This window comes from Budorcas taxicolor, chromosome 19 (genome assembly GCF_023091745.1).
Source record: "Budorcas taxicolor isolate Tak-1 chromosome 19, Takin1.1, whole genome shotgun sequence".
NCBI lineage: Eukaryota > Metazoa > Chordata > Mammalia > Artiodactyla > Bovidae > Budorcas > Budorcas taxicolor.
In genome coordinates this window covers 49,072,138-49,143,686 of record NC_068928.1, presented here as the reverse complement: position 1 = coordinate 49,143,686, position 71,549 = coordinate 49,072,138, and the positions used below count along the sequence as shown (strand labels likewise).

The window sequence follows — 71,549 nt, the reverse complement described above, 5'->3', positions numbered from 1 at the left end:
CCCCTGGAATTCTCTAGAGTTGCAGGGTTCCTGGGGACACAGCCTTTGGGGAAGCTTATTCTCCATTCTTTTAAAGACCTCTAATTGTTTATTTAACACCTACTATTCACAAAGAGTGGGACATGACTGAAGTAACTTAGCATGCACACGCATACACTCAGTAAGTACTGAGAATAAAAGGATGAACAAGACATGATCCTGATCTTTAAGGAAAAGCAAAGCATAAAGTATGTAAAATCTACAGAGATTGGAGTTATGAATCCTATTTTTCAAATTATTTTTCTCTAACTAAAAGGATGGAAACTTCTATTTCCTTAAAAAGTTGTAATACATGCAGAAAGAATAGTATATTCCAAAAGACATGTAGAGCTTAAAGAAAACCAAATTATAATCACTATCTATGGTAACTGTTTTTTAGTGTCTTTAACTTTTTTATTGAAGTACAGTTGCTGTGTGCGTGTATGTGCTCAGCTGTGTCCGACTTTTCGTGACCCTGTGGACTGTGGCCCGCCAGGCTCCTCTGTCCATGGAATTTTCCAGGCGAGAATGCTGGAGTGGTTTACCGCTTCCTCCTCCAGGGGATCTTCCCGACCCTGGGATGGAACACATGTCTTCTGTGTCTCCTGCTTTGGCAGGTGGATTCTTGACCACTAAGCAACCTGGGAAGCCCCTTTACGGTATTATACAAGTTACAGGTGTACCATATAGTGTTTCACAATTTTTAAATGTTATATTCCAAGTATAGTTATTGTAAAATATTGACTATATTTCCCACATTGTCCCATATATATCTGTAGATGATTCTATACCTAACAGTTTGTATTGTGGTAACTTTGAATGGAGTATAAACTGTAAAAAAAAAAACAAAAACAAAACCGGATCACTATGTCGTACATCTAAAACTAGTTTCAACTAAATCAATTATTCTTCAATTAAAAAAAAAAAAAAGGAACCTAGAACACACTTTGCTCTGCCCCCGCTTGCCTGGTCAGGGAGGAGACATGGAAGGCGAAAGTAACTGCTCACGTCCGCTGTGCTTGTCTGTTCTTGTGAGGGAAACAGGTGGGTATGGAGTGGTCTCTCACTGGGGTTTACTGAGATCTCACTGATCATTAATGAGACAATGAGCTCTGCATCTGTCCGTAGCTTCCTCTGCAAGTGGGCTCCCTGGCTTGTTCCTGCACAGACCTTTCCTCACCTCTGCTCTCCACCCTTTTGTCTTTTTTTTTTTTTGGCCATGGCATGCAGGATCCTGAATGTTCATTGGAAGGACTGATGCTGAAGCTGAAGCTGCAATACTTTGGCCACCTGATGCAAAGAGACAACTCACTGGAAAAGATCCTGATGCTGGGAAAGATTAAGAGCAAGAGGAGAAGGGGATGACAGAGGATGAGATGGTTGGATGGCATCACTGACTCAATGGACATGAGTCTGAGCAAACTCAGGGAGATAGTGAAGGACAGGAAGCCTGGTGTGCTGCGGCTCATGGGGTCACAGAGAGTCAGACATGACATCAATGCAGAATCTTAGTCCCCCAGTCAGGGATCGAACCTGTGCCCCTGCAGTGGAAGCATGGATTCTTAACCTCTGGACCACTGGGGAAGTCCTTGCCTTTTGTCTTTTGATGTAGTTCCTGACTGGAATGCGGTGGCAATTTGTCTGCCTTTCCCCCCGTGCTTTTTTTCCTTTCCTGTCTTAACAAACCCTTCCCAGCCTTGAGTACCTAAAGATACTGTCCTGTAGCTTTACTTTCATAGTTTGGATTTTCAAACACAAGTGCGTACCCATCTGGAAGCAATCTTTGTGTTTGGTTCAAGATACAGATCCAATTTCACTTTTTTTAATATAGATGCGTAACCAGCTCCTGGCACTGTTCACTGGTCTGCACTGGAGTTTCCATCTGCTTTTGGGCTCTGCCCCGTTGGCCAACACCATCCTGACCCTGAAACTGATCACAGGTCTAGATAACCCTATAGGGCACACATTTCTGCCTTGTCCTTCATTCACTCACCCAGCAAGTGCTTACTGAGCACCTTCTATATGTCAGGAAATTTCCAGGAGATAGGAAAATGTCACTGACAAAAACAGCTGCTTTCCTTAACCCTGCATTTGAGTGAGAGAGAGACTATAAACTTTGGGTGTTTTGGGGAAAAAAAAGAATATAGGGTGATAATGAGATGAGGGGTGTACTTTAAACAGAATGGTCAGGACAGAGTTATAAAAATAAAAAAATAAAGGACTTCTTTTCACAGCATCCCTCCTGACTGCTGCAGCTCTCTTGGTGGCCCTGATCACCCCCCTCCTGCCCACCCCCACCAGTCCCCTCTGTTTCTGACACTTCTCCCCGGCCTTGTTTGCAGCGGCTGCCCCACTCCTGCAGACGACCTCAGGTTCTCCCAGCCCAGCGATGGCCCTCACCTCCCCGACTCCTCTGGCCAGACTCCCACGTGTCCTGCTTGCCACAGATGGCCACCCTCACCTCCGTCCCCAACCGGCCACTGCGTCCAGCTCCGGCTGCATCTGTTTGTCCTGGCTGTGCTCCTCGGGGGCCCAGCAACCCTCTGCGGCCCTTCAGTCCTGGTACTCGGAGCCCTGCCCTCCCTCGTCCCTCACCCTTCTTCTCAATACCTTCCCCTGTCACCTTCCCTGGAGGCTGCACTCCTAAGCACACCAGAAGTCTCCAGGTCACTGCCCAGGACACGCGGCACGCCTACCTGGACAGAAGATGAGATGGGTGGTTCTGAGAGGGGCCCCACCTGGATTCCAGCTTCCCGTCCTGGCCCCAGTGACTGCTAACCCCCTCCTACGTGCTAATGTTCATTAAGCAGCACCGTGTGCGGGGCTTGGGGGCTGGGCTGATTTCCTTCTCAGGGCCGACTGGCTGTTTAGTGTCCCTAAAACCCCCCACCCTGCTCTCTGACTTCGGCCTCTAACAGAGGGGGCTGCCCACATCCACGTTGTTTCAAGATGGACTGTGGCTCCGACCCTGGGAACCTTCGTGCAAGCAGGGTGTCTCGTGTCCTGCGCCCGAGGGTGAGAATCAAGCCCGCAGCCAGCTCAGCTCTAGATCCAAGAGGCAGCGCTCACATCTCTTTTTTCCGTTCACATTCTGAATCATCAACTGTTTATTAAACATGTGGATTTTTTTGGTTTGCAGTTCCTTGGGCAGTGAAGGCGTGATCCCACCACCTGTTTACAATCCATCATCCAGCAGTTTCCACATGGTGGTTATGCGGCTTGGGGACTGGGGAGGAGAGTCCTGGTATCCAAATACTGGATTTGCAGCTTAATTAATCAGGGAGAATCTCGGCATTCAATCGTCACATCAACAGCAAATTTGCATTCTTCTTGTTTGCTTTGCACTCAAGGTCAAGTCTCTCCTGCATTAAAAATGTTGTTCTCAGTGGGTGGCTCATGAGAAGCAGCCGAACAGTGTTATCTCCACCTTAAACTGGAGGAGCTGATCAGAGGTGTCTGGAGGGGTGAATGAAGCCCATCCTGATGCCTGGGGCTGGGTCTAGCAGTGGAGCAGCTCCTAGGCCTTGGTGACAATGAGGATACAGCCCAGGGGAGAGTTTCCTCTTCTGGGGAATCGCAGTTACCTTTCCCTAGAGCAGAATCTTGTGCCAATAGATAAATGGACAAAGGTCAAACATGGGTAGTTCAGAGCTGTGAAATTCAAATGGCTATCAAGTATATGCTGGGAAAGATTGAGGGCAAGAAGAGAAGGGGACGAAAGACGATGAGATGGTTGAACGAACATTAGTTTGAGCAAACTCTGGGAGGTAGTGAAGGACAGGGAAGCGTCAGTTCAGTTCAGTTGCTCAGTCGTGTCCGACTCTGCAACCCCACAGACTGCAGCATACCAGGCTTCCCTGTCCATCACCAACTCCTGGAGCCTACTCAAACTCATGTCCATTGAGTCAGTGATGCCATCCAACCATCTCCTCTGTTGTCCCCTTCTCCTCCCGCCTTCAGCCTTTCCCAGCATCAGGGTCTTTTTCAATGACTTGATTCTTCGCATCAGGTGGCCAAAGTATTAGAATTTCAGCTTCAGTATCAGTCTTTCCAGTGAATATTCAGGACTCATTTCCTTTAGGTTGGATCTCCTTGCAGTCCAAGGGACTCTCAAGAGTCTTTAACACCACAGTTCAAAAGCATCAATTCCTTGGGGCTTAGCTTTCTTTATAGTCCAACTCTCACATCCATACATGACTACTGGAAAAACCATAGCTTTGACTAGGCAGACCTTTGTTGATAATGTCTCTGCTTTTTAATATGCTGTCTAGGTTGGTCATAGCTTTTCTTCCAAGGAGCAAGTGTCTTTTAATTTCATGGCTGCAGTCACCATCTGCAGTGATTTTAGAAGCTTGGCGTGCTGCTGCAGGGAAGCTGGGCGCTCTGCAATTCACGGGGTTGCAAAATAGTCAGGCACAAATGAGCACGAGTCTTCAGAACTGTGAGAAGGTAAATTTCAATGGTTTAAAGCCCCTCAGGTTGTGATAATTTGTCACAGCAGCCCTAGGCAACAAATAAGGCAGGTTAAAAACTCTATAACCAGGGGTGGGTGGGGAGAGAGTTCAGTTAAAACAGCAAGAGGTAAAAAAAAAATCTACCAATAAGCCAGGTCCTGTTTCATAGACAGGTGGAACTGAGTAGGTGGGCACAGCCCCACCCCCAGCTGCCCCAGCCTCCCTGGGCAACCCTCCCCACCCCCACCCCTTGCAGGCTTGCGGGCTCCTTCTGTGCTGTCCTGTATCATAAGTGATTGTAATACAGAATAAAAGTGTGGTTTTAGTGTAAAACTGACCTTACCGAGCCAAGGTTCACGTCTCCTAGCGTTGCTGTAAAGTTGCTCTGACCTCTTCCTTTCCCTCCTCAACCCATCCATCTGACCTATCCACACCCTTGGCCGCACCTCTCCTCTAGGCCTCCACCCTGCCTGGGCTCCTCCAGCCTGAATTGCTGCCCTTCCCCTTACAGCATGGCCTCTTAACAGCACCAAAGGCCCACTAGCTTGCACCTGCCCTGCCCCAGGATCTCTGACGGTATCTACCTGTGGAATTGAAGTCCAGCTCCACGTCCTGGTAATCACAACTCCCCAGATCCCTAATTCTGACTTCTTGCCTATACTCGCTGGCTGCACCCTAGCCTAAAATGTGATGGTTTTAATGAAAGCACCTCTAGTCAAAAATATCTCCTCTCACCAGCTAATATTTGACCATTAGAGATTCATTCCTTTGGTTAGAATGTGTCACTAACATTTTACCCCTGCTCCCCCAAAGCTACACTCCCTTCTTTCCTTAACTGACATGGGCCTGCTCTGGCCCCACAAATTTGTCAGCCTGAAGTCTACTCTCACCTGTCCCTCCAGTGCCCACCCATCCCCAAACTGAGGCCCAAGGTGGGGCCCATGGTCCCCTTCTCCCAATCTCCCCTGGACTGAAGGAAGCACCTGGCATACTTAGCTCTCACCGCAGGTGGGAGTTACTGTTTTGTTTTCTCACATGCTAAGTACTTAATGTTTACTGAATAAATATTTGCTCTTTGGCATTGAATAGAGTAACAGTTTCTTTGTGAATGCTGGAGAAGACAGGAGGGAAGAGATTTTTTGCCGGTATCAGAACAAAAGGTTAGAAGAGGCTAGACCACAGAGGAAAGGGGTGGCTGAAGTCCATTTTGCCCATTTCCCCATGGCCACCTCCTGGCCTTCCTGTCAAGGCCTTGCTCTCTGCTGGGCCAGCCCAGGGCACACTCAGGACAGGTGTCTCTGCCTCAGCCCCTCCTGCCTTGAAACTCAGGTGGGTGGGTATTGTCAGGAGTTGGGGGGGGTGGTCTCAGCCCTCCACAAGGTCTCTCCCCTAGGCTATGATCCCTGCTGCTCAGGCCTGCTGCGGGGCACCAGCAGGCGTGGCTCTGGAGTCAGAAGCAGAGAAGGTGCTGTTTGGTTTTTTCATCTGCCTGGGGAGCCAGTTCAAGGCAGACTCGGGGCCTCCAAGATGTGCCGGCCACGGTTAGCCTGTGGCCCCTGGAGGTGATGTCAAGGCGGGGGTCTTCATTCAAGTGCTCTTTGTATCTACTTACAGCCTAGTTGAGGGGGAACCACGTACTCTCAAATAGTATGCTGACGCCCTCCTGGGACAGAAGAGTCTGGAGTGGATGGTGGGCCAGACTGAAGGTGCAAAGAGCCTTGACAGGGCTGGGCTGGGACTGAGTTGGGAGCACGTGCCCCAGTGGGATGGGCCCCTCCAACACCCTGCCTGGCTGTGCCTGCAGGTCAGCGGGAAGGAAGGCTGGGGTAGCACGTCTGCGCCTTCCCCTCCGCCCAGTCCAGACGCCACCCAGGGTCCGTCACGGAGGCTCAGAAATGCAGACACAAGTGAAGAGGAAGGGTTCATGATGCTGGAGCCTCCCAGGCCGTGGGAAGAGTCCTGCTCCCTAGATAAAAGACCCTTCCTCGACAGGTGAGAGCACTGAGGAGGGGCTGAGGGGGGCTGGGAGGGGCCAAGGAAGGGCTGGGGGCCTGGGAAGGACTTGGAGGGGCGTTGGAGAGGGAGCAGTGAGGGGAGCGGGGGGGCAGGGGGGTATATCCTTCATTACACATCTCCTGGTACCAAGTCCCTCAGGGGCTGAGGCGGACCATGTCGGGGAGCAATCGGTGAACCCCCTCTGATTCCGGGACTGGTGCAGTCAATGGGAGTCAGACCTGCAATGAGGAGGCAGGTAGGCCCCCGAATGTGTCCTTTGTGAGTCCAGAAACCTGACTCCCCCGAGCAGAAAAGCGCTTCAGACCAGTGAGTCAGGACCACTCTGGACTGGTTAGGGCTCTCCCCCACAACCACGTGTGTGTGTGTGTGTGTGTGTGTCTCTGTGTGTGTGTGTGTCTGTGTGTGTGTGTCTGTGTGTCTGTGTGTGTGTGTGATTGCACACGTGTGATTGTCTGCAGGCCTCTCTCAGTCTATAGAGGACAGTGGGCTGTGAGAACTCGGCATCTGGGGCTCGCTGGCTGGCATGGGCCCCGGCCTCCAGCACTGGCCACTCAGCCCCTCACCTGGGCTTCCTGACAAGTCGTCAGCTCCCTCTTGGAACTGACTGTGGGCTCTGGCCTTCATATACCATTTTCCCTCTCCAGAAGCCCGTGGATCCCCCATAGCCTCGCTATTCATGAATCCAGCCCAGAGAAGGACCTGAGCCCCCCTCGCCTACTCTCAGGGGAAGTTGCAGGTGCTCAGGTCCCGGCTCCTGCTGTCATGGGGCAGGGGCAGGAGGTTGTTTCAGGCTGGCTGAGCAGGTTATGTAACTGCACACACGTGGGTTTACTTTGGCCGCCTTAAAGCCTTACACACTGTAAATGCCTGCCCTCCTCCAGCCAGCAGAGCCCCCATCCCCCACCCTGCGCTGGCTCAGCGAGTGTGCTCAGCTGTGGCCAGATGCCTCCACTTGGCTGTGACCTCCTGTCAGCTGAGCAAGGGTCCCTGGGGAGTCTTGGCAGCCTTGGGTGTGCAGATGCCTTGCAGTGAGGGTTGAGAACAGGGGTACACGAATACCTCTTGGCTCTGCCTGCCTGCCCTGCCTGGTGCACCCACAGCTAACTTGTGCCTCTTTACTATCCAGTGGAGGTCTCTCTAGGGCTTCCCAGGCGGTGCTAGTGGTAAAGAACTTGACTGCCAATGCTGGAGACATAAGAGACGTGGGTTCAATCCCTGGGTCGGGAAGATCCCCTGGAAGAGGGCATGGCAACCCACTCCAATATTCTTGCCTGGAGAATCCCCATGGACAGAGGAGCCTGGTGGGCTACAGTCCAAAGGGTCACAAAGAGACATGACTGAAGTGACTTAACATTCCCAGGGGTCTCTCTACTGACCTCAAATGTGTACTGTTCTGGCTCTTCTCCACCAATTACACTGACCATTTGGCATCCTATCACCCACTGTTCCACTCCTTCCATCTCTCCAATGGCTTCCTTCTCCACGGCATGGTGTCAGCCAAACAAAGCCCACAGAGGATCTGGTGATTGATAACATCCTGGTGTCCTTCACGTCCAGATACTTACATTTCATAGTAAATGTTAGCAACATATATTAGCCAAAGGAATGAATCTCTAATGGTGAAATACCAGCCAGCGAGAGGAGATATTTTAGACGCCCTTTCACTGAGGCTATCAAATATCAACCCAGGCTGGGCTCCACATCCAGGGAGAATTTTATTTACAGAACACCTGGTCTGGCAATGCAAGTGAGTAAAGTCTTCACTGGCTGGACAGGGACATGAAGGCTGAGGATGCTCCTGCCAAGTGGCATCTGCTTCTATATTTAGGGGAGATCTCATGTGCAGTCACATTCAGGGAGGAATCTGCTACTGACACTAGGGTCTCACCCCGCAGCCTTATTGAAAAATACTCAGCGGCTTTGGTGAGGAAATTGCATGTGGAGGTGATGTAACCACGAGCATCTACATCCAGGTCACCCACCGTCCCCTTGGGTGAGCTCCATGGGTTCTGAACCTCCAGGTGCTGTGGCCATCAGACTTGGGACATTCGTCACCTCAGCTCTGCTGGAGCCTTTCTGGAATCTGGTAGAGTATCTCTTGGCCAACGGGAGCTTCCTGTCACTTGGGGAGACTGGGCAAGGCAGGCAGGGATACTCGGAAGGCATCTCCGGAACAAAACCTGCTTCTTGAGCTTCATCTGGATGACTTAAGTGGAAATGATTCAGAAACACGTGGATTTCATTTCTTGGAAGCACGTGGTCTGACATTGGAGGAGGTGAGGAGGGTTTGGGCCAAAGAAATTTGGGTTTGGCCCGAGTCAAACATGGGAGCGAGAAATTGGGACATGTTTTCCAAGCCCATTTGGGTCTGTGCACGGGTTCCCCTCAAGGAGGGTGAAGAAGGGGAGCCCCTTTCACAGTCAACAGCAGTCAGAGCAGTAGTACAAAACGATGTCCCAGGATCGTATTTTCAAGTCCAAAACAGCTCTGTGCGTTCAGCTTCAGAAATTGAGTTTCTGGGAGATGGCAACCCATCCAAAGTCTCCAGGAGCTGGGGGTGAAGCCGGGGAAACAGACTCCAGAATGAAGCTGGGCGGGCAGAAACACCAGCACAGTGTGCTGCTTCCGAAGGGTTTTTATTTTTGGTTTCCTCCACTTCTGGTTTCTTTTTTCTAAATGTATAAGGCTTTCCAGCTTCCTCTCTTCTCTTCCTTGGAAGGGTTTTTATTTTTTATTGGAAAAAAATGTTTGACAACAGTCTGAAAAGCAACATCCCCCGGCACCCACCCCCACCCCCGCCCCCACCCCCACAAGCTCTGCCAGGCGCCCGGTGCCGTGTTTGGCAGCTGCCTTCCGTGTTAATGCTCCAGTCCTGGTTCCTCAGTCGACCTTGGGTACAGAGGCCAGTGACTTGGCTGGGAGCAGCACAGACCCGGGTGCCAGACTCGTTATTTTTTTTTGTCAGTGTGGTGGAAAACATTTGCTTTCTGGGAGGTGATCCCGCTTTCGAGAGGCAATCTTTGGAAAACATAGGACAGGAAAGCTGGTTTTGGTTCTGAGGTCCGGACAGGCCTGAGTCCTTTGCAGTCTGAGGCTCCATCTGGGTCAGGAGTCTCAAGGGGTTTGAGTTATTCCAGAAGATTCCCTCTCCACTGTGAGGGCCATGTCCAGCTGTCCAATGTCGTTAAAGTGCAAGTCTGCGCTGACTGCCCCACACACACCCTGCAGGCCACTGCCTGGCGTGGCTCCCTCCCTGAGCATGGGATCGGGGCAAAGGATCAGGACCTGCTTTGGTGGCCTGGCTGTGGGCGAAAGGATGGAGGGAAGCAACATTCCAATGCAAAGCCGGCTTTCCCAGTGGAGTTCACGTGGAGCAGATTGTTCCAAAGCTTGGCCGGAACGCCAGAGGTCAGACGGGGTGCGCCCTGGCTGTCTGCCCGGTGGCAGGGTTGCAGGGGGTGTCTCCTTAACACCCGGCTCTCCCCAGACTCCCCAGGGAAGGTGGGGGCACAGACCCTGGTGTGGGTCACTAGGCAGGCCACTGGCCTGCTGGGCAGGTCACCGAGGCTGCAGAGTCAGAATGAAAACTGAAGTGCTTGGTCCAGCTGCTCACATGACATCAGGTAGAACATTCTAAAGTGGTTTCACTGAATGTAACCTTTTGAACCTTTCAGTGAAAACAAAAGCCCCTTTCACAACACCAAAAATTGAATTCAGTAAACACTGATCTCTCCTGTTGACGATTCACATGAAGTGGCCAGAGTGGCCCTGTAGATCCTGGCATTTGCCATTAGTTTGGAAGACCAACGAATCAAATTCCATGGGAAAAGGACAAGAATTGAGACGTGCAAAGCCACAGCAGAGAGCCGGTGTCTGAACCCTGCCTCCCTCACTGACTAGAGAACTTGGAGCAGGAGCTTAGCCCCTCTGAGCCCCCATCTCCTCATCAGCAAGGCAGACTTAGAAACAGTGCCTACTTCATTTACTCTTGGGGATCACATTGGGTTCTTGTGGACGTGTTGCTACAAAACCCACTGACCAACACAGATTAGGACAAGGCGTTTAAAGTTCTAAAACCTATTAGGGACTAATATCTTGAAAGTACAAGAAATCCCTTCAAGAAAAAGATGAGAACCACAACAGAAAGTGGGCAGTTCAGTTCAGTTCAGTCGTGTCTGACTCTTTGCGACCCCATGGACTGCAGCACGCCAGGCTTCCCTGTCCATCTCCAACTCCCGGGGCCTGCTCAAACTCATGTCCATCGAGTCAGTGATGCCATCCAACCATCTCATCCTCTGTCGTCCCCTTCTCCTCCTGCCTTCCATCTTTCCCGGCATCAGGGTCTTTTCCAATGAGTTAGTTCTTCCCATCAGGTGGCCGGAGTAATGGAGTTTCAGCTTCAGCATCAGTCCTTCCAATGAATATTCAGGACTGATTTCCTTTAGGATTGACTGGTTTGATCTCCTTGCAGCCCAAGAAACTCTCAACAGTCTTCTCTAACACCATAGTTCAAAAGCATCAATTCTTAGGCGCTTAGCTTTCTTTATAGTCCAACTCTCACATCTATACATGACTACTGGAAAAACCATAGTTTTGACTGGATGGACCTTTGTTGCCAAAGTAATGTCTCTGCTTTTAATACACTGTCTAGGTTGGTCATAACTTTTCTTCCAAGGAGCAAGTGTCTTTTAATTTCATGGCTTCAGTCACCATCTGCAGTGATTTTGGATACCCCAAAACAGAATAGATCCCTTGTAGACCACCAGGCTCCTCTGTCCATGGAATTCTCCAAGCAAGAATACTGGAGTGGGTTGCCATTTCCTCCTCCAGGGGATCTTCCCAACCCAGGGATCAAACACACATCTCCTGAGTCTTCTGGCCTTGGCAGGTAGATTCTTTACCACTGAGCCACCTGGGAAGGCTTTGCAGAAAGTATAATCTACTAAAGGTCAGAACAATTGCCTTTGTGTTGGAGAGAAGAGTGGAGGTGGGATTGAAATGCATACAGGGTGGAGAGGCCTACTCATACCACCTTGATCTAGAACTGTCGACAAGGAGTTCAGACCCCTTTGCTTGAAGCTCCCACCTGCTGTGGAGAGAAAAGGAAGTAGCGCTTGTCCTAACGCTCGTGGCCACCATTGTTCAGCTCATGGCTGAACAGGAAGGAATTCAGAAGGCCATGTGGCCTGAACAAGGGTCCCCTCAGGTGAGGCAGACTGGTCTCTGCCTTCATCCAGGCAGAGATGAGCCATCCCAGGGCGCATGGGGAGTATCTGGGAGCCGATGGGATCAGGTTTATCCTTCCAACTGGGGCCAGGACAGCCTGCGGCAGAGAGCCCCAGAGCCCATGGTCTCCTTGAGGTCCAGCCCTGTACACAAACAGGAAGTGATGAGACTGGTTTAGGACAGTCCGAGCCCGGCTGGCCTCTGTGTTTACTGAAGTTTCCAGCTTCCACACCCCTCGTGGAGCCCCCCTGGCTAAGCCCTGAGGGAGGGCGTGAGTCCAAAGGGAAGTCACACAATGAGTGGAGGTTGGGAGGAGGGGTGTCTACATTTGGAGAAGTGAGCCTGGAAAAATGACAGTCCTGTTAATGTAAAGACTGTCTGCTTCTACTTGGATTTGTGATAGTTTAGACCAAAGAGTTGTTCAGTCACTCAGTCGTGTTCGACTCTTCGCGACCCCGTGAACTGCAGCACACCAGGCTTCCCTGTCCTTCACCATCTCCTGGAGCTTGCCAAACTCATGTCCATTGAGTCGGTGATGCCATCCAACCGTCTCATCCTCTGTCATCCTCTTCTCCTCCTGCCTTTAATCTTTCCTAGCATCAGAGTCTTTTCTAATGAGTCGGCTCTTTGCATCAGATTGGAGTTTATCTTTTGCCATAAGAGGGACACATTTTGCGTAAGAGAAGCAGAAGGATATATTTGCTATGCAAAAGGATAATGTTAAAAAAAAAAACTTGTGCTGCTGGCATCCAACCTGATTTAAAACCCTATCGTCCAAGCAAAGAGAAGTGTTGGCTGTACTGTGAGCACAGTGACGCTCAGGAAAAGTAGGCTTTGTGTTTCTTCATTCAGATAATTGATGCTGCTGTTGTCATGTAAGGGACGGAACTGGGTTTCTTCAAATGCATCCTAACAGCCTCTTTCATCATTTCAGCCCCATGTATCTTAGGGGTTTGGTTCCTGCGCCTGCCTGTGCTTTGTCTTCCCCTTTGGTTTCCAAAGTCTCCCCTTTATCCTGGCAAAGCCCCTTGCTGTGAAAATGTCAGTGTTGTGTCAGAACATCCCAGCACCTTGCCAGGCTGTGGCCAGGGCCCCCCCCCCCCCCCAACACCTTCATGCACACGGACAAGCAGAGGCTCTGTGGGCACCGGCCTCACTTCCTTGATATTAACAATACTGTCACGGTCTTCATCACCTCTTCTGCTTCCCCCATTGCCACCAGGGAGGCTTTTAAGGTACCTCTGTTGTTCAGGCTGTCTTCTGGGGAATGCCCCCTCTCCATCGCATTGTGAAATTGGTTTTGGTAGTAATTCTGGTTCACATATGTGGATGTCGAGACTCAGAGAGGTTAAGAAACTTGCTCAGGGCCACACAGCTGTAAAGCAGCAGAGCCAAGACTTGAACCAGATCTGGCTCCAAATCTCAGACTTCCTTTTGCTTGTCACGCAGGCTTTCTCAGACTACAGTCAGTGACCACAGCTTCCTTCTCAGGAGGAGCCATGTTCACAGGACCAGCTGGGCAAAGGTGTTGGATGCCAGCTTCTGGGCAGAGGTCTGGGAGCTGAGGCCACAGGGGGACCCTGTACAAGAATATGGGGCCAAGGGCCCTGGGATCAGGGCGAACACCCTTCTGCCCCATCCTACTTTGGGGCAACCTGACGAAGGTGGGTTTGAAGTCGAAACCCTGGCTGGTGGGGAACAGAGGGTTAGCTCAGGGCAAGGATGGTGGTGTCTGTGGGCAGTGCTGGAGCCTCCCTGAGCACCAGGCTTCCCTCCTGGCACACCTCTGTTTATTGTCTTTGTCTGAGCTCCCACTCCCTTTCCCTCAGCATATTTCCTTCATAACAGGATGGCAGCCACCACGGGGCTGTTCCAAAGACTGAAAACATCGAGATAAGCAGTGTGGCGGCAGAGGTCCCTGAGGCTGTGTCCTTGGAGCTTGGAGAGTGGGTCTCCCTGTTTCCAGTCGTCTTGGATGGTGGTCGGCTGCCACGCAGAGATCCGGTCCTGAATAGACTGATGTGGGCGCCAGGGTCTGTGCTGGGATGCCCAACCTCCAGGACATCTTAAAAGCTTTCTCTATCTTCAAGGCTACTCAATTCTGTTCATTATTCGTGGAAGGAACAGGCTCAATTCTTAATCCTGCAAAGGCTAGAGTTTCTGGGCTTCCTGTATTTCCTCTCAATTCTGCTGCAGGTTTGTCCATTCTTTTCTGAGCTCATCTTTTTTTCTTGAGGTACTTGATCAAACACAGCACTAACACCTAATCCACTCTAGAGATATTTTGCTTGGAAAGCTCTTCCCCAGAATTGCGTTAGGTATGTTTCCTGTTTACTAGCTTATTGAGGGAATCAGTTTGAGTGGCTTTTTTTTTTTTTCCCACCATTACATAACATAGGTTGACATTTTCCAACTTTCTAAACCAGTTTCTTTACCACCCGGTTTATCAGCCATCTATTTTAGGCTTTATTATGGCAGCACTCCACAATCAGTACCAAATTCTCTACTAGTCAGCTTTCGCTGCAACAGTGCCTTGTAACAAGAGACCTTGCCAGTCTCAGTGGTTTAGGAGCAAATGTGTGTCCCTCACTCATGCTTGCGTGTTGATGGCAGAATCTGCTTCAGGCTGAGGTGGGGTCAGGTCTGCCTCTCAGCTCTCATCCCCGGACCCTGATGGAAGAGGGGAGCAGACCAGGGGTGCAGAGGGGAAGCAGAAGCATGTCCTGTCTCTGGGACCTCTGTGCAGAACTGCCCACGGTCCACTGTTCATAGCTGGACATGAAGCCAGGCTGTGAAACAGGGGCAGGGAGAGATGGAGGAACTGTGAGCAGACAATGCCGTCTGCTATAGGCCTGGCCAAAGGACTAAGGCAAAGTTAACAGAAGACGTGGCCTCAAAGTTGCCCCTGGCCCTCTGCTTCTGAAGCCTTTGGTTTCCTTCAGCGGACACAATGAAGCAGGAAGGACAGAGCACACAGTAGGCCAGCCTGGCGCTGCCACCTACCTGCTGTCACAACCTGACCCAGTGGGCCACTCCCCGGAGCTACAGTTCCCCTCTGGGAATGTGACCCAGGATGCCACTCCCCAGGGACCCAGATATTGGGGTGACTGAAAGCGTTCTACACATGTGATGTTGCATGTGAACCTTTGGAGGCCAGAGGGCAGACCGTGATCAGCAGAATCATGGCCCCCAAAGATATTCACATTTAATTCCCCAAACCTGTGAAGCTGCTTTCATAGCTCCAAGAGGAGTTTGCAGGTGTGATTAAGTTAAGGACTTTGAGAACTTCCCTGGTGGTCCAGTGGTTAATCTACCTGCCAAAGCAGGAGACAGGGGTTTGATCCTTGGTCCAGGAAGATTCCACATGCCAAGGGGCAACTAAGCCCGTGTGTCAAAACTACTGAGCCTGCACTCTAGAGCCTGTGAGCTGCAACTACTGACCCTGAGTGCCCTAGAGCCCGTGCTCAGCAACTAGAGAAGCCACAGCAATGAGAGGTCTGGGCACCGCCACTGGAAAGTAGCCCCTGCTCACTGCAACTAGAGAAAGCCCGCTCACAGCAATGAAGACCCAGCACAGCCTAAAATATAATAAAATTTTTTTAAAAAAGAAAACTAACAACTTTGAGATGGAAAGATTAGCCTGTATTATCCAGGTAGACCCAATGCAATCACAAGTCATGATAAGAGGGAGGCAGGAACATTGCAGTTAGAGAAGATGTTACATAGAAACGAGATCAGAAGGATGAGGTGACTGGTTTGAAGCTGGAGAAAGAGACTAGCGTCTAGAAGCTAGAAATGGCAAGGAAGTGAACTCTCCTTGGAGCCTCCAGAAGGAAGGCAATCTTTTCGACAACCTTGATTTAGCCCAAAGAAATCCATTTTGGACTTCTGACATCCAGCACTGTAAGACAATAAAAGTGTGTGGCTTTAAACCACTAAAATTGTGGTAATTTATTATAGCAGCAGTAGGAAACTAATACAGGGGCCATGATGACAAGGAGAGTCCATAAAGGAGACAGCAAAGTGGAGGCCAGCAGTCAGTGATGGAGGAGGAGCACCAGGAGATGGGGGCGGGGTCCTAGGAATCCCAGGAAGAAGGAGTTTCCCCAAGGGGAGCAATGCTCTATTCTGGGTGTTGCTGATTTCCAAGATGCATGCATGCTCACTCACTTCAGTTGTATCTGACTCTTTGCAACCCTATGAACCGTAGCCCACCAGGCTCCTCTGGCCATGGGCAAGAGTACTGGACCACTCCTCCAGGGGATCTTCCTGACCCAGAGAGCTAACCTACGTTTCCTGTGTCCCCTGCATTGCAGGTGGATTCTTTACTCACTGAGCCACTAGGTTAGCCCTGGATTTAGCAAACTGGAGGTCAGCAAAAGTGTTTTTGGTGGACGAGGGGAGAGAAAAGAATTGGAGAGGATCAAACCAGTCGGTCCTAAAGGAAGTCAACCCTGAATATTCACTGAAGGACTGATGCTAAAGTTGAAGCTCCAAAACTTTGGCCACCTGATTTGAAGACCCAACTCACTGGAAAAGACCCCGATGCTGGGAAAGATGGAGGGCAGGAGGAGAAGAGGGCAACAGAGGATACGATGGTTGGATGGCATCATCAACTTAATGCACGTGAGTTTTTGCGAACTCCAGAAGATAGTGAAGGACCGGGAAGCCGGCATGCTGCAGTTCACGGGGTTGCAAAGCGTCAGACACAACTCAGCAACTGAACAGCAACAATAGGGAAGACTAAGACAGGAGATGTAGGTGGCCAGGCTCTTTTCCGAGGGGCTTATGGTGGAAAACAGAAAGATGGTGAGCTGTTAGGGTGCCCCTGGCCCACAGAGTAGGGCAGCATGAGTGCTGTGGAGAAGGACTGGGTCCTGAGGAAACTCACTGCGGGGAGCCTTGTCCTTGAGTAGCAGGAGGGGGCTCGATCCAGGGCACCCAGCAGAGTTGGCTGGCTGGGGGTGGGGGTATGGGATGGGGCTGGGGGTGGGGGTATGGGATGGGGCTGGGGTGGGACAGGCGATGCCATGGCGGCGGTAGGAGCACATGGAAGTTCTTTTCTGATTGCTTCAGTTTCCTCAGCGAAATAGGAAACAATCGTCTCTCTTTTTCACTTGCTAAATGTGCTGAGCAGGCTTGAAAATGAGTGCGCTTCACCCAGGAGCCCCGGAGCCAGCAGGAAGCAATAGTAATGTATCGCACATGCCGCTTCAATATTGTTTGGTTGGAGAAATAATATACCGCCCAACTAGTTTGTTTTAATTAGACAAACACCCCGGAGCCCGCCTGCTGCTGGAGAGGACGGCGCTGAGGTCAGCTCTGTTTGACATTCCTGACGTGCGAAGGGCGGCTTTAGAACAGCAGAGCAGGGCCCTGGGCCCAGCTCCCTGGAGCTCCTCCAGGGCCCCGCTTGAGAAATGTTGGGTCCTAGAGATTCCGCCCCAATTTTAAACATCTGTCGGTGCCTGTGGAAAATAAGGTTTGGGACTGGTGGTCACAGCCCATGAAAGCCGCCGTCGAGCTGTGTCTCTGAAGCGTTGTTGATGGATGTTTCACACTCTGACTCAAGTGGGGCCGCGCCGGCCTGTCGGATGTAAACAGGCCCCACCTGCCCCGCGTGTCAGCAACGCCCCCCCTGCCCCCGCTCTCCTCAGAGACCAGCCGTGAGAACCCAGGAACCCAGGCTCCTCAGCAGCTCCACGCCAGCCTGTCAGGTCCCCGGGGGTCTGTGTTCCCCAGAGCGTCACGCCTCTTGGGGTCAGAAGCCCCGGCCTTCCTTTGAGAGGCCCTGCTCATCGCCTTTGAGAGCCTTGAGGGTGGTCCCTCTCCCTCTCCCGCTCCTCACGTGCCTCTTCCGGGCAACTCTCTCCACTTCCGCGGCAGGCCAGACGTGTCACAGCTTTTTGTTTTATTTTGTTTTTTCAATCAAGCTGAGGCCAACTTGGAGTCCCGTTTCCCCTGGGATGGTGGAAACGTGAGTCTTGGGCCCTTGAGGGGGCCGCCTCCTGCCTGGTCTTGAGAAATTTCAGGACCCTGTCCTCCTCCCCACCGACCCACACCCCCAGCCTCCTTGCTTCTCCCCTGCAGGCCGGCTCCTCACTCACTAGAGCCCAGAACTGCAAATGCTCTTCCCTAGTCTCCTTCCAGGCCCTTCTTGCTGAGGCCAGCTGGTGCCTGCTGCCCGACCTGCACCCATAAACACCTCATGACTGTGCTGTCAGCCCCCCTGCTACAGACAGGTGGGCAGGGTCTGAGTCCATCTCTTATGGACTTGTCCTCAGCCCTAGAGCCATGGCTGGCCCACCATCAGACCAGAATAAGAAGCCAGGTAGCAAACCTCAGTCCCTTACTGTGCCGCTCAAGGGCCATTTCACACTCACAGTGACCTTCCCCACGTGGGTCCTGGTGCTACATGAATACCCACTTACAGCACACAGAGGGGTCCCTTAGGTTCATAGCTGAACGGCCAGTAATGGGTAGCCCTGATGCTGGACCCAGGTCTGTCAGTTTCGATCACCATAGATACTGCCTTCTTGGAGCCTACAGGCTCCTAACACACACGTTCCCACGCACACCTGCCTCTCCACTTTTGTCCCTCTATGTGTCTGCGTGTGTGCTAAGTCGCTTCAGTCGTGTCCGACTGTGTGTGACCCTATGGGCCTGAAGTCTGCCAGGGTCCTCTGTCCGTGAGATTCTCTTGGCAAGAACACTGGAGTAGGTTGCCAAGCCCTCCTCCAGGGGATCTTCGCGACCCAGGGATTGAACCCACATCTCTTACACCTCCTGCATTGACAGGTGGGTTCTTTACCACTAGTGCCACCTGGGAAGCCCGTCTGTTTGTCTAGCCATCCACAATCTCTGTACCTATGCTTATCCTTCTACACACCTATCTGTTGAATATCTATCATCTTTCTATCTAGCCATCCACCACACAACCAGATACACACGTGCGCACACACCCCTCAATCCCTGAGTGTATCTGCACCCCTTTCGTCCAGGCCAGCCTACTCCCTGCACCTGCTCAAGCCCTCAGTGGACAGCCCCAGGCCTCCTGCTCCATCCCTGCTGCCCCCGGGAGAGCCCCCCACCCGGCTCTTCTGGCTGCGTTCCCTCTGTGCTGGCCCCACGGCCACAGAGACACTAGGCCTCCCTCTCAAAGAACTTCTGCTTGGTGCCCGTTTCCTGCCTGTCGACATCACGGAGATCATCAGCCCCAAGCCGGGTAACATCGCCAACAGGAAGCTCCCCTTGGCCACCCCCCACCCCGGGTGGAGGTGTTGTTTATCTACAGAAACTGAAAGGATAAGGCCCTTTACTTCCAATTTCACTCCTGCAGTGAGGTTGAAGGTGGTGGTAAAGGAAAAGCATGGAGGCTGAGAGGGGCCTCTACCTTTGGTCCAGACTGTGACAGACAGAGTCCTGCTCCCGGTCCTGGCTCAGCTGTCACAGCACCCGAGGGCCTGCGTCCTGGACCACAGATGACGACATAATGGCACCTGGGGGCCAGGCCCTCTGAGGGCAGCCACAGCTGGGGGCCTCCTCTAGCTGGATTAAAATATGGACACGTGACTTCAGCCATATCTTTGTGTTATAATAAACTTCTAAAGTCAACGTCACAAAGGTCCAACTAGTCAAAGCTATGGTTTTTCCAGTAGTCATGTATAGATGTGAGGGTTAGACCATAAAGAAAGCTGAGCACCGAAGAACTGATGCTTTCGAACTGTGGTGTTAGAGAAGACTCTTTGAGAGTCCCTTAGGCTGCAAGGAGATCAAGCCAATCAATCCTAAAGGAAATCAACCCTGAATATTCACTGGAAGGACTGATGCTGAAACTGAAGCTCCAATACTTTGGCCACTTGATGCAAAGACGCTGATTCTGGGAAAGATTGAAGGCAGGAGAAGAAGGGGACCACAGAGGGTGAGATGGTTGGATGGCATCGCTGATTCCCTGGACATGAGTTTGAACAAGTTCTGGGAGATGGTGAAGGACAGGGAAGCCTGGCGTGCTGCAGTCCATGGGGTCGCAAAGAGCTGGACACGACTGAGTGAGCAACAACAAAAATCAATGTCATTCCTGGAAGGGAGGCACCTCCACTTTTCTGCTGCAGAAACTGCCTTGCAGAAAGCAAAAGTAAAGCCATTTTGTTTGCTTGATGTTAAGATGCCCTGGAGAAGGGAAAGGCTACCCACTCCAGTATTCTGGCCTGGAGAATATAGTCCCCTATAGTCCCCTCTACAGTCCATGGGGTTGCAAAGAGTCGGATACAACTGAGCAGCTTTCACTAAGGCCTTTAAGGCTGTTTCTGATGTGGGTGCTCCCTTCTCCTACCAGGCGTCCGTTGGGCACGTTCTCTCTGTGGAGCTTCGTCCTCGGACTCCAAATGCCTCCCCTTTGCCAGCGCACAGCATGGGTCCCCTAGTAGTGCCACCGAGCCCAGCTCTGTGCCTGTGTACTTGTGTGTGGGCATATGTGTGCATGCATGTGTGTGTGTGCGCACATGCACAAGTAAGTCAAAATGCTTCAGAGAAACAGCAGCTGGGAATGCAGGGTTTGGACGGGATGTAGGCTGTGTCTGGGGGGTCTTTCCCAGGCCTGTGTGGGGGCGGGTGGGGTTGAGGCCACAGGAAGAGCCTGCTACCCCGGGAGAGTGTGGGGGATGCTGCTTCTCACCTACTTTATTTCCTGTTTTAACGCATGTGAATGTCTTGAAATAAAAACTGTTAGGGACCCATGAGGGTGAGCAGGTATCCTGGGGTTGAAACCCTCCTGAGCTGCTGTCCTGGAGATGGGGGTGCTTCCCTGGCTGTGGGCTCCGTCCTTCCCTGTTTGACTCCCACAGAGAGTGGGTGCACAGGCCCAGGACCGACACCCCATCTTTGGTCTGCCCTGCTTCATAGGTGGAGCCCGTGAAGAGGGTGGTCTTTTCCATGGGCCTCAGGCCCACCTGGCCTCCTCACTCCTTGGATTCCTTGAACCCCCTGTTGGGATCTTCAGAGGAGAAGATCCCAGGGGATCTGGTGCTACCCAAGTCAGAGGGCGAAGGTTGTCAAGGGAGGCCCTTCTGCTTTAGGACCAACATTTTTTATTCACACCACACCGGGGGGCTCCGATGCTCTCCTGCATCAGGCTGCCTTGTGGTTAGTCAGGCGTTGCTCTGTGCCCTGGGGATTAGTGTCCAGACCCCAGCTCCTAACACAACAGGAAGGACTCAAGGGCCCTATGGTTCTGCCTGTGCATGTCCCCAAAGTGTTAGTTGCTCAGTCCTGTCTGATTCTTTGCGACCCCGTGGACTGTAGCCCACCAGGCTCCTCTGTCCATGGAATTCTCCAGGCAAGAGTACTGGAGTGGGTTGCCATTCCCTTCTCCGGGGGATCTTCCTGACCCAGGGATCGAACCCAGTTTTCCCACATTGCAGGCAGATTCTTCACCATCTGAACCACCAGGGAATGTCCCCAAACCACCCTGCAAACCTCCAGGTAAGTCATCTTCTGCCTAGAGAACTCATGGTGGGAGCCAGAGAGGGTGGGGTTCAGAGTTCAGGACAGAGCAACGGTGGAGGAAGGAGGAGGCTGGGGCTTCACAGAGACCTTTTGGGGATCTTGGAGTTGGGGGGGGCAGCAAAGGAGTCCACAGACTGGGACAGGGCTGCAGCTGTGAGCACTCTTCATGGGGCTGCCGGTGGGGGGTCATTCATCTTGGGCCTGAGGAGCAAGGTCTGCAGGAACGGGACTTGCTTCCTGGGACGGGCTGTGTTGGATCTACTGAGAAACTTGTGGGTCACAGCAAGGCCCACAGGAGGGGCAGGAGGGGCCTTGGGGGTGGGGCCCCAACAGCTCCGCATCTGTGTTTCTGACCCAAGCCTGGAGAAGCCACAGCAGGGCGGGCACCTTCCTCTAGGAACAGGGAAGCTGAAGTGGGCACCAGGGTGGGAACTTAGGCTGGCTGAATTCAGCCGGAATGTCAGTCTGTTGTTCTTTGATGGAATTCGGGACCTGACTGTGGCCTGGCCTGGGCGAGGCTGCTGGCGTGGGCTCTTCCTGCAGGGCAGGGCTGGCCCAGGCCCACCGCCCACCTGGAGCCTGTGCGCCGGGAGGACGAGCGCCACAGGGACTCCCCGCCTCTGTGAGATCCACACGGACAGACTCAGCTCTGCGGTCCTCAGAGGCCCGGACCCCACCCTGGCTGGACCAGAGGCCACGCTGTGTCCCATGCTCTGCTCCCAGCCCGGGCCGTGTCCCGCGGACAGGCCCCCCCCAAGACTTCCCCGCCCCTCCCCCAGGCCCTGGAGGACGCCGGAGTGTGTGTCTTTTGGACATGACTCTGGTTTGTGGTCACTCTTTGCAGGCACACCCAGTATGCTGGGGATGAGAGGTCCCCCTGGACCTTGGTTTGGGGTGGGAAATAGGCCCTGGCCCATGTTGACCTAACTAGTATTTTGCTCTTAAAATTCCAGAGTCATATTTGAAGCCAGGCCCAGTCCTCCCTGGTGGCTCTGAGACTCAGGGCTCATCTGAGAACCCCCGAGTGAGGTGGCCTGGGGTGCCACCATGACTTGGGGGTGGGCAGGAGGCCAACCACCCCCCACCCACTGAGGCTGCTTGGCAGAGAGGCTGAGACCTGGTGCCACTCAGAGGGAAGGAATATGCCTTCTGCTGGGCAGGGCCAGGATGTGCTTGGGGGGCATCCAGTTCCCCAGTCCCTTCTGATGCCCTGGCCCCCGAGGGGATCTCCACTCAGCCTTGGGTTGGGCTCTACGCTCAGGCACTTTTGTTCTGGGCAGGTATGCGCACAGAGTGGGCCTTCAGGGGCTTGTCCAGAGTCACCCCAAGAGTGAGCAATCCAGGCTGCAGCTGATCATTCCAGAGCTAGGAACGCGTCCCTACAACAGGGCTGATTGTGAGTAGGGGGCAAGTCCCATCTGCAGGGTGAGCTGGGCGGATGTTGGGAGGAAGGAGGGAGGCATCCAGAGTGGGTGGGAACAAGGCCTCAGCAGGTAATCAGGACTCTGGGTGCCCTCAGGGCCTCTGCCACCCCAACCCCCAGCTGGCGAGTGTGCACAAGACGAGGGCCCCGCATGTGGTTGAGGTCTGCCTCTGGAACAAGGAGAACAAGTGGCCTTGAGCCTGTCCTTCTTGACCTGGTTCAGTCAGGTGGTGAGAGGGGGCCTTGTGGACCACAGGGGACGTGGCTCTGACTCTCAGTTGGGAGCCCAGGGAGGGAGCCGGCAGAGGGGGCGCCATCTCACCAAGTGTCCCCATGGGGCCACCAGGAGGAGATGATGGGCCAGGCCATGGAGGGGTGACTTCCAGAAGAGTCCCAAGGTCCAGATTGGAGATGGAGGGGGAGCAGGAGCAGAGGGTGTCCTTGCAGCATCACATCAGGCCCCAGGGGTCCCACACAGGGAGCCTCAGCCCCCAAGGGGCAGGAGGGCCCGAGGTGACCAAGCCCCCAGGTACCCTCAGGGCCACCCCATGTCTGGCTACCTCTGAGTACTTAGCCGCAGCGGGAATGAGGTCTCTGCTGGCCCATGGCCTCATAGTCCCTAGGTCGGCAGAGGGCCCCTCCTGGGTGATACCTGATCCTCAGGGCACTTGGATAAGGGCAGAAGGGTGGGGAGGTGTCCCAGACCACCCCCACCCTGCCACCCCCGCATGCCTCAGCCCTCCACCATAGCCAATTGCCCTTCCTCTGTGCCTCCCCTGGGCCTCGAGGTGCGGGGGTGGGGAAAGCACCTGGAACAAGTCCCAGGTTGTTCCCAGGAAAGGGGATGCACCCCTCCCGAGACCCCACTCCCTGAGTCATGAGACGGGAACCCTGCCCGGGACACACACCCCCGTCCAGGATGCTCCCAGCGCACAGCACACTTCGTAGGCATCTGGATCAAATAACTGGCTGATGGCAAGCATGTATTAGAGTTGGAATTCTCCGCAAGGCAGGGTCAGCACAGTGCATGCCGAGGCAGCGTACACAGCGGGGGCCGTGGCTCCCTGGGATTCACAGTCACCCCAGAGAGAAGGGACGCAGGGCTGCCCACACCAGCGTGGCCTCAGTGGCTGCACAGCCCACCAGTGGAGGGAGGAGCTCGTACCGAGCTGGCAGGCCACGTGGTGGGGAGATGGGCCTGCCTGCAGAGTACGACTGAGTCAGTACCCTGAGCCAGACCCTGAGTGTTCCCCACTCCCTGCTCGCTGTGTGACCTCGCTGAGTCTCTTACCCTCTCTGGGCCTCCTTTTCTTCCGCAGGTTTTGTGAGAATTGAGCAGAGACCGAACCTAGTAGTGAACCTTGGATCTGTGTTTGTGGTGAAGGAAGGGCGGCTTACCAGGAAGGTCCAGGACTTCATGGGTGCGGGATACACAGGGGTCAGGTGGGTGCACAGGAAGGCTGGAGGGAGGAGAAGTTGGGGAGACCCCTGGTGAAAGGCCAGGATGGGAGCCAGACCTGGAGGGCTAAAGGACCCTGAAACAAATCAGGGAGGAGTGGGGTGGGGAGCCTGAACACCTGTCCCGGTAGTGGGGTGCTGCAGAGGGACACACACCTCCCCGAGACCTGGAAAGTCAGGCCCTACTTTCCCATCCCCAGAATCTGGTCCTGCTACCCAGCCCGTGTCTCTGCCAGGGTTGACGATGGCTCCTTAGAGTCCAGGACAGGCCACAGGTCCCAGCCACAGGTCCACAGCCCCTCAGACACAGCCAGCACAGGGTCTGGGGGTGGGGATGGCCTCCCTACCAGAATCCCAGCCCACTGGTCCCTCGAAGGGCTCCGACCCCGTGGCCGCCACGCAGGGCTCTGAGTTCTCCATGACAACTGGCCTCCCTGCAAGGTGAAAGCTCGGGGCTTGATCCCTCAGGGGTTGTCTCCATACGTGGCCTCTAACATCCCAGCCCAGACTCTCCGCAGGGCAGGGGTCACAGGGAAGGTGCGTTTGAATTTCTGATGGAATCACCAAGTCACCTTGTAAAAAAAGGCTGTTCTGATTCATGCCCGTGCGTATGGTTTGTGAATGACCCCCGTTTTCTCACTTCACCAACACTGGCTCTTCTCATCAAGCAGTCTTCAGCTTCTGCCTTCTGGGATTAATATGGAGAATGACTGTTCTGTTGTATTCATTAAGGTGTGTTTATATCCTTTTTGCTTCTCTCCTTTGACACTTTTCAGTTGGGTGGTTGGTTTTTTTCCTTACTGATTGGTGGGAATTCCTTATATGTGATGAATATCAGCCCATGTATTTACCCTGCAGATATCTGTTTCTAATCTGTTGCTTAATATTTTACCTTATTAATAGTGGGTTGTTATGTTCGGTTTGGGGTTTTTTTTTTTGGTCACACGTGTGTGTGCTTCGTGCATGCCTGCATGACGTCGCCTCAGTCATATCCGACTCTCTGTGACCGCATGGACTGTAGCCTCCAGATTCCTCTGTCCATGGGATTCTCCATACAAGAATACTGGAGTGGATTGCCATTCCCTTCTCCAGGGGATCTTCCCGACCCAGGGATCCAACCCACATCTCTTACATCCTCCTGCATTGGCAGGCAGGTTCTTTTCCGTTCATGCCGCCTGGGAAGCCCCTTCATCACATAGATGTCCTTAAATTTTATGTCGTCAGATTTGTCGATTGTTTCCTTTGGATGTTGCATCTTGCCTGCCTTCCTGAGAATCCACACATACGCTCTTGCATTTTCTTCCAGCGCTTTTGTAATTATGCTTTTTGCCTTTAATCTATCTGAGTTTATTTTGGGGTATGGGGTGAGACAGAGTGGAACCATTTTTCCGCATTAAGTCTTAGATATCATGAGCCCTGGAGGACACAAATTATAGCGTGGGGACGCGGAGCATAGGCTGGAATCCATGCCCTGGCCCTCACTGCTGGGCAGGGCAGGAGGGGGTTGTATTGCTGAGCTGGTCTGAGCCTCAGTTTCTTCTTCTCCAGAAGGTTCCTGTGCAGATTCATGAGTACCATGTGTGAATGACAGGAGTAAGCCAGGTGGTCTGCGGGAGACGAAATGGTCCTGGGAGACTCCGCAGCTTCCAAGTGGTTCCCCAGCCTGGGGTCCCCCCACCTCTTCCTGCTTCTTCTAGAAGAGAGGGGTGGAAGGTAAGGCCAAGAAGGGGAAGAAAATCCCCAACCCCCGAAGTGACTCGGCCAGAGTGAGACCAACACCTACATTCGGTGGGGTGTCCCTCCCCCTGGTGACCTCAGCGTGGAGATGGCCCTGCCAGGCCCCTGGGAGGCCTCTGGGGAGAAAATGGCCACAATGTGGTCATATCCAGCCAGGCTTTGACAAAGCCCATGGAGGCCCTGAAAGCCAGAAAGGGGTGTAAGGGGAGCAGTTAACAAAACCGAGAGGTAGAGCGGCCTGGCTGAGAGTGGGAGCTGAGTCAGGACCCTCCGCAGGCCACCGCTGCTGTGAGCATCAACCAGGTGACCTGCGCCACTGAGGGACGGAGCTCGGCCAGGACACAGGAGCCACAGAGCCAAACCGCCTCACCGACCATCGTGGGACCTCTCTCTCCCGAGTGTCTCGTCTGACAGAGAAGGGGCTGTGCTGGATGCCCACAGTGCCTGCCCAAGGGCCACCACCTCGAGGATGGGCACCTAGGAAGCTGGGCCTTCCTGATAGGACACCTCGGGGAGGTCAGTCTGGGAGCATTGGCAGCAATGGCAGAGGCCCCGAGAACCTGCCACGGGAATGGAAAGAAGCAGCGTGCTCTTTTCGAAACAGGCCTGTTGAATTCCGCAGAAGGTGAAAACTGTTGAGTTTTCCCCTTTTCGTTTCCAACTTTATTAATTTTTGTGACACTGTGGAGGGGAGACGGCCTTCCCCTACTGCTCCGTGGCGACGAATGTTGCTGAGCTGAGCACAGTTGCAACACTTTCCTGTAAAACGGACTAAAACAGAAGTCGATGTGTTCCTCATATAAGAAATACATAAATCAGTTAAAAATAGTTCTCGGAGCGGATGTGATGATGTAGCGGCTGTCACAGGAAACACATGAATCAGACTCGTCCCCAGTAACAGGAGGGTAGAGGCAGGGTCCGGAGAAGGCGATGGCACCCACTCCAGTACTCTTGCCTGGAAAATCCCATGGGCGGAGGAGCCTGCAGTCCACGGGGTCGCTAAGAGTCGGACAGGACTGAGCGACTTCTCTTTCACTTTTCACTTTCATGCATTGGAGAAGGAAATGGCAACCCACTCCAGTGTTCTTGCCTGGAGGATCCCGGGGACGGGGGCCTGGTGGGCTGCCGTCTATGGGGTCGCACAGAGTCGGACACGACTGAAGTGACTTAGCAGCAGCAGCAGAGGCAGTGTCCGTGGTCCTTGGGCTGCTCCTCGGGGGGCTCGGCAAAGCAGGCCGCTCGGGCCACACCGCACACCCGGCCCAGGCAGAGGCTCCCAGCTCCCCCGAGCTGGCTGCACTTCCGCCTATGTTGTTAACTGCTGGGTGTTCGTTCTTGGTTCAGAACTTCTTTGCTAACCACAGGACCTTACCAACCAGGGACACACGCGAGTGCTTCCTGGGTCATCCCTGCCAGGGACCGAGCACGGCGGGTGGATTTTCAGGCTGCTCTGCTTGAACACGGGACAGAACCCGTATCCACCCTTGCCTTCAACCTGGTGGGGAATGGTGAGTGTCACCCCCAGAGCCTGGGCACCAACAAGGCCTCTGGTTTCTTGTGAGGAGCCACATCTATGTGTTTGCACAAATGAGCAGAAATTTCTCAGCTGATCTAATCAATTGCTAGTGGCCTTGGAGGTTAGCACCCCCCAGCTACAGGGACAGTAACCGCGGTGGTTCAGCTGGTCAGGGGAGCAGGTGCTGAGAGCATGGCAGGTCCATGCCGACCGAGGCCTTGGACCTCATTACGGAGAAAGGATCTGACCCTGGAGGCCGGGTACAGTTTAGAGGGAAGGGACCGGTATGGCCACAAGTGACTTTGGGGGCTGAAGTCCACCGAGTGTTTTCACAATATGAGCCCGAGGGCCCTTAGCACTAACTAGACACAGGCTTCTCACTTACAAGGTTGGGGCTGGAGAGCAAAGAACCCAGGGAGGATAAGGGCCATCCTGTATCAGCTGGCAGCTGCAGCGCCGGCAGGCACATCATTTGCCTCCTGAGCCTAAGACCCTGTTGAATGTGAACTTGGGAAGAAAACTCAGCTCAGTGTTGACTGAAAGGCTCTAAGTGCTGAGGAAGTACCCTGTGCCTTCTACCCCCGTTCCCTGGGGTGGGGGCACCTCCCTGGGGGCCTACACTGGGCTAGACCTCCTCCCCCAGCCCCAGGCCTGAGGCATGTGGCCGTGGAGGTGGCTCAGGGGTCCAGGTCATCATGAGCAGTGCTCCAGACATCCGGGTCATCTTGGTAGGAAGCCGGTGGGGGAGCTGAGCTGGCCCAGCTCTGCCTGAGTCAGGACATCTCTCTGCCCTGTGGCTGGGTGGGGTCCTGGGGTGGCAGGGATGAAGAGAGAGGAGAAGGAACCTTGGCTGGGAAGGAGTCATGTTTGGGAACACGCCCTTCCCCAGAAATCCCCCAAACAAACACCTGTGGGGCATCTACTGGACACAGGGCATGTCACGAGGCCAGGGCTGTGATTTCTCTTAAAAGAATCCACCTGGCAATGCAAGAGACACAAGAGTCTCAGGTTCGATCCCTGGGTCAGGAAGATCCCCTGGAGAAGGAGATGGCATCCCACTCCAGTGTTCTTGCCTGGAAAATTCCATGGACAGAGGAGTCTGGCAGGCTGCAGTCCATGGAGTCCCAAGGAGTCAGGCATGACTGAGCACACACATATTACCTACCATAACAAGCCCAGGTACCTGGATCCAGGCTAGAGACACTGGGTGGGAAGTGCTTCTGGGAGTGGGCACAGGGTTTGGCCAGTTGGGGTCAGCCCCTGGTCAGCCAGTGTTTGGGTGGTACTGAGACGCCTGCATCTGGGTCTGACTGCTAAACCATTCCCAGGGAGTCACCATCTCCTCCAATCCCTCCTGCTGGGCAGTGCCAGGCAGGGCAGATGCCAGGATCTGATCCTGGCCAGCCCTCCCCAGTCCACACCTCCCACGGCCCCTCCTGGGCTCAGCAAAGAGCCCGTCCTGCCCTCACTGACCCAGCAACGGAGTGTGTATTTGAGTTTTGCAGAATGTCTTGCTCTTTTCAAGCCTGTGATGATGCCATGAGTGAATACAGAGCTTTAAGGGATGGAAGCAGTCAAGCATCATCAACGTCCACCTGGATGCCTTTCGGCTCAGCCTCGAAGTTTTTATCTTGCAGGCCCAGTTCCTGCCTGTCCATGCTGCCCTCTCTGGCCATGGACTTGACTAGATGGTAAATATTGGAATAGCTAGCTTTCTTTTTAAAGTGTTTACTGGCAAGACACAACATCTGAACACAGTTAGAAACTGAAAATCTTCCCCAGGCTCCCAGCTCCCCCAGAGAGGACCAATGCACTGGTCAGAGCCAGTCTCTGTGAACGTGAATCTTGGTCCTATGAGGCTGGTCCTCACAGTTCAGGACTCTGTGGAACTGCCTGCAGAGGATCTCTGAGCAACACAAACTTTAATAAGGTCAGACTCCAGGCAGGGCTTCCCTGGTGGCTCAGACAGTAAAGAATCTGTCTGCAATGCAGGAGACCTGGGTTCGATCCCTGGGTTGGGAAGATCACCTGGAGAAAAGAATGGCAACCCACTCCAGCATTCTTGCCTAGAGAATCCCATGGACGGAGGAGTCTGGCAGGCTGCAGTCCAAGAGGTCGAAAAGAGTCAGACACGGCTGAGCGACTAACATACAAACCGGAACCACCAGAACCGGGTTGGGCAGCCACAGAGGCTAGAGCTGGGGGTGGTCTTGGCCTTCCCTCTAGGTATTCCACCCAGCCGATCCTCATCCCTTTCTTCCCTTGTCGTCTATTTCTCCATTGTTTTTCAAGCACCGCATCCTCAACTGCCTGCCCCAGGCTGACCACTCACTATTTAGGGGCTCATCCTTGAACCTCAGAGGCTGCTCAATTCTGCCCCAGAGCCTATCATTTAAGGCTCTGAGCCTGCATTACGTAGGTCTAGGAAGCTCTGGCTATTACTGTGCCAACTTACTAATGCACAAAAGGAAGAAAGCTCAGAATGTGGAAGGAGCTCTCCCCAAAGGCTTCTTCCACGGAATGTATGTCTGCCACAGCTGGCCACCACCTCCTCGTCCTCCTGGGCTCACACCACAGAGTTCATGGACCGGCCTGGCTCCGGGAAGGAAGAGCCTTTAACGGTTCCTGGGCTGCTAGTCCTGCAATTGTGCCCATTTTACAGGTGAAGAAATTCAGACACAGAGAGGTTGAGGAACTTGCCTGATGCCACACAGCAGCGAATGAGATGCCACAGAAGCCATCAGGGCAGGACAGGCCCAGGCAGGGCAAGCTTGAAGTGAAGTCGCTAATCGTGTCCGACTCTTTGCAACCCCATGGACTACATGTAGCCTACCATGCTCCTCTGTCCATGGGATTTTCCAGGCAATAGTACTGGAGTGGATTGCCATTCCCTTCTCTAGGGGATCTTCCCGACCCAGGGATCCAACCCACATCTCTTATGTCCTCCTGCATTGGCAGGCAGGTTCTTTTCCATTCATGCCACCTGGGAAGCTTAACAAATGCTTAACCATCTGAGCCACCAGGGAAAGCTTGGCATCCGGAAAAGATGGGCTGCCTGCCTCCTGGCCAGGGGCTATGAGACAATGTGAGGGCAGCCCATCCCACCCAGAGTGGCTGGAAGCATCATGTTAGGTGCTCTGGGTGGGCGAGGCTGTGGTGACATTGATAAGACCCTAGCATGACCCCTCCCTGATTATCACTGCCTCCTCCCCAACTTGTGCCTCCAGAAGCTAGGACTTCACTGAAAAGTCAGTTTTCCTGCTGGAGGAGACCCTCTCCTGGCAACCTGGGCAGAGCCCCTCCAAGTCCTCCTTGCCTAGAGGCAGAGGCTGCCCCACTCCTGACCCACCGGCTGGTGTGACCTGACCCTCCTCCGTCCTGCAGACATACTCACTCCTTCCATCCCCTTCTCTCTGGCTGCAGACAGGGTGCGGTGCCTGGAGCCTGCAGAGGTGCCCCTCGGGCACTCTGGTTTCTGTATGGAGTGACCACGGCTCTCATAGCCATGTTCCTCAAACCAAGGCAGGGCCCCTGTGCGAGGCCAGCCGGCCAGCGGGTGAGTAGGCCTTCGGGCTCTGCCACCAGCCGGGCCATTCAGCCAAAGCACATGTTCTCCCTCTAATTGGAGCTGGATTAGGGCTGGAGCAAGAGAACGGCGGCTTGTCAACAAAGAGGCCTTAGACTTGGGGCAGCAGTGGGTCAAGGCGGCAGCCAGCAGTGGGGAGGTTGGAGGGGGGCGGCCGGCCCCGTCCACAAGCAGCTCCCTCAGCCTAGCCCTTCCTCTGCTGTCTCAGCTCTCACGGACCCAACACAGAGGAGCAGGACTCACAGTGCTGATCACATCCTCCTCTGCAGGGCTCCCAACCCCTCAAGGGCTGAGGCCCATCAGAACCTACCAGGGACCCTCAAAGCCAGAGCAGCCTGGGTGTGGGGGCTTCAACTGCTACCAGGGCAGGGGGATGGAATCTCTGGAGGTGAAGTCTGCAGAGCGCCCTGGGGCATCTCGCTTTGTGCTGTGAACAAGAATGCAGCCAGTTCCTGCTGAGTTCATGTGGACCAAACGGCTTTGAATGGAAACCAGAGGGTTCGCTTCTCACCAGTACACCCACCCATCTTTCTGAAAGAGAGGCCAGGCCATCAGCACCGACTTCTGACTTCTGTTAGTCTGATGGAGATGGTATTGGGGCTGAGCATCCCTTTGGGGCCCCTGAGTGGACTTTGGCTGGAAGTAGGGCAGAGGGTGGGTTTCCCTGGTGGCTCAGTGGTAAAGAATCCACCTGCTAATGCTAATGGAACTGTCCTGCTAATGGATATCGATGACCCAGAGACATCGATCCCTGGGTCAGGAAGGTCCCCTGGAGAAGGAAATGGCAACCCACTCTAAAATATTCTTGCCTAGGAAATCCCATGGACAGAGGAGCCTGGCAGGCTACAGTCCAGCTGCTGCTGCTGCTAAGTCACCTCAGTCGTGTCCGACTCTGTGCGACCCCATAGATGGCAGCCCACCAGGCTCCCCCATCCCTGGGATTCTCCAGGCAAGAACACTGGAGTGGGTTGCCATTTCCTTCTCCAATGCATGAAAGTGAAAAGCGAAAGTGAAGTTGCTCAGTCGTGCCTGACTCTTAGCAACCCCATGGACTGCAGCCCACCAGGCTCCTCCGCCCATGCGATTTTCCAGGTAAGAGTACTGGAGTGGGGTGCCATTGCCTTCTCCGAGGCTACAGTCCATGGGGCCACAAAACAGTAGGACACGACTTAGTGACTAAACAACAAGGGCAGGGGGTGGAGTGGGGGTATGGGAGATCTTTCTAGAGGCCAGAAGGGGACAACTGGGGCAACCAGGATCACAGGAGGCTTCCTAAGTCTGAGGAATGCAGAGCACCGCACCAGTGGGGTAGCAGTTTTCTCGTCTATGCAGAGGAGGGTTAATACTCTGGGCTCAGACACCCCTTCCTGCATTACCTGGAGAGCAGCCTGCTCTGTGCCACCTGGTTGGAGCACATCTAAGCTGAGCTGGAACACAGGACATGCAGCCAAGAACCATTGTTGAGAGTCCTCCTGGGAGGGTGTGGGCAGGGGCCTGGGCAACTGGACATCTGAGTGACAAGGGTCTGGACCAAGGGTGGGTGCTCTGGGCAAGGCCTCGCACACCACTCACACACTGCCTGCAGGAGCTCTGGACCCTCACCTGGGATGATCAGAACAGGTAGGTTGGGGCTCAGCCCTGCCCTGAGAGCAGGTAAGTTTCACTGTCTGCAAAGACGGCCCCAGAGCAGGTCCATAGGGCACTCTAAGCCTGGGGACCTGCTCGCTGCCCACGGGGACATTCAGGGCAGTCTAACTGGGCACAGATAGGGCACTCTTGGGAGCACCTCCAGACTTTCACTTTATAGGCACACTAGTGGGACCTGTGGGCCCGCTCAGGTTTCTACTCATGGCCCTTTGTCCCCACTGAGCCTCTTTCTGTCAAAATGCACACACCCAGGGTCCTCTCTCTTAGCAGGATCTTTCATGTTGCTCGTGTTAAAACGTCTCTACAAGCTGACCAAGGGCCTGTGACTCAGCATTCCTGCTCCCACACAGGTTTGCAGGGGTGCCAACTGACATTATAAATCCCAGGAGAGGCCAGCAGCTGGCCGGGCCCCACGGCCCCCAAGTCCCGGCTCTGCAGCCCTCCAGCCCTCCAGCCCTCCAGCCCTCCTCTCTCATCCTTCGACCTGCCAGGGCCATTGGCGTGTCTGATGGCTGTTACTTCTCAAGTTGCTCAGCTCCTTTAGTCAGCTGCTACCAGTGCCCAGCTTGTCTTAATCAAGACACACCCCATGTATCCCCAGGATAGGGTAGTGGGAGGTGAGATGTTCCCCAGGAGGTTGGGTGACGCAGCCAGGGAACAGAACCCGCGTGCTGGGCCTGCGGAGGTGGGATGTGGCCAGCCTCTGAGGGCTGTGGGTGGGTGGGGTGCCTTCTCGAGCTGAGTCACCCGCTGGCACCAGGAAGCCTGGCCGCATGACCTCCAAGCAGAGGCAACTTGGACTTGCTGAATATGAACAGAGTTACTACTGTTTCCTAGAAGCAACGGGGAGTTGATGAGTTTCACCGAGCATCTCCTTCCTAGAATGGTCACCATCCCGGGGGCACCTCCAGGGTCAGCGGGGACAGGGTGAGTGAAGTCAGGTGAAGGGTGGGGACATCTCCACCTGCAGATACTGGGTGCTCCCGTTGAGCAGAGGAAATGGTTTGGACCCATTTTGCCAGTGCATTTGTGAGACAACTTGTCTAAGTATCTTAGACCGAGGAAGAGATGAAGCTTACAGGACCCAGGAACTGCTTGCACACTCGGATACACAGACACATAGACACACACACATACACACTGTGAGATACACCCAGACACTCACTCACAGGGAACACATCCACACCTCACACCCCTGCATGCTCAAAGACACCCACCCTGCCAGCCCTGCACACACCCTTGGCCTGATGGACAGGCTGGAGACCGAGGACCCCAGGCTGACCTGAGACTCCAGGGCTTAGAACAGAAGTGGCAAGAACATGCTGACTTTCTGCCTCGGCCCATTCAGGGACACCATGTGTGCACCCTGGGTTCTGCCCCTGACCTGAGCCTCTACTCTCTCATCCACGAAACAGGCATCAAGGGCTGACCAGGTTGCTTAAGTGAAACCACCCCTGAAGCATCAAACAGGGAGGGCAGAAAACACAGGGACGAGGTGGAGGGCTTCCCAGAGCTTTGGCCTCTGCGTTGGTTCACCCAGCCCTCCCAGCACCGCAGCCTGACCACTCACCCTGAGTGCACACTCCCTAGCCAGCCGAGGAGCCTCAGCAACCACCTGGGGCTGCAGCAAAGGCTGCAGGGAGTGGGGGGGTCCCACAGGGAGGAAGCCCAGCCCGCTGCCCTTCCAGCGCTCCTGCATCGCCACCTGCTGGCCACGAGGAGCCTCGGTGTGCGCCTGGCACAAGCCCTGGGCATTAGCCCAGGTTCCCGGAGCCCCTCAGCAGGTTCAAGACAGTGAGTAGGGGTGTAGGCTGGCAAGGCCAGGGACCTGGCCCCCAATTTCTCGAGTCAGGAAGGGCAGAAGCAAAGCTTTGGCGCCAGGAGCTGGGCTCCGTTCCCAGACTTCCTCTTGGAAATGGGCGAGCGCAGGAGGGCTGGACGCTGAGCCACGGTGACCGGCTAAACCTCCCAACCCTGCTCCTGCCCCAATCCTCTGCAGGCCTCAGAGCTGAGGCATCTCCTTGATAAAGCAGGGTTCAGGTAAGGACATAGGCTCCTATGGAATGGGTCAGCTGATTCCTGGACGCACCCAGAGCTCCAAGGACATGGCCTGATCTCTAGTCCAAGAGGTGACCCTTGGCAGGACACCCCAAGTCAGCGAACAGGCTGCAGAGGGTGCGAAAGAATATTTGGAGGAACCTGCTGCAAGTTTTGTGTGGCTTGAGTGTGTACCTCGAACTCCACTCCAGATAGTACATTGCCTTTTCACCAAGCTGCACAATCTCTCTGCCTCTGGGCTTCTGCATTCCCGCTGCCTCTGCTCAGCCACAGCTCCTCCACACCCAGGTGACAGCAGCCCCGCCCTACCCCCCGCCCCCAACACACTCACACTGGGGGCGTTCCCGGGTCTTGCTCCTTTGTTATTCAGGAGCCTGGTGTCATTCTTTGTAAAAGCTGACTCTTAACTAAATACAACAGTGTTAACAGTTCACCTAAAAAAATACATTAAAGCTTAATTGAACCAGATCTCCAGTCTCCAGGACACTCAGCTACAACTTGGCACTTACTCAAGTCCATTTCAACTCATTACTTCACCCATCTAGTTTCTCTACCCAGCTCCAGAGAATGGTTTTTTGCCTTACCTGGATTGCTGCTTGGAGATGAAAAATACCAGATTTCACACCCTGGGGAAGGGCTGGACAGGGGAGGAGAACAAGGATGAGGCCCAGGTGCTCCATCCGTCCAGCAATGTCCAGAGCTGACTCCTGGAGGAAAGCCCACCCCAGGCACAGGCAGGTCAGAGCCAGGTGGGCCAGGTGGATGCCTGTGATGGCTGGCGCGGCAGCTCTAAGACACTGCATTTCAGACATGTTAACGAGGGGTTAACCAGACACATGCTTCAGATCATCACACTCTCCCTGGGTCTCTGGGCCTCAGAAATACATCAGAGGTCAGACAGGTGGAGACCCAGCTTTGCCTACAAGGTCCAGAAACCCAGGGGAAAACACTTGAGGCCTCATCACTGGGAAGGAGCATGTGTTGGTGACTTTCTGAGTGACACGAAGCACGTTTCCTGCATCACCTTTAAAGTCAGGCTGCTGCTGCTGCTGCTGCTAAGTTGCTTTAGTCGTGTCCAACTCTGTCGACCCCATAGATGGCAGCCCACCAGGCTCCTCCATCCATGGGATTTTCCAGGCAAGAGTACTGGAGTGGGGTGCCATTGCCTTCTCTGTTAAAGTCAGGCACCTGACTCCAAATGATCCTGGCAAAGGATGCAAAACATGGTTTCCCTGTTACGAGAGTGAAAGGGAAGAACCAGGAAGAAGGGAGGGGCAGAGGGGAGACAGGCTGTGAACGCTGCCCTCCTGCAGCCCCTCTGAGAACTGGAGTCGGTGGTGCTACCCAAGGGACCCCAGTGTCACCCCACCAGCTACCCTGTCTGAGATGCTGCTTCTCCTGTCCAAGCAGGCCTCTTGCTCTTCCAATAGTGCCTATTCAACTAGTGCCACTTCTGGGCATCCCCCAGTGTTCCAATATGGCGCCCAGCTTTGGGGTTCATGCCTTGAGGCTAACCCTCACCTGTCCCACCACTTCTTTGGCTACACAAGGGAATATACACAACTGTGTACACAACTCTCACTCCCGCCAGGCCCCCACTAGACACTCACGGTTGCCCTCTCGCAACGCTTGTTAAGGACAAATTATTCACTGGACACTTGTTAGAAAGTGCAAGAGACTTTATTCAAGACTCTGGCAAATGTGGGAAGAAACTGACTTCAACTCAGTATAACAAAGACAGAGTGAAGTGTTACAGCCCATGGCCAGGTGAGGATGCAAATGCAAATTACTAAGAGGAACTCGGATAGCTTCAAGGGTGGGGGATTCTTTGCTGGGACAGGACTCAGCAGGCCCAGGATGAGGCCTGGAGGAGAAGAGGTGCCAGGGAACCAGGCCTGAGTTTGCTCTGTCTCCCCCAACACACAATGTCCCTGTGGAGGGACCCCCCAAGTGGAGGTTGAGGTCAAGAAACAGTTTCAGTTCAGCTCAGTTCAGTCACTCAGTCATGTCCCACTCTTTGAGACCCCAAGAACTGCAGCACGCCAGGCCTCCCTGTCTATCACCAACTCCCGGAGTTTACCCAAACTCATGTCCATCGAGTTGGTGATACCATCCAACCATCTCATCCTCTGTCGTCCCCTTCTCCTCCTGCCCCCAGTCCCTCCCAGCATCAGGGTCTTCTCAAATGAGTCAGCTCTTCGCATCAGGTGGCCAAAGTATTGGAGTTTCAGCTTCAGCATCAATCCTTCCAATGAACACCCAGGACTGATCTCCTTTAGGATGGGCTGGTTGGATCTCCTTGCAGTCCAAGGGACTCTCAAGAGTCTTCTCCAACACCACAACTCAAAAGCATCAATTCTTCGGCGCTCAGCTGTCTTTATAGGAACCTTCCAAGGAGAGGAACCACTGTGGTCGACAGATCCAAAGCCAGAGACGGACACCACGTCTAATGAGCCAAAACTCAGAAGGGGAGTCTCCTCCCAAGTGTGTCCCTTTGCACTTGAGGCTCTGGTTTTCTTTCCCTCCGTCCCAGGCCTGCCTTTCTTTCTCTGCCTCTCACTAGCCCCTGCTCCGACGTTCTGGGGAGTTGTGAGCTGCTCTCTTCCCACCCCCTCTCCACTGCTGCATTCTTGTCCACCTCCCTTTCCGCGGCCTCCACAGAATTTCTAACCCTGAGCCCCATGCTCCGCCAGGACCAACCACAGCCCAGAACAGATCTGCTGATTAGGCTGTGTGCATCGTACAACATGCTTCTGTGCTGTGTGCCTGCTTCTAAAGGTGACAAGTACAATGCTTTATCTCTTCTTCTTTCTTGAAATAAAAATCCAAACGACAAAATTAATTTGCCCTTCATGGACTGTGCCCTGCTGGAATCTCTCTACATGCGGCCCCGAGAGGAAGGGTTTCTTGGAGGAGGCTGAGCCCCTGCAGACAGAGGCTCTCAAATAATAGGCAGGGGGATAGTTTCCTGGAGGTCACACCTGAAACTTCCACATCCCAGAGAGTGGCCCAGGAACCTCCCCTCCTCAAAGCCCAGTAGCCAAGTAGAAACCCATGTCCCCTCCTCCCCCTGCCACCACCAGGCCAGTTTTTCCTGCTTGTCCTGTTTGGGAACTCCAGCCAGAAACCCAATAAGCAGAGGGGAGGGGGCGAGGAGAGGAGGGGAGGCAAACAAGAGATCCCAGACTCTGCACCGTGCTGGGAGAAGGTGGGGGTAGGGCATATAAGAGCCTGATGGCGCTACAGTAAGCCCCTAAACACTTCCTCACCTGGTCTCAGGACCTTGCTCATGGCACCTCTTCGGGGTCCTGTGCAGGAGGTACCTACCCCCACCTTTGGAAGCTGGGTGCCCCTGGGCTCACCTCCTTAGGTGGTCTCGCCCCCCATACTTCCTGCTGTCTTCCCACAGAGCTCCTCTTCTCCCCAGCTCCAGCTGCTTCCTCTGTTGAAGACTCTGAGGTCACCTCTCACATGTCACATCCAAAGGAGAGCCCTCCATTCAATCCTGAAACCTCGGGCTTCCCGTTCAGTAAGAGGCCATGTTATTCTAAATGCTCAGGCCAAATCGCACTGTTAACTCTGCTTGGCTCTTTCTCACAAATCCCACATCCTTCCTTGATTTCTTCCTGCTCTACGTTTACAATGTATTCCAAACCCAGCACTCCCCTCACACACTCCCATCACTGCCAAAGAATTGATGCTTTCGAACTGTGATGCTGAAGAAGACTCTTGAGAGTTCCTTGGACTGTAAGGAGATCAAACCAGTCAATCCCAAAGGAAATAAACCCTGAATATTCATTGGAAGGACTGATGCTGAAGCTGAAGCTCCAATCTTTTGGCCACCTGATGACGGAGGATGAGATGGTTGGATGGCATCACCGACTCAATGGACATGAATTTGAACAAACTCGGGGAGATGGTGAAGGACAGGGAAGAAGCCTGGCCTACTCCTTCATAGGGTTGCAAAGAGTTGGATACAACTTAGCGACTGAATAGCAACATCACATATTACCATCACCCTGCCTCCCACTGGTCTAAACTACCTCCCCAGGGCCTGGATTAAGGTAAAGAGTCTCCTAGCCTCTCCTGCTGTCTTCCAGCTGCCCTCAGCCACGGAAAGACCTGGCCATGACATTCTTCTCTCATCTCACTTTAGAATGAAATCCAAAGCTTCATGATACTCATAACCTGGTTGTCCCCTCTATTCTCACTGCTCTGCAGATACTCTGGGCTGTGACTCTCCTCAGACAAGCACCCCTGCCTCAGGGCCTTTGCACGTCCCACGATCTGTTAGAAAGCTCTTCCCACAGGCATGTGCATGGCCCATCCCACTTAATTCACACCAAAGCTCATCTTACTTGTCTATCATCTGCCTCCTTGCAAGGACTGAAGCTCCCAGGGCTCATGGAACACATTTTCCTCCTGCTTTCCCAGGCCCCGGGGTGATGGCCAGTACATTGGAGATGCTCAGTAACATGAGTTATGGATAAATTAGTGAATGGTCAGGGCCACAGTGTGGGGGTGCTCTGGAGCCTGTGTCCTGCCTGGAGGGGTGTGTTTTGAGCCCCCACTCCGCCCCTGCCTGCGCCCAACTATACAGACCACCTGGCTTTCTCTGACCTTTGTACGTGCAGCCCCACCTGCCTTCTTCACAGACCCTCTTTTCTTCCATTCAAACCCTGCTTCTACCTCCTGGCCAAGCTCACCTAATTGTCCTCCCCATCACTGCTGTGTCTGGTGTTGGGGGGAGTCTAGGGCAGCTCTGCCAAGGGGCTAGTGTTAAGACAAGTTCAGAGTAGAGTTGTATGAACTGGCACCCTTTTCCAAAGTGGGGGGTTCTTCCCTGCTGCACCTGGCTCCTAGACACCTGCTGGGTGATTGAGGGACGGTATTGACCAGTCAGCAGCAAAGTTCCTCATGTGTCCAGCCCTCACTAGGCTTCCCTGGTAGCTTAGCTGGTAAAGAATCCACCTGCAATGCAGGAGAACCTGGTTCAATTCCTGGATCAGGAAGTTCCCTTGGTGAAGGGATAGGCTACCCACTCCAGTATTCTGGGGCTTCCCTGGTGGCTCAGACGGTAAAGAATCTGCCTGCAGTGCAGGAGACCTAGGTTCATCCCTGGGTTGGGAAGATCCTCTGGAGGTGGGCATGGCAACCCACTCCAGTATTCCTGCCTGGAAAAATCCCCATGGACAGAGGAGCCTGGTGGGCTACAGTCCATGGGGTCTCAGAGTCGGACAGTACTGAGTGACTAAGCACAGCACAGCACTGATGGAAAGGGGCCTCCCGCCACGGGACTGACTGCCTCAGGTGTTCTGTGCGCCCCCGCCCACCCCTTGCCCTGGTGACTTGCTGTGTTCATCAAGCCGAAAGCAGCTGCCCCTTGCACAAAGAGGTATGAATGAGTCCTGGATGGCAAATGCTAAGAGGGTGCTTCTTCCAGCCTGTGCTCGAGAGTGACGAGTTGAGTCCTGCAGCTCTGAGGACACTGTTTGCTATTTAGGCCACTGACACCAGCTGTGGTGCTTCTGCACAAACGGCATGTTGTGAACACCTCATTATTTTCCAATGGGTTCTCATCCCTCACCGCACCCCAAGATTTCAAGTTCCTGGAGCCTGTTGGAGAGTTCGTGTTTTTCCTCCTGTGCCGGCCATAGTTCCAGGAGGAATACTGTGTGGCCCTCAGGGAAGGGGTTACAATGAAGGGGAAAGGGATTTGTGTTTTTATAGCCAGTCACCCACCTTGCAACAGGCCCTGTGTGTGTTAATGATCTTGCCTGTCAGGGGCCTTGATCCCCCAGTCAGAGCCCTAAGGCACTAAGTAACTCACACAGAATCCCATACACAACTGCTGACCACACCCCAGTGGTGGGGTGCCTCTGTTAAACCCACTTCTAATTCCAGGCTCGGGGCATTTCGCTAAAGCCAGGTGTTGGAATCCAAAGCCTTTCCTGATGATGCTCACTGCGAGAGAAAGAGACAACACAAACCAATAAACCACAAAACAGCCAAACACAGCTAAGATCTGTAGCACAGAAGGAACGCAGGGGGCCTCCCCGGCCTTACAGTGAGTCTGAGCTGGGGTTTGCTCTTTCCTCTGCTGCCACCCAGTGCCCCCAAAGAGAGGCTGACCAGAAACCACACCAGTTTCCTTTAGCCTCAGCTCAACAATTTTGGGGAGGGCAAGAAACACTTTGAGAATCTGCTTGCTGCTGCTGCTAAGTCACTTCAGTCGTGTCCGACTCCGTGTGACACCATAGACGGCAGCCCACCAGGCTCCCCTGTCCCTGGGATTCTCCAGGCAAGGACACTGGAGTGGGTTGCCATTTCCTTCTCCAATGCATGAAAGTGAAAAGTGAAAGTGAAGTTGCTCAGTCGTGTCTGACTCTTAGCAACCCCATGGACCGCAGCCTACCAGGCTCCACCATCCATGGGGTTTTCCAGGCAAGAGTACTGGAGTGGGCTGCCATTGCCTTCTCCATGAGAATCTGCTTAAATGTGGGGAAATCACACAGGAAAATGCACATGCCCAAGTTTTTTAAAACACTTGTAGGGGTATGCCAAGGATGCTAGATAAAGAACTCCCTTTTCAGAATCTAAATTTGAAATCAGGAGTGGTGTTTGTACTCTACGGCCATCAAATTCTTGATTTCCTGAGGTCCAGGTGTGAAGAGCAAAACCTTGCAACTGAAGGCACCTGGAATGTGTTCAGAGGGTTACAAAGCAGCCTGGAGTGGGACCACAACAGAAATCCAAGAACAGATCCCTGATTCTATAAAAACATACTTGATGTATTGGAAAGACTTCAAATCCATGGGAGAAAGGGCAGACGACTTTACAGTGTCGGGATAAGTGTTTGCTAGTTCGGCTTTTCCTCCTTAACAAACCCAAATCTTAGTGGCTTAATGCAGTCATTTATTTGCTCACGATTCTGTGGGTAGACAATTGGGGCTTGCTCAACAGGACAGTGATTTTGCTGACTTCTTCTGAGCTCACCTGAGCATCTTAGCAATTGGCACGTTCCCTTTTTCTTATCAGTAAAGTGCCAGCATCGACTGACTCTGAACTACACTCTCCCATTTTTTTCATCTTGCTGTGTCACTGATGGCATACCATATTCTGTATCTTATACCAGTTTTGCTATTTGTGAAGTTGTTTGTGATCAGCTCTGAAGTATCACCTGCTTCTATGCCCGCCCTATGCCTAACTTTGTGAGTAGATGTAATGCTTGCCATATGACCTTTCTATAAATTGCAAAGTATGTATTTTAAAAACTTTTTATGACACAGCAGTAATTCTAATTCATGGCAGAAAATTTGGGAAATATGGAAAAACATAAGATAAAAAATACGCAAATGACACCACCCTTATGGCAGAAAGTGAAGAGGAACTAAAAAGCCTCTTGATGAAAGTGAAAGAGGAGAGTGAAAAGTTGGCTTAAAGCTCAACATTCAGAAAACGAAGACCATGGCATCTGGTCCCATCACTTCATGGGAAACAGATGGGGAAACAGTGGAAACAGTGTCAGACTTCATTTTGGTGGGCTCCAAAATCACTGCAGATGGTGATTGCAGCCATGAAATTAAAAGACACTAACTCCTTGGAAGGAAAGTTATGAGCAACCTAGATAGCATATTCAAAAGCAGAGACATTACTTTGCTGACTAAGGTCCGTCTAGTCAAGGCTATGGTTTTCCCAGTGGTCATGTATGGATGTGAGTTGGACTGTGATGAAAGCTGAGCACTGAAGAATTGATGCTTTTGAACTGTGGTGTTGGAGAAGACTCTTGAGAGTCTTTTGGACTGCAAGGAGATCCAACCAGTCCATCCTAAAGGAGATCAGTCCTGGGTGTTTGTTGGAAGGACTGATGCTGAAGCTGAAACTCCAATACTTTGGCCACCTAATGCGAAGAGTTGACTCATTGGAAAAGACCCTGATGCTGGGAGGGATTGGGGGCAGGAGGAGAAGGGGACGACAGAGGATGAGATAGCTGGATGGCATCACCGACTCGATGGACATGAGTTTGGGTAAACTCTGGGACTTGGTGATGGACAGGGAGGCCTGGTGAGCTGCGATTCATGGGGTCGCAAAGAGTTGGACACAACTGAGCGACTGAACTGAACTGAAGATAAAAAATATTTTTAAGCCCATAATCCCTGCAGCCCAAAATAGTATTTCTTCCTGGTATATTTTTTCTGTATATACTTTTTCTGCATTTTTCAAATTTTGCGTAATGAACATGCTATCACATTTGTAATCAGAAAACAAACATTCGCAGTTACAATAGGGTTCTATCATGCTCTGTGCAAGCTTGGCCAGAGAGAGAGAATGAGAAAATAAACAGCAGGACAGGACTCCCCACTGTTACTGCTCCAAAGGCCCTGAAACGAGGACTTGATTGTTTTCAGGGGCTGAAGTACTTCGTGGATTTCTTCCGCGCCACATATTCTTCACTCAGCATTCCAGGCTGCCTGAGCTCTTGGCAGATTAAAAACAAACTCAGTCAACCTTTGGATGGCTTTTGAAGTATCTGCTGAGAAATGCCAAAAGTGACGTTCACTCATTAATGTTATCTAATACCCAGCTCCTCCTTCCATTGTCCTAGATTCTCAAAAATATCTTTTTACAATTTGTTAGAAACAGTATCCAAAGAACCACAGCGTCCTCTAACGTCTGTAAAGTTTTTATATTGTCTTTTCTTCCCAGGGCCTGTTCTATTGAGCGCTGAGAGGCCGCTGTCAAGCGCACGCCAATCCCCAGAAGCGGCGCGCCGGCCAGAATCCCATACCTCGGAGGGAAGCTTCTGCCTCCACTGGGAGCATCTTCGAAGTGAGGGGGCTTCGGCGGTTACCATGGAGATTCTGGCTTGCGGCCCTGGTTGGCTGAGACGCCTCCGACACCGCCCCCTCTGCTCAGCTCAGGGGGAGAGGTAGGCAGAAGCGGGGATTTCTCAGGGACTTCTGGGAAAGGGAAGTCCCTGAGAACGGAAACGGAAGCGGCTTGGCCTGGTGCATTCTGGGAGTTGCAGTTCAGTTGTCTGGGGCTCTTGTGCCCGCAAGGCTAAGCGGTCTGGGAGCGTCGCGCGAGTAGCCACAGACGGAGGAAGGCTGCCTGGAGCTTGGTTTCACATAAGGTTGGTGTGGCCCAAGGCCGTGCTGTCCCGCCTCCACTCCGACCGGGAGTAGCGGCCATTCGGCGTTGGGGCTTGGCAGGGAGCTGGACCCCAGGTCTCTCAAAAGCCACGGAGCCCCAGGGCACCCTCTCGGCTCAGGAAGAGCAGAGGTGGAAAGGGAAAGGAATGTCAAGTGCTTAAAAGGAGATCTGAACGGACCCAGAGTTTCCTGGTTGTGACAGCAGCCTTGGTGCAGTGGGCCAGATTTTAGGCTCAGGACTGCAACCTGCAACCCCTAGACGGTGAGCCTTTGCCAAAATGTTTGCTTGGAAACCCCAAATTTGACTTGAAGCAGTTGTTTTTTGGAGGCCTTGTGAAGGACTTGCATTTATCCGTACACTATAATCTACACCTTTCTAAGATTTCTTAACACTTGCTGAAAATTGAGTATGCAGATCTTTAATTAAGGAAGCAAAGTAGCTTCCACAATTTAAGTGACTATTCATTTGGGTTTCTCAGAGGTTTGTATTTGTTTAAAAAAAAGAGAGAAAGGAACAATTCTCTAGTGCCTTACCTCTCTTGGTACCAGAACATCTCTTATGTTTATGATCGGTGAAAATGCTGTGTCTCTACTTAATGATTCCACCCAAATGTTAACTGTGATCTTAGATCACCTTGTCATACTGCCCTTCCATTTTCAACCAATTTGATAACACCTCCTCAGGCTCTGTATCTTCTCTAGTATGGTATCTTGTCTTTTCTGTTGACCGGAGGTCAGTCTTTGACCTTCAACACAGACTTTTGGGAGATTCAGATTATATCCTTTTAAAAACTAATAATGCTTGAAATATTTCAGATATTTAAGTAATGACAGTTTTTATTTTGTTGCATATTTTCCTTTCCAATTAGCAGAATTCTCAGTTTCTGAAATTAGTCTCAGCCCAGGAAAGAACTGCGGATAACTGGTGAGATGTTGATGTCTCTAGAGGCACGTATTCAGAGAGGGATAAATCTGTATGTGCAACTTAGGGGTGAATGTTTAGGAATGCAGTCTCAAAAATGTTGTCCAAGGAGCTCTCCTTAGTGCCTTAAATCCTGCTGTTCCATTCAGATTTAGACCTGCCTCAGTAATTATTCCTTTGTACGTTGCTTTTTCGGGTGCTGTTTTTACATTCCTTAATGGCTTCTCTCCAGGTGCTGTCACTCTGACGGCATTCATCCTTGTGCATTTTCTAATACCGTCACGCATCCCCTTCACTATTTGTTTTTTGAAGAGGTACCTGTCCATTCTCTCGTTTAAGCTCTGTTCAGTCTCCAGATATTGTGGTAGTATAGTGGACAAAGCCTGAGTTCTATATCTGACCATCTCATTAATAACTTCTGTATCTTTAGGTTAATCACATAGCCTCTCTAGTTCTAAACTTGTTTATCTTTAAACGAGGTTAAACTTCTACATCTTTAAAACATTTTTTTCAGCTTTCAGAGTCTTTGCCTATTGGGCCAGCTTCTTTCCTACCACTTCTGTCTCTATCTCTATTCCACTGGCTTATTATTTTCCAAGATTTCAAGACTGTAAACATGCATTCTAATTTAGTAAGGTTATTTTTTTTTTTTAAATCCTGAGTGCAGTTCCCCAGCACAGAAAATGTTTTTATAAATTTTTTATTCCCCTCAGATATGAAGACCAGAGCAGATACCAAAGAGATCAGTAGATTATACTTTTGAGTGAGCAGCAACATTTCTGTCATCATTGAAAGGCTCAGAGGAGTTGTGTCCAAAGAATATTTGAAGGAATCTCTGAATTTGAGGCCAAGATAGAAAAGCAAAAAGAGAACTCTATAGGCAAAATTTCAACAACAAAAAAATCTCTTGCCCAAACCAGTGGTTTTCAGCAAATAATAGTTGCCCGTGAAAACTATCTTGTGAGGAAAATGGGCATACTTTTAATGAATTTGAGAGAAGTTTTGATCTAAGATCTAAACTTATCCCAAAGCATATTATTTGTTCAGAAGAGAAACTACGTATACTTGATCCAATTGGGAAAAATGTCAAATGGAATTTATCTCCAGTTAAAAGTCAAAGAACTTCTAAAAAGAAAACATAATTGTAGTGGCTTTGGAAAAAAATTTCAGTGACCGTTCAAACTTTTTTTTTAATCAAGAATTCATATTGGTGAGAAACCTCATAAGTGTGATAACTGTGGGAAAGCATTTATCCAGAATTCGTGTCTTACTGAATATCAGAGAACTCATACTGGAGAAAAACCCTGTAAATTTGTAGGCAAGCATTCACTGTAAATTCATGTGTTCAGCATTAGAGAATTCACACAGGAGAGAAATATATGTAATGAATATAGGAAAGCCTTCAGTGACTACTCATCCTTTATTCAACATCAAAGAATTCAGTGGGAGAAAGGCTATGAATGCATTGATTGGGGGAAGTCCTGCACTGATATCTCATCTCTTACACAACATCAGAGAATTCACATGGGAGTGAAACCCTGTAAGTGTAGTGATTGTGGGAAGGCATTCAGATGAAGTACACACCTTACCCAACACCAGAGAATTCATACTGGGGGAAAGCTTTATAAATGTAAAGAATGTGGAAAAGCATTCAGTGCCCACTCAGTGTTTACACAACACCAAAGGATTCACACTGGAGAAAAACCCTATACATGCAGTGAATGTAGGAAGGACTTCCCTGAAAACACATCCCTTACTGAACATCACTGAATTCATACTGGAGAGAAACCTTATGAACACAGCAAATGTGGTAAAGCATTTAGCCAGAGCACTCATCTTACTCAACATCAGACTTCATACTGGAGAGAAACCCTTTAAGGTGAGATGTGGAAAAGCATTTGGTAACAGTTCAATCCTGATCAGACATCAGCAGCTTCACACATTAGTCATCTTAATGATACTGTTTCGTGGACTACTCTATCCTTTCATGATCCACTCTTAACATTTTGGTCATATGTCTCTTAACCATGCCACCCACTCTTCTGCTTACAATTAGAATCTAGGAATGTTGTACTCCTGGGATGAAGTGAAACATTGGGTAATATTTTAAGTTTCCCATACTGACACTGTTTTGTTAGGTGCATAGAGATTTAGACTGTTTTCTTGGAGAATTAGCCCATTTATCATTATTTAATGCCCCTTCTTATCCCTTGCCTGGAAAATCCCATGGACAGAGTAGCTTGATAGGCTACAGTCCACAGGGTCACAAAGAGTTGGACACGACTGAGCAACTTCACTTTCACTTTCTTTCTTTCTTATCCCTTAGTATCTCCCCTGAAGTCTGCTTTGTCTGAAATTAAAGGTAAGTCGGCTTGCTTTTGGTTAGTGTTAGCATGGCATGTCTTTCTCCATCTCTGTACTTTTAACGTTTGTTACTGTTTTCTACGCTTTGTATTTTCTGTTTTCTATTATGCCATCTCTGGTTTTAATTGAGCATTTTACGATTCCATTTTCTCTCTTGTAGTACATTAACTATGTCTTTTAAACAGTTTAGTGGTTACCTTAGAGCTTGGAGTATACATTTTTAAATTAAGTACACATTTAAAGAAGGCGGTGGCACCCCACTCCAGTACTCTTGCCTGGAAAATCCCATGGGCGGAGGAGCCTGGTAGGCCGCAGTCCATGGGGTCGCTAAGAGTCGGACATGACTGAGTGACATCACTTTCACTTTTCACTTTCATGCACTGGGGGAGGAAATGGCAACCCACTCGTGTTCTTGCCTGGAGAATCCCAGGGACGGGGGAGTCTGGTGGGCTGCCGTCTATGGAGTCTCACAGAGTCAGACACGACTGAAGCGACTTAGCAGCAGCAGCAGCACATTTAAATAAAAAGATCCTGCTGCACACATAGCACAGGTAGCTTACATCAGAGTATTCCCATCCTTTGTGGCATTGCTGTCATTTATTTCACTTATACATATACTATGATCACTCAGTATGTTGTCATTATTATTGCTTTTAATAAACAATTATCTTTGAGAATAAGAAAATATGTTTTTATCCTTCTAAAATTTCTCACTGCTGCTATTGATGTCTTGATGTAGATCTAAGCTTCTGAACTAAATAAAATTTCTTCTGCTAGAACTTTTTTTTGGCCATGCCACGCAACATGTGGGATCTTAGTTCCCTGACCAAGTATTGAACCCGTACCTTCTTCTGTGGAAGCACAGAGCCTTAACCACTGGACCACCGGGGAAGTGTCTGGCAGTTTTATTCTTACATAAATATCCCTTTGAACTGGTTTTAACATGATTGGTTCCCTTATTAATTGTAAGTTGAATAGAATCTTTGATATGCATATTTTGCATTTACATGCCATGATCTTACCTTAGAAAGAAAAAACCTGTTGAAATTCACGTAACAAAATTAACCATTTTAAAGTGATTCAGTAGAAAATGGTACATTCACAATGTTATACAGTCATCACATGGATCTAGTTCTATAACATTTTTATCACCCCAAACTAAACCCCCTTATCCATTAAATAGTAACTTTCATTCCCTCCTTCCCCCTGGCAAAGCACCAGTCTGCTTTTTTTCTCTTGGCTTCACCAGTTCTGGTATTTCATGTAATGGAATCCTACCATACATGATCTTTCCTGACTTATTTTCACTTAGCACGTTTCAAGGTTCATCCTCACCATGGCATATATCAGCATTCCTAACATGGTTCTTTTCTAGCATTTACTCTAAGTGTGGTCAAGGATCGGTTCTCAAAGTGTAGTGCATGGGTCAGCAGCATCTGCATCACCTGAGAACGTGTTAGAAATTAAGATTCACTGGAACTGTATGATTAAATTTCACAGAAACTCTGGGGGTGGGGCCAGCAATCCCATGTTGGAACACGCCTTGCAGGTGATTCGCAGGTGTGCTAAGTGAGAAACCCCTCAGTCAAAACACAATTAAGATACAGCCTGTCACCAACCCCAAATCAGGAAGAATCCAGGGGGAAAAGCCAACCAGTTGCAGTGTACAAAATGTCTTCTCATTGCTTAAAAACAGGATTAGAAAGGTAACATGATTTTGAAAGAAAAAAGGTCATTATCTGTGGCTTTTTGTTATAAACAGTAAAAGAATTGAAAAAAGAAATGATCTTTAAAGTATGAGTTTATTCTCCAGGTTTTCTTAAATACCACAAATTAGTGCTTTTATTGCAGCTATATCCAGAAGCTGAAAACAATTTAAAATATGTTCTTTTATCATACATTTAACACTTATAAGAGACAGAATGGAACGGTATGAATTTTAGAGATGACTTTTTCGATTCAATAAAAAGCACATGGAAACTGAATTACAGAAATGACTGAAAGCATACATTATATAGAAATAAAGGGTGAAAGGTGTTTCATTAAAAAAAAAAAAGTCCCTTGTTACCTCTCCTGCTGGTTAGTAACCTAATGAAAACAGTAGGCAAGTATTCTCTGTATTAAAACCCAGTGGTTCTATCCTTCTCATTCATGCAGCTTTAGGTCAGAAATTCGGGGATGGGGGGCAGGATTTTAGGTTCTAAACATCCCAAATGTTTTACTGCCTTAGGCTAATGGATTTCTTTAACACTAAAAAATTGGTAGTAATTCTTGTTTGCTTGGACAGAAAAAACAAAAAGATGGATGTGCAGTTAACCAAATCAAGTGGGATTTAGTCACTGGGGCACAGTTACAAGTGGCCCCAAATGAGAACACACAAAAAGCTTAGTCTGAGGGTATGTCAAAATAAAAAACAAAGGAGAGGAGCACTTGAGATCTTTATAGCAACATATTTGGCCAAATAGTCAAGGTTTGGCACGTATGAGGGGAATGAGTCCCTAGAAAGATGAAGTTAGTGAAAAGATATTCGAATTAGTTCCAATTCAGTTTACAAACTAACAATACAAAATGATTTTGTTTTCCATCCTTTCTATTCAAAAGAAAATTAAAAACCATATTACATTCTTCGTGCTAATGTTTCTGAGCTTGCAGTGTTTTTGGTGAGTTTTTAAAGATGTGTTGTGTGCTGTGCTTAGTCGCTGAGTCGCGTCCAACTCTGTCCGTGGGGTTCTCCAGGCAAGAATACTGGAGTGGGTTGCCATGCCCTCCTCCAAGGGGTCTTCCCAACCCAGGTCTCCCACACTGCAGGCAGATTCTTTACCATCTAAGCTACCTGTGATAACAAATGTTATTAATGTGGCCAATACATTAAATTTCTAAAGAATAAAACTAGATTGATACTATGTTATTATTCACAATGACTCAACAAAAATAATAGAGAGTCTACAAATGTTCCCAGCCCTGGGATCATGAAATAGAATAATTTAGTGACCATTAAATGGAAAATGAATTTAAAAAACTGTTGTTTCAAGAATGTCTTTCCCCTCCCCTCTTCACTTGTATTAAGAAAAAAAAAGACCTTTTACTTTCTTTAGATACATTTTAAATAACCTAACCTTTTCCCCCCATTTTCTCTGAAATCAAATTTTAAAACTTCTAAAATTTGCTCATAATAAGTGATCTCAGATGTTTCTTTTGACAACGTAGCTACTTCTGTTTTATAATATATTTTTTAAAACTGTCAAGACTCATTTGCCAAGAGGGTGCCCTGAAGTCTCTTTTTTGGGGTCATTTTTAATGCATTTTAGCTTGTTACCTAGTGTGCATATAATGGAACTAAAGTTCCTTGAGGAGAGAATGAAATCGGAGCACTGATGAGGTAATTAGACATGGAAGTTAAAGCTACAAGGAGTTAGAAAAATGACTTTGTGTATTAAACTTAGTCAATACAGTTAGTTCAACAACTGGCCAAGTCAGGGAAAGGGAAGATAAACTACCACGATTCAAACAGCTTGAATCAAAAAAATAAAAAATAAAACAAAGAGTCTATAGCCTACCAGATAGCTCTGTACACAATCTAGAGACTTTCTGCCACAATACTAAAATACAGATTCTTCACAAATCACAACTTTATCCCAAATGTTCTTACAGGTTCTATGTTGCTTTTAAATTCTACTAAATAACCGATAGCTTTACAACAAAATTTATTTTATTTTAAAAAACACATTTAAATCACTATCCCACAAAATGTTTAGAAACACGGGTAACAATGGAAAGTAAACGTGCATATACTGCTTTTATTATAATAATTATAGTTGTTAGCTGAATGAAAACAAATAGTAGCTAAAAAGGTTTCAAATGACAGAAAAACATATTTAGGTAAGTTATGACAATTTTTTGAGTACTCAGATGATGAAATGTATTGTATATTTCTGCACCAAATGCAAAGTTAACAATGAAATTAAGGTACTAAAAGGTCAAAAGGGGCCTCAAACATATTCACTATCTTTTAAATTTTAGACAAAAGAGTTGAGAATAGAAAAGAAAAAAAAACCCAACATATACACCATAAAAGTCTTTTTCTTTTTTAATGACTTCCGATTTTAACTCTTTTCTAAAAGCATTAAGGGCATGGAGACCCTTATTGTAGATTATGTATCATCTCCTCTTTGGCTATGAGGTGTGTGGTTTTGTTAACTAGAGACATCAATGAGTTCAGTTTCTGAGACCAGTCATTTAATAAATTATTTGGATCCTTGGGTCTCTGGAAGTTGATAATTCCTGCCAACCTGTCTACTTTAGCAAAGATGGTCTTGTTGACTACTAGATTTGAGAGAAAAGCCTCTGACTCCTGCAAGAGAGAAAGACAAATTGGTTTAAGACATGATAATTTAGATAATAAAATTTAAGGAAAGCATTTTCTAGTATTTTCATTCAAGAATATGCAGGGCTAAAATTCATTATTAATAGTTAGAAATTGATATCCTGCAATAATTTACTTACCTAACTGAGAGTCTAGGGCTCACTTTGAATCTCCCCACAAACTTAATACTGTGGGTACTGTTCAAGAGCCTTTGTCAACAGCAACTTGGTCTACCTTCTACCAATGTTTCCCACCAAAAGCAGTATTATACAGTTTGTTTCCAGAAATACTGGTGAGAATATATGCTCTGCCACTTGCTAACTAGATAGCCAAGGACAAGGCACTTTACTTCTCAGGCCTCTGGCGCCCTTGTCCAGAAACGAGAAGAGTTAATGAACTAACCAAGGATCAAGCCCTCTAACCCAAACTATTCCAAGATTCTTCGTTTGCAGTTAGATTGTCAGGATGCCTCTTGCTGACTATACACTTTGCCTAACTCCTGTCTCTTTGGTGTTGTACATTTTACCAACATGAAACCCAGACCTGAATACAATATTCCCCTAACATGTCCTAGCAACTTTCCAGGGGAACTGCAGTCAAGTCTCCCTCATATGGTTTATTTCTACAGTTCACTTTTTGAACCTAGACGTATTTATTATAGAAATATATACTTTAGATTCAAATTAATCAGTGTAAAACTAACATATTTAAGTAAAGATGTTAAGTAGTATAATATTCACATAACTATAACTTGGTATTTAGGCAACTCTTTGGTGTTCAAGATAGCTTGGGGAAACCTTCTATCACCTAAACTTAAGGTAATAAAATGAAGTTGATTTGCTCACTCAATTTTTACAAGTCAACTGATTTTCAAAATGAATGGTTACAAACAATGGTATTTACTACTTACATCAACAGACAGATCCAGAAGCTGAGCCATCCTCTTCATTGTTATCCTTGTGTAATACTTGGCCATTATTCTAATATTCTGAGGAAAGAAGGGCGGGCATGGAGGACACAGCCATCAGTAAAGCCAGAAGCTCGTTTGTTTTCCTATCCAAGTACGTTTAATTAAAACGTCAAGACTCAGAGCTTTTATTCTGCTGCAGTCTGCCACTGGGATGAAGCTGGTTCTAAATGTCTACAAAACTAAATATTTCAATATTTTGGCTTCTGCGGTTATTTTTAAGTTATTCTGAGCACACTCTACAACTCTTTTAAAATACATATAGTTAAAACACAGGCTTAGCTATATTAGTTGTTAAAAGTTGTAACTGTACTAAAATATTTTTGCTAAATGTAAGAATCTAACATTGTTTTTCTATGATACAAATGTTTAAAAGGCTAAAATTTTAAAAAGATCATCTCAAAATATTATCATCACTGTAACTACATAAAGATAACCTGAATTAAATTTCCCAATTTTCACTGGAAGTGGTGCTATTAGAGGTGCCCTCTGGGTATTCTTAATGTTAACCTTACTAACAAAGCAGCCACACTCACAAGGAAAACTGGGGTTCTGGGGAGAAAAATGAGCTCATCTTTGAAGACTGCACTTCGTCCCATCGCTAATCAGGGTCAACGGCAACACCAACCTCTCAGGAAGAATAAGAATCACTCAAGACTCCCTTTTTCCTTCATCCTTTCATCAATGACCAAATTCGATTGTCTGTCTTCTTTAAAATAGTTAATTCCACGCCATCCACTCAATTCAAGCCCACAAAGCCCCTCTCACTTAGCTAGTCTTCTTATCTCCAGTCTTTTCTCTCTCCAAATTCACTCGTCACACTTACTCCCAGAGGAATCGTTATAAAATACAAGCTGGTCGTTATCCTCTCAGCTTTCACTACTAGGTGTACAAACTTTGTTATGACCAAGACCTTTTCCGTATCTCCAAAGTCCTTTCTCACTGAGCCCTTTCCTTGGAGGTCCCCAAGTTCCCCGGCTGGTCTGCTGCCTCTGTGACCCAGCACAGCCTAACCCATCTGCCTACAGGGACGGCCCTCCTGTCCTGCCCACTGAACCTTCATACCCTTCTCACAAATCTTACCTCACACATCAATTCCTATAAGTCCAGCTTGACCATTCTACCTGGTGGAACCAATCAACTCTCTCCTTATGCTCCCCTCTCATCCATGTGTACTTGTACCATAATACATAATTTATAAATGCCTCTTACACTCTGATGTATTTTTAAACATTTGGAAGGTAGAGACCATGTCTTATTCTCCCATGTGTCCCAGCACTTTGTACAGTGTAGCACATAGAAGGCTCACAATGTTTGTTCTGTGAATGAAAGTTGACATAATTCAATCTGTAGTGACACCCAAGAAGATCAGTTGGGTTTAAAACATGTTACCTGTTTCCAAAACTACCAAGTCAGTACTAGTGAGAAACCACCCCCATCCATCCATCCTTCACATTCTTAAGAAATTCCTTCTGGTTTATATACTATAAAAACGTTTGTATTCCTGAGTGGTCCTCTCAAAATGCAGCATGGTAACACATAGATATCTTATCTGAAAAGCTAACAAGAGGTGGGGAAAAAATGACAAGGGGATAAGATAATTCTGATGTGCTTGGGAAATAAGACAACAAACATCTGAACAGCAAACTTACATCACTACCACACTAGGCCTAGAAAAAAAAAAAAAGAAGAATCCTGAAGTGAAGAATTAATCTAAAATAAACATTTGAGAAGTAAAAGTTTAAGCTCGAATTTGCCACAGTTTGCTCCTGAACGGTCATTTCCAGCACGCCAGACCCTTACATGCTCAACAGCTCTGTGTTTCAGGTCTGTCCACCTTTTTTCACCTTCCTCTGTGTAACCAAAAACGTCAGTTGCAGGACTCTCTAAAGAACCTTTTCTTAATTCCATTCCATAGTCTTCAACAAGTGTGGACCAGCGCATCAACTCCATTGTGGTAAAAAGCTTTAAAAGGTCCCTGTGAATTACAGAAAACTTACTATTCCAAATCTGTAAAGATTGCATTTCATCTAATAGCAAATTTTAAAACATCAAAGATGAATTTTTAGAAAGCTTTGTTTGTAGAACAAGACACGAGGTGATTATTATTTACCAACTTTGTTACCATTTTTTCCACAGTAATTCTGAAAGTGCCTCTCCTACTTATCATTCTGTTCTCTCCTGTATTATATTTGCCAATTGCTGGACTAACTGACTATAAACTTACTAATGAAACAGATAAAAGAAGAAGAGCATAAAGCCCATGTCTGCTTTACATAACAGATTTTCAGAAGCATGTACTTCTGAAAATCACAAAGCCCCAAACATTTACTAATGATAAAACTGACTGAATAGTTAAACAAGATCTGCCCAAGTGAGCTTGAAATAAAAACTTCTTGATAAGTGGCTTAGAATGGAGTATGTTATAATCTCATTGTGTTAATTTCTATTGTAGTCCTAACACCACCACCAACAAAAAAAACCACTTTATTTTCTCTGAGTTTATTCTCTAATACGATCTATCAGCAATCAATTAGGAAGCATACACTTAGGTTAATCAGTCTTTCAAAACGGTACTTCTACTGAGACACACTATACTAATTATAAAAGTACTTACTTGTATTTAGGGATTTCTTCTAACTTCTTGTCACCGCTTATCCGGTGAACCAAGTCTGACTGTTCATTGTCAAAAGGAGCCAAGATAACATAAAGGACAACACTTTTCAGGGCCTAAAAAAGTTGTGCAATTCAACAGAATGTAGGCAAGATTAGAAACAAAATGAAAACTCTGGCAGAAAGTGAAAATTCATGGAATAATTGTATACATTCATCTTTAATAGCGTATTCAAAAGTCTTAGGGGAAAAATCTTATCAGATTGATCTTTTCATAGGGCTTTTTGGTAATATTTACTTTTCATAAAACTATTATAAAACAAATACAATGAATCTTTGTAATGTGAATTACTACCTGGGTTGGCTTTTATTTTTTTTTGAAATTGAAGTATAGTGATTGAGTTAGTGTTTGTTTCAGGTACTCGAGAAGGAAATGGTAACACACGCCAGTGTTCTTGCCTGGAAAATCCCGTGACAGAGGAGCTAAGCGGCATACAATACATGGGGTCACAGAGTTGGACATAACTGAGTGCCTGAGCACGATTTCCGTTACAGAGCAAAGTGATTCAGTTACATATATAATATATATGTTGTTTTTCAGTTTCCTTTCCATTGTAGGTTATTACAAGATATTGAATATAGTTCTCTATGCTATATGATATATCCTTGCTTATTTTATATATAGTGGTTGTATCTGTTAATCTCATATTCCTAAATTATCCCTCCCGCAAACATTTTTTAAAACAAATGTATAAAAGAAAAAGTCTTTATAACAAGTTAGCAGTAAAACGGTGGAATCCACATGTACACTATTCACAAGTTTTGCAAGATAGTTTTCCAAAGTAATGCTGGATCTTTTATCTGTGACCTCAGTTAGAAGGTAACTGCTGTATATGTCTTAAATAGTAAGCCTACATTTCTTCAAAGGTCATCAATAGAGTATTGCCACAGTTCATCTGAATCAGTAATGTTAAAGTGAACTATCAACACAATGAACAGAAAGCTGCACCACACAACTGCATGTAATTACTGAAGTTAAAATTATTTCAAAATTAAAAAAATGCAAATTCTTTCTGATAAGTTTCAACATCAAGTTTAAGACTCTATCTTAAAAATATATATATTCTTACCTGTTGCCACTTTTCACTTTCTGCCTGTATACAGGGTGTATCATAGATTGCTCTGTAGTGCTTACAAATAGATAAATAAGATCCTTCATGTTGATCCAGTTGAATCATTAAGTTATAGTATTTCAACTTTAATTTCTGTAAAATATTGACAAAATGGGGTTTATGGATTTTTTTCCCAAACATTTTCAAAGTAAACTTACAGTAAGAGATAGGCTTACCTCTGTATTTTCTTCCTGGAAAAATTTGGTGTTAATTTTTTTGCTGATGATTTGTGTACGAATGTAATCCTTCACCGCTAGGCAGAGCCGCATTTGCTCCAAAATAAACTCCACTCGCTCTTTCTTTTCCATTGACCCATAGGTTTCCACCTACCAGAGTAAATCCCCAAGTTTATAATGTTTAGTAATAGTTTACAATTGCAACAAAGTTAAACAGACATTAAAAATTCACACTTGATAAATAATAAGAAACTTCACGCATATTGGGAGAGTGCTGCTGATGATATAAAAAGCTAGTTTCCTTTAGGAAATTAAAAATTTTTAAAAATTATTATACTGTAAAATGGATGTTTTCCTCCGTGTAAAGTTCTATAAATTTTAACACATGTACAGATTTCTGCCGTCACCATTACAATCAAAACCTAGAACAGTTTCATCACCTGAATAACTCTGATGTACCCCCTTCAGTCACACACTGCCCCTACTCATAACCCCCAACAACCAATGATCTGTCCTCCAACACAGAGTTGTCCTTTCAAGAATGTCAAATATGCAACCTTTTGAGACTATCTTTGTTTACTCAGCATAATGCTTTAAATAAGATTCATTCAAGCTGTTGTGTAAATCAAATGGTTGATTCCTTACTAGGACTAAATAGTATTCCACTGCATAGATGAACCCCAGTTTACCCATTCCCCTGCTGAGAAACATCTGGGCTGATTCCATCTTTGGCCTATCGTAAGTAAAGCTTGAACATTAGTGAAAGAGTTTTGTGAACGTAAGTTTTTCTTTTTCTTGGGTACCCAAGGATAGGTTTGCTAGGTTATACAATAAACATATGTTTAACTTTATAAGAAACCTCCACCCTGTTTTCCAGAGTGGCTGCACCATTTTGCATTCTTACCAGCAATCTGTGAGAATTCCAATTGCTTTGCATTGCCACCAGCTCTTGGTACTGTCAGTTTTTTTCTTTTTTTAATTTTAGCTATTCTAATAGGCCCTGATGCTGGGAAAGATTGAAGGCAGGAGGAGAAGGGGACAACAGAGGATGAGATGGTTGGATGGCATCACTGACTCAACGGACGTGAGTTTGAGTAAACGGGGAGTTGGTGATGGACAGGGAGGCCTGGCGTGCTGCAGTCCATGGGGTTGCAAAGAGTCAGATGCTACTGAACTGAACTGAACAGGCATGTAGTGGTATCTCATCCTGGTTTTAATTTGCATTTTCCTAATGGCTAATGAAGAAATGACAATTGTAAATATGAAAAAGAGGTCAGTTGTAAGCTAACTATATAACAGTTGAAAGTATTACATAAAATAGAGGCATCAGTCTTTTTAAAATTCAGATAACAGGTCTGATGTGACCCCTTATGGATGTAGAAGTAGATATACACGATACAAGAGAATTCTATCAAGTACTATGAAAAAGTTCCTAATATACTATCTGGCACACATACACTGTAAATGATTTATAAAATCTTGAATGACACTTTTACAAAGTAGACTGAAGTAAGGCTATTGTTATTACTATAATTTGGCCTAAAATTTTTTTATTTCACTGCTTCTCCTGTGTAAATTTTAAAACTAGTTATTCAACACTGTGCCAAGCACTCTACATACACTAATTCTCCTTTGTAATTTCTTAAGGAAAATAAACACACACACACAGTGAACCATTAATGTTTCCTTTCTACATCTTCACTCACTCTCTCTCTGTCAATTACTTTGAATCAAATCTCAGACAAGACATTAAAAATAAATATTTCAGTATGGTATGTCTAAAAGGTAAACCCTGAAAAAATTCTTACATAAAAATTCTTTGTATCATTAAATATCTAGTCACTCTACAGTAGTCTCATTCATTTTTTAATCAACTCAGAATCCAAATAAGACTCATACTTTGCAATCTGTACATATGTTTCTTATGTCTTTTTCCTTGCAATTTATTTATTGAAGAAATCAAGTCAATCATCCTATAGTTCCCTAGAGTCTGGAGTTTGTGGAGTGCATTCCTGTCGTATCATTTAACTGGCTCCTCTGTCTCTGGTTTGTGGAGTGCATTCCTGTGGTATCATTTAACTGGCTCCTCTGTCCCAGGTATACCTTAAAAACTGGTAGTTAAACCTTTGTATAATTGAGGTTAATTTTGGGGGCACAAATACTTCACAAGGGATGTTAAATCATGAGGCATATAATTCTCCTGCTTGGAAAACAAGAGTTTGAAGACAAAACTATGCAGAGAATAAAAAGATTGGTGGTTGCCAAGGGTTAGGGAAAGGAAGGGATAAATAGAGCAGAGGATTTTCACAAGCAGCGAAACTATTCTGTGTGCTACTACCGATATGATGGTGGAGACACATCATTATGTTTGTCAAATCTATAGAGTGTACAACACCAAGAGTAAACCCTAATGTAAAACTACGCTCTCTGGGTGATAACGATGTATCAGTGCAGGGTCAATGACTGTAACTAAGGTACCACTCTGATTTGGGATGCTGATAGTAGCAGAGGTTGTGTGTGGTGTGAGGCAGTGGATACATGGGGAATCTCTGTATTTCCCACTCAGTTTTGCTGTGAACCTAAAACTGCTTTTAAAAATAGTCTTTTAATTGAAAAGAAAAACGTGTGTCGGCGGGGGTGGGCGACTTGAAGTCAAACAGAATTAGTGTGAATCCAAACTCAACCACTTCTGGACAGTGATTATAGTTACTTAACTCCTTTGACTCAGTAGCCTAGAAACTGCCCACCAATCAGATACTCATTAAAAATGAGGCCAATGATTAACAGTAAATTCCTAAGGCACAGAGAGATATACATGAATTACTGGTTTAAGTTCTAAAGAGAATTAAAATCTTCAAAAAATAGCATAGAGTTAAGACTAATTTGTTGATCTTAGTTTTCAAAACTTTTTAAACAGTTAAACGTAGTTGGGGCCATAATTACACAATTTCCAGCTGCTTGAATAACCTCACACACCACAGTACTCACTCTTAATCTTGGTGGTTCAGAAAAAAGCAATAAGGTGCCCGAAAAAGCAATTATAAGAAAATTCTGCTGATTGAATAGAAAATTTTACATACCCTAAAATGCAGCTCCTTACCTGTAACTCTTGTAAAATGGAGGCTGCCTCTTTGACGTCACCATTTTGTTCTTTTATTGTGGCTAACGTTTTTGTCAGCCGAGCACGCTCAATTTCAACATAAATCTACAAATACAAGAAATTCATATTATCCAAATTCCTACAGAAACATGTTAAAATTGAAAAGGCAAAACTGAACTATCATCAAACAAGGTATTTCTCTGCAGCTGTCATGCACTTGTCTTCCTCATATAAACATTTTACATTTCACACTCACATAATTTTAAAGAAGACATCTCTATAAAACATTATCCATGTTTTGCAGCTTCCATTTGAGAACCTAAGTAGGAAATCACTGTGCTTAACAAATAACAGGGCCAAACAGCAAAGACAGTGCCACAGAATGGCACAGCCACAGAAAGCACCTTTAAAAGAATTGATTATTTGAAAAATAACACTCTGCAAAGAGCACAGGCAGTCCAATAACTGTAATACAACCAATACTCTCATTCTGACTTGTTTAAATGCAAGGCTACTTTCTAAAAATATCTGATCTTGTAAACTATTAAAAGTTACTAGCATTTTTCATAGCTATAGCTAATGTTCAGTTAATAATCTCCAACAAATGAAGCATTAAAAATATAACTGTAGCCTAACAGAGTCTAGGGGACTAACTTTCATGCTTGTGCTTGTTGACCTGCTTAGCCTTTCCTCTACAGCAACCGCTTTCCCCACTTACTCCCAAAACCTTATCTCAAATGATAACAACATGGCTTACGGTTTCCTAAATGTATTAAGCATTTCTCACTTGCTATCTCTGCATATCTAAAATGTCCATCTCCCTACATCCGGGCCCAGTATTACTTGTCTTCATTCTTTTTTGGATGCCACTTCACAGCATGTGGGATGATCTTAGTTCCCTGACAAGGGACTGAACTTGAGCCCCTTGCAGTGGAAGCATGGAGTCTTAACCACTGGACACCACGGAAGTCCCAGAATTACTATTCACTCTCAAAAAGCCAGGTGAGCCACCATCAACTCTTTGAGGCTTTCCTGAGGTCCTCAGCCAGTCAATCCTCACCTCTGTGCTGCAGGGGCACTCTGCTACTGTCGTGACCAGCACAGTAACTGTTTCTATGACTGACTTCTTTTGACGTTAAAAATAGTGCCCTGCCCATTTTGGACCTCGCACAATACAGCCAGGTGCTCAATAAACATTTAATGAACTAAACTGTCAGAGAGGTAATAAGTTAGATATAAAACTAAGTTTTTGTCTTCAAACCACAAAAATCTACCTAGAAAGAAATGTATCTACCACAGTCACCATTTCATACTTGCCCTTTTTAGAGAAACGCAGACTGGGTTGTGGGGGTGGGAGGCATCAAAAAAAATACAGATGCATTTTGAAAAGAGTGAAATTTTGAAAGCTAACCTCAGACTGCAACGCTATATGAAACCTCTGCTACACCAAAGAAAGATTTCTCAAGCAGATCTAGCTGACGTGAAGAAATAACCTCATGTTTAATATCAGCAAATGTAAAATTGGGATAAGATGAGTAATTTTTAGAAAAATCTGGATATACTAAGATTGTCACTATTTATATTCACTGGCATGTGAGAAGACACTAGATGTACAAAGATATGGGTTAAATTAAAGTGATGACATTTTGTGTATTTGATCTCAAAAATACATACATATGTACTTAAATAAAATGTTTAAATACATATGTATCTCTGAATACAGGTTAAGTCAGTACTTATCTCACTGTGAGTTATACTAATAGAAAACTCACCTTTCCTTCTGTAACCATTCGTAGAGTATCAATTAATCGAAGTTTGATGGGAAGGTCTGTGATTTCTTCAACATAAGTACAGCACTGTTGAACCATTTTTGCAACAGCCTAAAATAATAAAATCCATTCACAAGTTAAATTCATTCCTCACACAGGAAAAGGAACTATTTTATTTATGGAAGTGCTGTGGTCAAATCTGGTCTCCCAAAAAACTATATATTGAAATGCCTATATAAAAAAAAAAAAACCCTCCCTTAGCTAAGAAGTACTGAATACTCAGTAACAAATCAATAAAGGATAGGAAAACCTCAGTCACAAAGACTTTACCCTCCTTTACAACTGGTGAGAAGATCACACAAAAGGACAGGTAAGAGAGGCATGTCCGGCAATGTCTAGCAGAAGGCTGGCTGGTTAGTTTTCTTGCAGCCGAGAAGAAAAGTATGTAAGAAGTGGCAACAGACTAAAGGTGTGGGGAAGAGAAAAGCACAATTTAACAGTAGCTGTGACAGCAATGAAGCCATGAAAAAGAGTCAGTGGCAGAAGCAGAAATTAAACAACAGTTCCATCATCTGGGTGGAGAGAAGGAGCCACAGCCAGCCATGCTCACCCCAATAAAATGTGACATTGAGAAGCACAGCATCGCTTGCCCACAGTTCCCAGACAAGTAATACAAGCAGGCTGGACGATATTTTTCCCAGCTCTAACAGTCTATGATCTAGGTCAGGGGTCAGCTAACCTCTTCTGTATATTTTTATTAATATTTACACAGTAAGTATTTTAGACTTTATGGGCCAAAGCGTCTCTATAGCAACAATTCTGCTCTGACTTGTAACTCCACAGACACATGACAGACAGGTGTGGCTCTGGCCCCCAAAACTTATTTACAAAGGTGGCAGGGAGAATTTGGTCCTTGGCCCATAGGTTGCCAACCCCTGTCTAGATTCTAAATGGCATAGCATAACCACTGATAACACTAATCAGGACTCCTGTCATCAGGAAAATGTTATATTCAGCATATTTAAAGATAGCAGAAAAGTAAACAGAATATCTTGCCTCAAAAGTAAGATAAATACTAAGTGTCTAATAAAAGACATGATTAATCAGCTTGATGGATTATAACACAGCCATTTAAAATAACAACTCTGAAGGAGCTACATGGAACTAGAAAAAAGCTGCATCAACACTCTCAAAGCAATTTTGTAAAAATATGCAACTACATAAAGACCAGAAGAAAAATAAAAGCAGTTGTCATGAGAATATGGACAGAATTTTTAAAAACTCTCTAAATGCTGTAATGTTGACTTAACATTATTAGATTTAAAATAGATTCATAGAAAGGTTTTCTTTTTCTAAAAGTCCTTATTCAAATTTGAATGTATTTGTTTTTGACCAATCTTGAACTCACCTGTTTTAACTGACTCCGTCTTTTTGACAAAAGCATAATATTTTCATTAAGTAAATCCCATTCTTTAGCCTCATAGCACATCTTCACTATTGCAACCAAGATTCGGGATGTGGACACCATATCAGAAGCCTGTCAGAATGAAAATACACTTGAAGTTAATGGAACAATGTCAAATGAAATTGATGGCAATTGAGGTTTTCATTATAATCTACTCACAGTTCGGGTCTGTTTTTCCAAAGAGAGAAGGGTTTCAATGACTTCTTGAAGTCTTCCTTCCTAAAACAAAAGGTAAATGAACAATAAAAACACCACCACCGACGCAAAGCCAAATAATTTAGTCTGACATGAGGCGTTTCTGAAACAGTAAAGACAAAATCAATAGTCTGTTTTAGAGGACAGAGACCACCTGCACAACTGTTGTGTTTTTTCTCCCTTTGATGATACTGCCTGCTTCTCTAGAGGGTTCCAGAAGTCAGTGGTTCCCAACATGGGGCCTACAAGCTATTTTTAACATTTCAAAATGCCTAAGAGAAATGGAATCTAGTAAAACAATGATTTAACACCCAAGGAAAACAACAAGTCTTTGTTTTGGATTCTAATTCATCACTTCAGAGTGGTAACACCTGTTTATCTTGTTCTGAACAGAGACTCCTCACCTGAGCCTTAAATTCGTGAAAAAAACTTTAAACACAGAGTTCTGAGGAGAAACAAAAAGGGTATTTGCTGGTAAAAAGATAGGAAACCTTGGCTTAATTTTTCAATGACTTTAGGAATAAAGTAACTGTGCTTAAAGAAGATGAAGCCCACCTGAGATTACCGCTTGGCATGCATGCCAAACCAAGTAACACCAAAGCAAGCAATACCCACTTGGCATGCATGCTATACCAAGTCATGAACTGACAGAACCTCTATCTCACATGTAAAAACAAAACATTCTCCCTGGGGCATACATTAAGAAATGAGAATAATAAAATTCAAATAATATAAACCTAGATAATCACACACCAGGACTAAAATAAGCCACTATATTAGGAAACACACATTTTGGTAAAAACAAGACCAACCCACAACACAGAGACTGCATTTATTTAAGGTAACGATATTAATAACAGTGAATAAACTAGAAGTAATGACGAGGGTTTCATTTATAAACTGCTTTTCTAACCGTAAGGAACTTTATTTTTACGTTAATGGCATTCCCAGATGATCCGCGAGTACCATCCCCTTTTCCTCTTTTACTGGCTGTGCTGGGTCCTGGCTGCTGTGCAGGCTTCTCACTGCAGTGGCTTCCCCTGACTTGGAGCAGGGGCTCTAGAGGGCTCGAACTTCAGTAGCTACAGCACGCGGTTCCTAGGCGCTAAAGCACAGGCTCAAGGGGTGTGGTCCACTGGCTTAGTTGCTCTGTCCAGAAGATTCCAATCTTCCTGGATCAGAGATGGAAACCACGTCTCATGGATTCTTTACCTCTAAGCCACCAGGGAAGCCAGAGTACTACTTTTTTACTGATGAAAGAAACTAAACAACTTCTGAATTAAGGGCACAAGTAATGTTTAAACTTTTCAAAATACTGTTTCCATATTTTCCATATGAATTTTCCATGCAGCACAGAAAGTGTACTGTATAGCCACTGTATGAATTTATTAATTCAATCCGAAACATATACAATTACTAACATTTTAACAGTTTCCTATGCAAAGGGGAGCGCCAGTTCTGAAAGCTATATAGGCTCACGTACATTTATTGTACACAATAAATGCTGCCTAAATGCTTCTGTCCATCAGAGCAGAACAAAGAATAGGGCTATAAATTCTCCAAAGCTAAAGGCCAATAAATCATAAAAATCAAAGAATCTAAGCCTGTGTTGTTCAAGGGTCAACTGTAGTTTCCACAGGAAAATGGTTACTATGTGGCAACAAAACAGTGCAAGAATAGCTAAAATGCAAAATACTGTTGACTAATGGTACCCTCTTGTTGCTTTTGTAATTACCATTAGTCACATGACTGACCCACAGAAAATAGTTTACTACAAGTGGTATTTTAATTCAGAAATATGGGTTTTAAAGAACGGTACCATATATAGGAAGGAATCACACACCACTCTAGGGCTGGGGTCTACCGGTATCAACGGAACATTAAATGTCACTGTCACCGTCTCAGAAGGGCACTCTTTGATACTGCTCTCTAAAGTCAGTAGTCACTCAGCACCCCCTTAACACTCCAGCCCACTGAGTTTCCGGTCTCCAACGACTCTGTGGACAAAGACTGGCACCTACCTGAACTAAAGGATACTGGCCCTAGATAAGATAACGTATCAAAAGAATGATTTCAATAAGCTCAGATTCCTGCATCTTCCCCTACAGAGAAAAACTCCAAAATCATTAATTGAGCTGTCTGTTTTGGTGATTAGAAATAATGATTTGATGTTCAACTACATGTTTTTCTTTTTTCCCCAGCCAAAACTCCTATACATTCTGGTTCCTCCCTTATCTTTTTGGAACAGGCTCTCAGAGATATCTCAGTGGCTGCCTTCCTGGGCGACAGTCCTCAGGAATGCTGCAAATTAAGACATAATTCTCAGCTTAAAGGTTGTGCATTTTTTTTCAGCTGATAACCCCAAACTCCTTTCCATCTTCATGTTCACCGTCTTTCTAATTTCACTAGAATGTACGCAGTAAGAGCAGGGGGCTGTGTCTGTACTGTTGCCCACTGTAACTCAGTGCTCTGCACCTGCCCAAACTTACATCCCTTTACACCTTGTACCACAGTTATTAATATACAGGTCTCCAAAGTGTTTTGTAAGTTCCTTTAGGGCTAGACCTTGTTTGATTGGGGCTTCCCTGGTGGCTCAGCCGGTAAAGAACCTGTCTGTAAAGCAGGAGACCTGGGTTCAATTCCTGGGTTGGAAAGATCCCCTGGAGAAGGAAATGGCAACCCATTCCAGTATTCTTGCCTGGAGAATTCCATGGACAGAGGAGCCTGGTGGGCTACAGTCCATGGGGTTGCAAAGAGTCGGACAGGACTCAATGACTAACACCTGTCTGATTGGGGCTTCCCAGGTGGCTCAGTGGTGAAGAATTTGCCTGCCAATGCAGGAAACACGGGAGACTCAGGTTCAATCCCTGGACAGGAAAATCCCCTGGAGAAGCAAATGGCAACCCACTCCAGTTTGGAAAACCCCATGGACAGAGGAACCTGGCGGGGGTCTTAAAGAGTTGGACACATATACCACTGTGTGACTGTATCCCTTGCAGCAACTTGCACACAGCATGTGTCGAATGAACTGACGTTGACCTGAACTATTCATTTGATCTTGGCTTACAATTCCTGATTCTTACTATTACAGTAAGTAGAATGTGACAAATTATATAGCTGACAATTCAGTGCTGAGGGACACGATCATCAGTTTCATTAAATGCAACTCCCAATTCTCAAACCATCCCACTTTTCACCCAGTCTTCCACGTTCAAACCTATGGCTAAACACCTTCCTCCTCTTCCTGTCTGTTCACATGTCATCCTTGCAGTCCTACCTCCTCGACGCTGCCTTTCAGCGCAGAGGAACAAGATGGTTAGAGCTACCAAAACCAACTTGTTAGAACATGTGACTCTTGTGACTCCTTCTTCTCATTAAAATAATCCTTGTCAGTGAGGTAAATGACTAAGGAGTTTGTTCAACATCAATACATGCTGGGGATCTGCACGTTCTATATGTTTGTGTCCTTTAACTCCTAAATGACCTGATCTTTTAATGACCTCCTTAAACCTAAATAAGAAAAGGCTAATAAAATGTTAACCAGAATTAACTGAAGTGAAATGCCAATCCAATACTTTTAAATGACCTATTTCTTGAAGGGGTCTTTTGTCCAAGCCATTGACAATCAAGTAAACTGTTTCTCATTTCACCTCCTCTTTATTTTTAGTATTAGAAGAAGAGAAGAAGTTGCAGGTGACCAAAAGAAATGAAAAGACTTTAAGAGGAGGGAGAAACAAAGGATATATTTAATTTAGGAATGCAAGTAGTCCCTAAACACCCATGTGTCAAATACATGGTGATCCAAAAGTAGGGGGTGGGGAGGTTGGGGGGGATGGGGGCGGGGTAGGAGGGGAACGTTCTGCAGCCAGAACTGTTAAACACTGTATCTCCACAGTTCAGAAAAGGCCTTCCCAGACTAATGTTTAAGTCCTGAATGCAAGAGTGAAACAACAATGATTATCACAAACTTTTATTATCTCACCAATCTGATACAGGGTCCTCAAACACCAATCACAGAAGCAGTAGAATGTAATGTTTAAAACAGGCTCTGCAGGGACTTCCCTGGCAGTCCAGTGGTTAAGATTCCATGCTTCCACTGCAGGGGGCAGGGGTTCAATCCAGGGGAACTAAGATCCTGAGTGGCCAAAATACAAAACAAAAACAAACAAAAAACCCGGGCAGGCTCTGCAGCAGTCTCCTTGAGTCGAAATTCCAGATCTACCACTGTCTTACTTCAGGCAAGACACTTACCCTCTCTGACCCTCAATTTTCTCTTCAGTGATATGAGCGTAGTAATAGTTCCTACCACAGAGTTGGTGTAAGGATTAAAGCAATACCTAGGAAGGTATGCCTGAATGTTCAAATGTATGTATGTTACAACCAACATAACAGCTAACATTATTAGTTACTGTTGTTACTTGCTGAGTGTTAGGACACAGAAACAGAACTGTACTAGGTCACAACTGTAAGAGATACAAAAGGCCTAGATTTGGCAATCTTACCACCTGGGTTTAGACTTCAGTTGGACTTTCGAAGGCTTCTGCTATATGTGGTTTTCTCACCTGATACATTCTTATTCTCGACACACATAATCTTTTACCTTAAACTGCCTTCCATATTTATAAAATGTCTTAAACACAGAAGTGACAGTCTCTTAAAGAAGCCATGGGACATAGCAAAAAGAACACTTGCTACCTGTTGCCAGGAGACCTCAGCTCGACCTGACTCTTCTCTAGACCTTGGATAACCGCTGAATCTACCTGAACCTTAGTTTTCTCAGAAGTGAAGATAACAAAACTTGCTTCAGTTTTCTTGATGGGTTCAAAATGAAAAACAAAAGCATGTATGCTAGGGCTTGCCTGGTGGCTCTGTGGTCAAGAATCCACCTGCCAATGCAGCAGACATAGCTTCGATCCCTGATCTGGGAAGATCCCACGTGCCGCAGAGCAGCTAAGCCGATGAGCCGCTACTGCTGAGCCTGTGCTCCAGAGCCCGGGAGCTGCAGCCACTGAAGCCCATGGGCTCTACAGCCCACACTGGGCAACAAGAGAAGCCCCCGTGGTGAGAAGTCGGCACACTGCAGCTAGAGAGTACCTGCTGCTCTCTGCAACTAAAAGAAAAGCCCGCACAGCTACGAAGAGCCAGCACAGCCAAAACAAGATACAAATAAATAAAATTATATTAAAGAATGTATGCTAAAATATTCCATGCATTCCAATGTAGAAATGCAGTGTTTTAAGTATTTTTTCATGATTAGCAGAATGCTTAGAATATAAAATGATGAATAAAAAGCAAAACAGAGAAACATACCCTGAACAAAACTAAGACAACTATCTTATCCAAAAGTTGAAAACTGTGGTCTGTATTAAAAAAAACCTTCTACCCTCCATGCCCCAGCCCTCTTCCCCGGCCCCACCTCCCCACAAAGAAAATTCACATCTACACCTTGTTGTGTTCAACAGGCACAGCAGCTTAAAAGAAAAACCAAAATAAGTTTAACAGGTCCCAACGTTCCTGGCTTCAAACATTTCCATCAACTTGATACCTAAAAAAAATCAGTTGGCCTTTGAGTTTGCAAATCCATTCAACTATCTTGAACATAACCACAATGTTGTAAATAAATGCCATACACTGACCACTAAAACAACTGTAGCAGCACCATTATTTTTTCCTTACTGGCTTCTAAGCGATTAGAGAGCAAGAGTTTTATCCACTCATCTTTATACTCTCCACAATGTCCAGCACTGACTGGGTCTTGCACACAGTAGGCTGTTAGAAGAGACTGCTAAGGGGAAGGTTTTCTTTTACCCTCATCTTAGTTCTAGGAATACCTGTACTCCTTTAAAGCAATTAGCTGCTTCTTTATGGACACTACTAAATCTATTAATTCCAAAGAGGTGGTTCTGGGGCTGACTCTGGACTGAACATGTTTTGTTTGATCTACATGATATTGCCTCAAACAGTGCTTCAAAGCAGTTTAGTGTCCAGTTTCTAAATACAGAGGCAATTCATACAAAAACCCATATTCTGGTCACTCCCACAAATAAGAAGAGTTGACAAGGCTTGGCCTTCATCCTCCATTGGCAAAGCTGAACCTAAGGTGCAGAGTTCCTGCCCCCTTGCCCAGTCCAGGTGCTCAGAAGTTCAGCTTTTCACCACACTTTGCTCACTGGGCAGGACAGCTCAGTGGGAGCAGAAACTCTAGAGTCAGTGTGCCTAGGTCTGTACCCTGGATCCATCACTTTACAATCGGTATGACTCTGGACCGTGTGACTTAACTTCCCCTAGACCGTTTTCCTGTCTGTGAAATACAAATGATAATAATGTGGACCTCACAGGGCTATGCTGAGGATCAAATGAGTTAATACGTGTAAACAAACACTAAGAAGAGTACCTAGCACTGCAGAAAGCACTCAATAAATGTTAGCGATTATCTGCCCGGCTCTGGAGGTGTCTTCAGTTTTCCAACCTCTATGTAACTGGTTTGTTTACACTAGCAGCTAGAAAGCTCAGAGATGAATCTACGGTTCCCTTCCCCTTAGGGTACTGAACCTAAGAAATACAGGTCTATCAACTTCATCATCTTTTCCTATCCCTTACTTTTCTAAAGCCCCACTACATTCTTTTTTTGGGACTAAGGGAAACATTAAAAGGGTTCTTTCTAAAAACTAAAGGTGAAGTATTGACACTCCTCCTGCCCCTGAATTTATTGTTTTAATGTACTTAGATAGAAAGCTCCATAATAAACAAAAACAACTGTATTAGTGAATGCATCCCAGATGAACTGTGATAAATGACTGTGGATAGACTGATCAAAGAATTTAAGGAGGCTTGAGCATAATCCTTAACAACCTCCTATAATGGAACTGATGCAACAACCATCCAAACCCTAGTCAGGCAAAGTGAAGTCACTCAGTCGTGTCCCACTCTCCAGGCCAGAATATTGGAGTGGGTAGCCTTTCCCTTCTCCAGGGGATCTTCCCAACCCAGGGATCGAACCCAGGTCTCCTGCATTGCAGGCGGATTCTTTACCAGCTGAGCCACAAGGAAAGCCCTAGTCAGGCAAACCTAGGTTTAAATCCCTGGTTCCATCTATTACTAACTGTAACCATTGACAGACAACTCTGAGCCTTGGTTTCTTTACACACATACACAAAGTTGCCTGACACACAGCAGTGGGGACATGATAAATGCTTGGATCAAGTAAAATTTCTATTTCATGGGAGATAAGCAGTTGGGCTTAAACTACAGTTCAAGACCTCTGCTAATCATGTTATTCTCATTTGTTTTTACTCGCGAAGTTCCCGCTCCTAGGATGACTCCTCCCCATTCCAATATTACTCATTCTTCAAGATCTAATACAAACGTCAGCTTCTCTGAAAAATCCTTCTTTAAACCACCAGTAAGAACGAACAGCTTCCTTCTGTTTTTCAGTAACACTTTCATATTCGTATGGCACTCACTAGCATATGAGACTCGTCTAATCCGTTGTGTACACGAACTCCTCCTCAAGGACAGGGGTCCTGAATTAATCCCCTTCGTACTATCACTTTCCCGTCCCTTCTTCTGGCCAAGGGCCAAGCACATCGCCACGATCCGTCCGCAACTTAACAAGAGAAACTGATTCGGCAAGAGCAAGAAATAAACTCTCTGATCTACCGTGAATGCTGAAGCCGCCTTAAACCCTGAGGAACTACTAAAGAAAACTTGAAACGGTATCCACGAAAAGACAAAAAATACTACTGGAGCCCCAACTTCTACGGGAATGAAGTGACCATCTGTCCTGGGGAGGGTCTGGGAAGCTGGAAGTACTACGGTACTCCCGTTGCGAGGTCTCCCTGGTCGGGCAGACCTGGGATGTCCTGGTTATGCAGGCCTAACTCGGGCCCGACAGACAACAGCGGGATGCGCGCTCCAGCCCGGAGGCCCCCTGAGGCCTAAGCAAGCTTGGCGCCGTGACTCAGCCCCTGGCGCCCGCCAACAGTCAGCCGGCCTCCCCTCACCTTGGCCAGCTTCTCGCACTCGGGCAGTCGCTGATCCACCGTGGCGCTATAGTCCACCTCCATCTTGACAATGCGCCCATCAGCCCGCTCCGAGCCACCGTCCGCCATGGTCCCCGCCTGAGCGTCCCTTGATGTCCCCCTGCTTCGGCCACCACTCGTCACCCACACCGGAAGCCGCCGGCGCACCCGCTCAGGCAGTGCGTCGGCAGCCCGCGCGAAGGACCCCGCGAGGCCCCCTGCGCTGGCCGCCGGTCAGGCACCGCCGCGGACAGCCCCGGGGTGGTGGGCGGAGCGGGGGGGCGTGGCTCGAGCGTGCACGCGCGCGCACAGACCCATACACACACACCCACACCCACCACCCCCCGCCCCCGTCTGGTTTTGCCTTTGGTGGCAGACTTTTCATCTACAGTTCGCGGTGAAAAAAGCTAGTATAACCGAATAGACTATGATACATATTCTTTTTTTTTTTATGATACATATTCTTGCACTTCCCTTTTGAAATATTATGGTTTCTCAGAGCCATGGGCAAGTCACTCAACGTTTTCTTGGATCTCGGTTTTCTCCTGTCTTACAAGAGCAAGCTGAAATAAACCCTGAAGAAAAAATTTGTCAGGTTTCATCTGGTTGAAAATCTTGGTGACTTAA

At 47.8% G+C, this 71,549-nt stretch overlaps 1 protein-coding gene across 1 annotated transcript; it reads right to left on the bottom strand.

Annotated features, from left to right (window-relative positions):
• Positions 1-48,871: 48,871 nt before the first annotated feature.
• PSMD12 (proteasome 26S subunit, non-ATPase 12) lies at positions 48,872-71,073 on the bottom strand. Its single transcript, XM_052657455.1, has 11 exons — positions 70,905-71,073; positions 62,866-62,925; positions 62,650-62,778; positions 61,245-61,352; positions 59,473-59,577; positions 56,373-56,522; positions 56,155-56,289; positions 55,029-55,141; positions 54,215-54,389; positions 52,355-52,432; positions 48,872-51,432 (listed from the first exon to the last, which is right to left on the bottom strand). Exons 1-11 carry the CDS (start codon positions 71,010-71,012, stop codon positions 51,223-51,225), a joined length of 1,371 nt encoding a protein of 456 aa, XP_052513415.1. The 5' UTR covers positions 71,013-71,073; the 3' UTR covers positions 48,872-51,222.
• Between the last annotated feature and the right edge of the window lie 476 nt (positions 71,074-71,549).

What these genes read in the sequence shown, in the direction of transcription:
- PSMD12 (XM_052657455.1), bottom strand. Translation starts at nt 71,012, where the DNA reads ATGGCGGACGGTGGCTCGGAGCGGGCTGATGGGCGCATTGTCAAGATG. An exon ending in AGTGCGAGAAGCTGGCCAAG is followed by an intron (nt 62,926 to 70,904) that starts GTGAGGGGAGGC and finishes CTTTTGTTTTAG; the next exon opens with GAAGGAAGACTTCAAGAAGT. An exon ending in CCATTTTACAAGAGTTACAG is followed by an intron (nt 56,523 to 59,472) that starts GTAAGGAGCTGC and finishes TTACTCTGGTAG; the next exon opens with GTGGAAACCTATGGGTCAAT.